This window comes from Aethalodelphis obliquidens, unplaced genomic scaffold (assembly GCF_003676395.1).
Source record: "Aethalodelphis obliquidens isolate GAN/ISIS:26980383/991018 unplaced genomic scaffold, ASM367639v1 scaffold27, whole genome shotgun sequence".
Lineage (NCBI taxonomy): Eukaryota > Metazoa > Chordata > Mammalia > Artiodactyla > Delphinidae > Aethalodelphis > Aethalodelphis obliquidens.
The window spans coordinates 795703-867791 of NW_020837971.1; the positions used below are offsets into that span (position 1 = coordinate 795703).

General features: G+C 35.8%; 1 long non-coding RNA gene across 5 annotated transcripts; it reads left to right on the forward strand.

The window, feature by feature from the left end:
• The first annotated feature begins 28699 nt into the window (after positions 1-28699).
• Positions 28700-41418, forward strand: LOC113629409 (uncharacterized). Of its 5 annotated transcripts, XR_003436528.1 has the most exons (6): positions 28766-28780; positions 29430-29493; positions 32292-32370; positions 32745-32866; positions 33529-33874; positions 40512-41418. It is a non-coding gene; the product is annotated as an uncharacterized LOC113629409 (long non-coding RNA). The 5 variants fall into 5 exon arrangements; XR_003436530.1 differs by lacking the exon at positions 32292-32370 and having other exon boundaries at positions 28728-28780; positions 33467-33874; XR_003436526.1 differs by lacking the exon at positions 32292-32370 and having other exon boundaries at positions 28736-28780.
• Positions 41419-72089: the final 30671 nt, after the last annotated feature.

Below are 72089 nucleotides of genomic sequence, written 5' to 3' on the forward strand. Positions count from 1 at the left end.
CTCAGGTTCAGTAGTTGTGGCTCACAGGCTTAGTTGCTCTGCGGCCCGTGGGATCTTCCAGGCCCAGGGCTTGAACCCATATCCCCTGCATTGGCAGGCAGATTCTTAACCACTGTGCCACCAGGGAAGTCCCTACAAGCCTTTTATTGTGGACATTTTTAGCCCTTATCATTCCAGTTTTTGCAGGTTCACACAAAATAAAGAGAAAAGATGGAGAATAGAAAAACACATTTGACATGAGAGAATTTTTAGGAAGAGTTCATCAAATGCCCCTCTTTAAATTCTAAAAGGCTAACACTTAGACATATATTCATTAAACTTCAGAAATATAAAGAAAGGAGAAGATATTAAAAGCTTCTAACGACTTTTTTTAAAAGCCACTCAAAAAGCAGTGAGAAAGTGCCTGTCATGAGAATCTCTGTGATGTAGTATCTAAACACATGAGGTCTAGATTCAGGAGCTGCAGTTTATTAACCATGTGACTCAGGCAATTTATTTAACTTGTGCTTCAGTTATTTCAACTATAAAACAGATATAATAATAGTTTCTATCTTGTTAAGACCTTGAAGTGCTTACTTCAGTACCTAGACCTAATAAGCTGTTAATGTGTTTACTACAATAATTTTCAGACTTATCAAAGAACAACCCTGAATGTGAGAGTAGGGCAATGCACTCAGAATTTATAATATGCTTTAAATGGTTGCAGTTATGAAATGAACACAATTACAGTGTCCATTTATAATGTCCATATTTCTTCCTAACTGAAATTTGTTTTTAGCTCATGAATCCCAAAGAGTGTTTGGTAGTAGAAATTATTAACTGGCCAATTCAAGGTTAACTCAGATACTTAGGGTTTTAAAGCTTGGGCTCTTGGGACTCTTATCTTGCTTCTCCTGTTGATAGAAGGAATGAGTGGGAACGGGAGGTACCTAGGAGTGTTATGTCTGCTCCAAGTACTGATGTCTATCCTTGATAGCCTCCCATGTCCGGCCTAGGATGCTGGCCACTGTCTCCATTGCAATAATTTGTTCCCAGATGGAATAATTTATGTCTCTGCTTTCATAGGAAATGTAAACTATTTTTTCTGGAGTGAATCTTTTTGATTCTCCTCCTGTCAATCTGGGTTCCATCTTAGTCTTTGTTGCAAAGACTAATTCTCTTAACTCAGCTATCTCCCAATACAGCTTGGACTATCTTTCTATAGCCTCAGCAACAGGGTCCCTTTGCCCCATTCCACTGTGAACCCACAGCAGGCATGCTGGTTCATAATGCCAATCATATTTTGCATCACACTCAGAAATTTCCCAATCTTCTTCATGTTGGTGACAGCCACGAATATCTGAATTGTAGCTAGCTTTTACACTAAGTGGCAACTATGCTTTTGCATCCAGGGCACATACTAAAGGATGTGTAAATAAATCACGTGAGTGATGTGAAGACGTTAACTAGATTTAGAGATGAAAGAAATTACAGTATCACACAGTTACTGGAATCCATGGGAGAAAAATAATGAGTTGTATTTATAAAAATAAATCATAACATGAAATTAGACCAACTTACACTTTAGGCATTTCTGTTGAGAAGAAACTTATTCTAAACTCAACCTTTCCCTAAGACCTCTATCCCAATGCTCAATCCATATGTGGTGGGTACAGTTTTACTCTTCACTGTTTAGGCAACTGTCACAATCAATGAATGGATGAAAATAAGACTCAGTCCTTAATGTGATGTGATACTTAGAGAATGGGATCTAAGGCTCTGTTTTGATCTTTAAAGTTTATAAATGTCTCTGGGATTCACATATAATGCCATTTGGGTGTGGTTTCCTATGGTTAAAACACAAATAGTTTAATATTTTATGATCTTTTTTCATTTTGCTCCACCTGTATTTGACATATAACTTTGAAAACCACAACATTTGCTATTATTTCTTGTAGGACAGATATATGATACCTCTTTAAGTTTTTAGTGATCCAAAGATCACTATATAAAGATCACTATATATATGTAAACTATATAATGTGATGTGTATGTCTAGTATGATAGCTTAATTTACAGAAATATGATCTTTAGCTGTGGTTTTAAATACCAACATCAGTGACAAAAAATTTAAAATTTAAAGAGAAAAAAGATAAGAACGTTATGACTTCTTGTAAGAAACACCAGTAACCAATACTTTAAGTCACATTTTTGCTGTTTTATTTCAAGATTCTTTCAGTATTAGAGTGAAAAATAATTTGTATTTTAATTTGTTATAAAGTATAGTTGTAGGGACCTAGATGAAAAAGTTATGTCTTTAAAAAAAATTAAGACATCATAATTTCTCATCAACTTACTATGCCTTTTTATAGCACCTAAGTTCAAGGACATGTGGAATGAAATGTGATAAAGAGTCTATATACATTACATATTGCATTACCAATGTCTAGCTTCAATAAAAACTTCATCCAGCTTCTGTACCATGTGGTATATGAGTTAGACTCACTTTAATTGACTCCAGCTGTTAGTTTCTATGTGGAATAATGAATCATGATCTTTTCAGCATTGTCTAAAATGAGATATGTGTACAAAGGGATAAAATGTGTAAAAAAAATAAATAATCACTAATCTATATTTATTGAGTGTACTAGGCCCAAATGTGGGGGAAAAAAGGAGAATCTAGAACATGGCAAAGTAAATAATGAACTAAATTAAAGGCATTCAGGCATAATGCAAAGAACAGATGTCTAGAAGTCAGTACACCTGGTGGCCCTGGCTTTACTGCTAAATACCCATGTGAGCAACTAAAGTGTAAATTATGCTTGCTCCCTACAGCCTAGGCTACATAAAGAGAGAGGCAACAGCTTACCAGATTTGAATAGGCTGACAGGTGAGCTAGAGTGACAAAAGAGCATCTACCAGGGAGATAATACAGAGAACAGTGGTCAAAGAAAACTGGTAAAGCCAGGCTAATCTAAGGCCATAGTCCCCTACAGGTATCCATGTACTGGTAGAATGTCATCTAGAAAGACAGAGAAGAGGGGCAGACAGTATTTTAGACTCAAATAAGATCCGTGGTTCTCAAACTACTACACAGTTGTAGATCCCCATCTCATATTAATGAAATCAGATATTTAGGGTCAAAACCCAGACATCTGAGGTTGAAACACAGACAAGTATAAATTTTTTATGCTCCCCAGATAATTTTAATATGTTGTCAAGGTTGGGAACTAGTGGGTTACATGGTCATTTTAAAGTTTTGCCCTTGTAGTGGCAGGTCACATGACATTGGACTGGGGCTCAGTCCCTCAGGGAAGCCAAGCTTCAGTAATAGGAATATGGCACAAAGGGTGGGGAGAGCTATAGCTCCAGGATTAACATGAGTGACCAGTGGAACCAAGTGGACGGTAGACCCCGCATTTAACTGGTGGCACATCTGAGGAGATGACCACACTTAGCCCTTAGTACTAAAGAAAGACCAGAGAATAGTGGGAGGTGATGGCCAGAGTAGATTAAGAACCCCTATCAGTATTAGAAACTGGTTAGGAGAAAGACAGCAAACCAAATGATGCTAGGTAAACAGAGGGAAAAAGTGAAAGACAAATGCTACTTCTGCTTTGATTACTTCATCAGCAAAATGAGGTTGACAGATCATTTTTTGCAATACTCTGTCCACATCAGTCATCTGTTCCACTTCAGAAGCTTCTCACAAGGCATCACTCTCATAGCTACATTCTCATTTATTCTGTTCATCAGTACTTCAAAACATTCTAAAACGTAACTCTTTCACAAAAACTTGCAAAATGACCCAACAAAATTATGACATTTTAGCTCAAGTCATTTTGAATAATACTATATAAATAGTGCAATGAGAATGAAAAAAGTAAATGAGTTAAAAAATTGGGAAGGAGAAGGTAAAATTATCATTATATGTTGATGAAATGGCACTAGTTAAACTCTAGAGAATATCACAAACACTAAGCTGTATAGTAAAGTGGCAGGTGCAAAATTAATGTACAATATTAGGAGTCTTTCTATAAACACAGAATATATTAGAAGATAGGAATAAAAAGATTAAATATCTAGGGGAAAAGGCTAACAGGAAATGTGGAAAAATACATTTAAAAATAAATGCTGCTACACCTACCACCTCCATGTTAGCTGCTTTTTCTTTTCAATGTGACTTGCAGGAATAAACTATGGTCCAACATTCAAAATAAATAAATAAATAAATAAATACTACTAAGGAACTTAAAATAAATGAATAAATGGAAAAGTATGTTTTGAGCATGATGAGAGAATCTGTAATAAAAACATCAGTTATCACTAAATCGATTTTTTAAATTAACAAATGTAGTAAGAATTTATTTTTAAATTAAACACATTAATTTTAAAGTTTATAAGGAAAAGGATACCCATAATATTAAATTTTCATAAGGCAAAAAATGAAAATGACTTTAACAATCACATTTTGGTTGTCTGGAAAAGACCACATCAAGGAAAAGGAAACACTATGAAAAGACATGGGATTTTTGTCCAGGCAGGAATTATTTTCTGGATGAGGGTATTAACTAGTAGAGAATCAACCACAGATGGATCACAGACAGAGTCTGGGCTATGTAGTTGGGTTCTTTACTTCTCCACTTTTTTCTTAGAAATCCACACATAAAAACTAGGCTTTCAAGGTTAATTTGATATAGAGGGCATTTATATAGTTCATCAGCTTCAGTCCCCTTACTAAATCAGATACAACATTGCATTTTCTTAGAATACAACATAACACTGTACTCTTCTTCTGATCTCACCCACAGTTTCCACTTTTGTGACTCTTCTGAGGCTTTCCTTCTACCTCCCAAAGCTTTCCCATACCTTGGCCTCATTTCTTCCACCATCAGGTTTTCAAATAATACAATTCCTTCCTATAGATTCCAAGACAAACAATACTGTTTGGATCCATTCTATTTAACTGCAACTGAAACTACTAAGCATTCTTATATTTGCTGTAATAAAGATATGATCACTGTCCCTTGCCTTTACATACTGATTCAATAAACCTTGATGACATCACTATTTATTGGATCTTAATGTCCTTATCACAATTATAAAATAAATTATTATGACATGTTTTATTGGAAAATAATCTGATTTCAGAATTTTAAAAAATTATTAGCTTGTGAAGTTAATTGTGTGCTATATGCTTTGTGGATTTATTCCATACTTTCAGATTCATTATTAATTTATTCAAACACTGACTAGTTTACAGTTTCATAATTCACTGTATTACTTTAGATGTATGGTATATTCATGAGCTTTGGGGAAAAACATTTAGAACAGCAATATTTTAAGCCAGAAAATGAAAACACATTTTTTTCCTTTTGCTAAAAACATATATCTAGTTGACTTTATTTTTTTCTGATGTTCATCCATATGGTTGAGACATAAGTAAGCTTTTGAAGACTGATGTGACACGGTACTACATTTTAAAGTTTTGTTTTTCTGTGAGTACAAACTGCATTTATCTTAACACAGGGGTGAAGCAAAGCTTATTCTTCACAAAGAGGTTCTTTTATATTTTATAGTTTATCATTACTGATAGTCATAGCAGAGAAAATATATTAAACATTTCTTTCCTCTAAGTAAACTGCCCGTCCATACTGTTCATTTAGAAAAGATAGATTTTTGTTCACCTGAAGCATAGAATTTGGCTCTAGGTCACTGAAACAGTTTGAAAAATGATCTTTAAAATGTATATATTAACAAAGAACCTGTATTGTATGTATTCATTTTTGTTTCAGAAGAAGTCGTTCATTTGACACCCTTTGAGCAACATGGTTAATCTATCACTGAGGTTCATTTTATGATATAATTTAGAAAAGGCATACTGTTTCAACTGAATTACACAAATAGCATTCAGGTCATCTGAAAAGTTTGTTTTATTTTTTACACCTCCAGAATATTTTTGCCACAGTGTACACACAGTTTACCTGAAGATGGAATTATTATTTTTAACTTTTTCACTGCAGATTTATTTCATGTCCAGCATCAGGAATGTACAAGAAAAGGAGGGAATCTCATGCAATGAAAAGGAGGAGGAGAAAGGAAGGGAAGGAGCAAGAGAAGGAAGGAAAGGAAGAGGACAGAAGGGAGGGAGTAAAACAGAAACCTATTAGGTTAATGGTGTTGATGAGATTAAAGAGAGTAGGTAAAAGACAGCAAACCACTGACCTTAATGACTGTGATTACAATGAAGTGTTAAGGACAGAAACCACCCTTGATGAATTAAGCAGGAATTGAGATAACAGCATTAAAAGCATGTTATGTTGCTAGAGAGTCAATGTGTTTTGCAGAGAATAATTGTAGAGAGATATAGGGGAAGGCTGGGTTCAAGTTTCCTTTCTTGAAACAAATAGGCATTTTGACCCTCTCCACATATTTGCATTTGAATTGAAAAAATCTGTAGGATTAAAATAGCCTCCAAAGAAGTCTGAGGAAAATTAAATGAGGCAATTGTCATCATTAATTTGTAGTATGAAATTGACATAAATCCTTTTTTAAATTTTGCAAAAGAAAACCTTTTTATCCAATCTCAATAGTCTCATATTAACAACAATAAGTGTCTGAATTATTTGTTGTAACCACACATTATTCAATCACCCTGCTTCAAACAGATTTTCTTAGTAGAACTACAGATCTATTCTTGATGCTCTTTGTAACCTTTCAAAATAATCCACTAACTCAATAAAAAATGTATTTGATTAAAATGGAAATTAACTAGGAGTGTATCAAACAGGAAATTAATGAATCATCATCAACTCTGTTCAGACATACAATTCTGGCAAGCTTGAGAGATTTACTTTTCCTTCAGTAGCATATGCCATGCAACACAAAGTCTTAATGTGTGGAAAACGGCTTTTTGATTGCAGGTGTTATTACAAAAGAATTGTATAGTATTTAAAACTTCACATTTTCCAATGTACAGGATTAAATGCATGTATTATACCTTAAAAGAATAGTTTGACCTCAAATTAGTACATGGATCTCCACAACCTATAAGTCATTAAAAAGGTAATAATAATTGTATAATTGCAAATGCTTCCATTATAATATTAATAAGAACATAGAAACATTTTAAGGTAAGCTGTGGAATATAAAATGTATAATTACTTCTTCCAGGATGACCTCCAGAGCCTCATAAAAATTATATAACACATCAGAAGCATTCTTAGAAATATGTGTACAGAATATGTTGATAGAAAATTCTATAAAAACTTTAAAGGAGGCATTATATATTCACGACACAAACCAAGGATGCTGCGCAAATAACTTCTTATTTAAATTGAACAAGTATAAGTATAAATTAAAATACTGAACTATGTTATTCACTACTAGCACATAGCAATTTTCACATGGTTAGTTCCACACACCAGGATCATTTTGATTGAGTTAGTGATTGTTCAAAGGGGAGCTACATATCTTTGTTAGCTTGATTTAGTCTCATTTTGCCTTCTTTTGCAAGGCAGAAAATTCTAGATTTTTCTTTTCTTTTCTTGAAGTATAGTTGATTTTCCCCAGTTTTTTCTATAAAGTGCTTACTATTCAATCAGACTAGAATTAGTAAGGTTTACTACCATAGTTGTTTATGGTAATTGTCATTAATTAAGGTTTAATTTTTGTGCAGTGTAACCAGAGAATGCTGTATATAGTAGTACTACTGGTTTGTACTTTTAGAACATTTTCTTTGTGAAATAATATATGGTCAATTTTTGTGACTATTCCATTAACCCTGGAAAATAAGATAATTTCTTCATTTTTAGAGTACAGAGTTTGATGTATATCAATTAGCTCTTCCTTCTTAACTATGTTATTTTGGCCTACATGCTTCTTTAATTATCTTCCTGCTCTCTTAGAGAAAAATATAAATTAAAATTTTGTATCTCTTATAAATCACATTCTTTTATTAGGTGAAGCCTACATTCTACCTCAGCTAACCAGGAAGAAAAGTGAGGAGACAAAACTAACCAATATCAGGAATCAAATGGAGCTAAAACTACTGATTAAAAGGATAATAAAAAATGCTATGCCTCCCCCACAAAAAAATCACCTATACCCATAAATTCAATAACTTAGATGAAATGGAGAAATTCCTTGAAAGACACAAGCTACCAAAACTCACCAAAGAAGAAATAGATAAACCAAATAGTCCTATGTCTGTTAAAGAAATTAAATTGTAGTTAAAACCTATTTAATAAAACCTATTAAAAAATTAAATTGTAGTTTAGGTTATAGGTTTTGAGAGCTTGGCCAAGATGGTGGAGTAGTAAGACCCTGAGCTCACCTCCTATCATGGGCACACCAAAATTACAAATACTTACAGAGCACATATTGATAAGAAAGACTGGAATCTAGCAGCAAATATCTTCTACAAATATATATGTGTGTGTGTGTGTGTGTGTGTGTGTATACAAACACACACACACATACACACACACACACACACATATACCACAATGAGATAAGGAGTGGCAGAGTCACAGTATAGTCAAGATCCTTATCACCTGGGTGGGCAACCCACAAATGAGAGAATAATTACAACTGCAGAGGTTCTCCTCAAAGAACAATGGTTCTGAGGCCCATGTTGGGCTCCCCAGACCAGGGGTCCTGCATCAGAAAGAGGAACCCCCAGAATGTTTGGCTTTGAAGGCCAGCAGGGCTTACTTTTGGAAGGCCCATAATGCTTTGGGAAATAGAGACTCCATTCCTAAAGTGCACACACAAAATCAAATGCTCCAGGTCCCAGGGTAGAAGCAATAATTTGAAAGAAGCCTAGGTCAGACACACCTGCTGATTTTGGAGGGTATACTGGAGAGGCAGGAGGCAACTGGAGCTCACACTGATGACACAGACACTGGAAGGAGTCATTTTTGGAAGCTCATTCTACCTTGTGGACACTGGTGCTATCAAGCATCATTAGGAATCCTTCTAGCTTATTAGCACCAGGAACCAGTCCCATGAACAAGCCTGTTGGCATCAGTATTGAGAAGCCTCAGGCCAAGCAACTAGCTGGACAGGGACACAGCTATACCCACCAGCAGGCAGGCTGCCCTGCCTCAGCCACAAAAGGACACAGGCCTGTCCCACAGAAGGCCCAGGACCCTGTTCCAAATCAGAGGGCCAGCACTAGCCCTGGACCATCCTCACTTACTGGTGGGCAGGTACCAGCCCCAGGACACCTGATCCTGGGTCACATACACCAGCTGGGGGACACCAATCTCAGGACCACTGCAGTCTCACAGCTTGCAGTGGCAAGCCACAGAACAAATCTCAGTAAGTTTTAGAAACCTGAAATCATATAAAGCATCTTCTGCATCCACAACACTATGGTTCTAGAAATCAACTACAAGAAAAAAACTGCAAAAAACACAAACATGGCTGGCTAAACGATATGATACTAAACAACCAATCAATGAACAAATCAAAGAAGAAATAAAATAATATCTAGAGAAAAATGAAAACAAAACCACAAAGATCAAAAATCTATGGGATGCAGCAAAAGCAGTTCTAAGAGGGAAGTTTATACCAATACAAGCTCAATCAGGAAACAAGAAAAATTTCAAACAAACAACTTAAACTTACACCTAAAGGAACTGTAGAAAGAAAGAATGAAATTGAAAGTTAGTAGAAGGAAAGAAATCATAAAGAGCAGAGCAGAAGTAAATGAAATAGATACTAAAAAAAATAAAAGAAAGATCAATGAAAGAGGTGGATCTTTGAAAAGATAAACAAAATTGATAAATGTTTAGCCAGACTCATCCAGAAAAAAAAAGAGGACCCAAATCCAAGAAATCAGCAATGAAAAAGGGGAATTAACAACTGATGCCACAGAAATACAAAGGATCATAAGAGGCTACTATGAGCAACTATACACAAATAAAGTGGACAATTTAGAAGAAATGGACAAATTCCTAGAAATGTACACTCTCCCAAAACTAAACAAATGGAAAATTTCTTCTATCTTCTAGAACAAACCAATTACCAGTAATGAAATTGAAACAGTAATAATAATTTTTAAAAACTCCCAAAAAACAAATGTCCAGAACCAGATTCATCACAGGTGAATTCTACCAAACATTTAGAGAAGAGTTAACACATATCCTTCTCAAACTATTCTAAAAAATTACAGAGGCTGGAATGCTTCTCAATTCATTATCTGAGGCCATTATCACCCTGATACCAAAACCAGATAAAGAAATCACAAAAATGAAAATTCCAGACTAATATCACTAAAGAATATAGATGCAAAAATCCTCAACAAAATACTGGCAAAGCAAATCCAGCAATACATTAAAAGACTCATACACCATGATCAAGTGGGATTTACTCCAGGGATGCAAGGATTGTTCAATATTCACAAGTCAATGTGATACACCACATTAACATGTTGAAAAATAAAAATTTTATGATCATCTCAACTGACATAGAAAAAGATTTTGATAAAATTCAACATCTATTTTAGATAAAAACTCCCCAGAAAGTGGGTATAGATGGAAAATCCCTGAACATAATAAAGGCCATATGTGATAATCCCATAGCTAACATCATACACAATAGAGAAAAGCTGAAAGCATTTCCTTTACAATCAGGAACATGATAAGGTTGGCCACTATCACCACTTTTATTCAAGGTGCTATTGGAAATCCTAGCCACAGCAATCATACAAGAAAAAGAAATAAAAGAAATACAATTTGGAAAGGAAGAAGTAAAACTGTTACTTTATGCAAATGACATAATATTATATGTAGAATATCCTTGGGACAGCTCCCTAAAACTACTAGAGTTCTACAATAAATGTGGCAAAGTTTCAGGATAAAATATTAATATACAAAAATCATATTAATATGATTTGCAAAATGGATCCAACAATACATTAAAAGGATTGTACACCATGATCAAGTTGGATTTATCCGAGGGATGCAAGGATTTTTCAATATCTTCAAATCAACCAGTGTGATACACCACATCAACAAATTGAAGAATAAAAATTATAGAATCAACTCATTAAATGCAGAAAAAGCTTTCAACAAAATTCAACACCAATTTATGATTAAAACTCTCTAGAAAGTGGGCATAGAGGGAACCTACCTCAACATAATAAAGACCATGTATGACAAACCTACAGCTATCATCTTACTCAATGGTGAGAAGCTGAAAGCATTTCCTCTAAGATCAGTAACAAGACAAGGATATCCACTCTTGCCACTCTTTTTCAACATAGTTTTGGAAGTCCTAGCCACAGCAATCAGAGAAGAAAAAGAAATAAAAGGAATCCAAATTGGAAATGAAGAAATAAAACAGTAATTGTTTACAGATGACATGATACTATACATAGAAAATCCTAAAGATGCTACCAGAAAACTAGAGCTCATGAATGAATTTGGTAAAGCTGCAGGATACAAAATTAATACATAGAAATCTGTTGCATTTCTACACACTAACAATGAAAGAATTAGAAAGAGAAATTAAAGAAACAATTTGACTTACCTTCACATCAAAAAGAATAAAATACCTAGGGATAAAGCTACCTAAGGAGGTAAAAGACCTGTACTCTGATTTCTTTCATCAATGTCTTACAGTTTTCAAAGATGACACAGACAGATGGAAAGATATACCATGTTCTTGGACTAGAAGAATGAATATTGTCAAAATAAATATACTACCCAAGGCAATCTACAGATTCAATGCAATCCCTATCAAATTACCAATGGCATTTTTCATAGAGCAAGAACAAACAATTTTACAATTTGCATGGAGACACAAAAGACCCTGGAGAGTCAAAGCAATATTGAGAAAGAAAAACAGAGCTGGAGGAATCAGGCTCCCTGATTTCAGACTGTACTACAAAGCTACAGTAATCAAAACAGTATGGTACTGGCACAAAAACAGAAATATAGATCAATGGAACAGGATAGAAACCCAGAAATAAACCCACACACCTATGGTCAATTAATCTATGACAAAGGAGGCAAGACTATACAATGGAGAAAAGACAGTCTCTTCAATAAGTTGTGCTGGGAAAACTGGGCAGCTACATGTAAAAGAATGAAATTAGAACACTCCCTAACACCATACACAAAAATAAACTCAAAATGGATTAAAGACCTAAATGTAAGACTAGACACTAGGAAACTCTTAGAGGAAAACATAGGCAGAACACTCTTTGACATAAATCACAGCGAGATCTTTTTTGACCCACCTCCTAATGTAAATGAAAACAAAAATAAAAGAATGGGACCTAATTAAACTCTTTGACATAGTTGCAGTAAGATCTTTTTGAATACATCTCCTAGAGTAATGAAAATAAAAACAAAAGAAAACAAATGGAACCTAATTAAACTTAAAAGCTTTTGCACAGTAAAGGAAACCATAAACAAAAAAAACAATACACAGAATGGGAGAAAAGATTTGCAAATGATGCGACCAACAGGGATTAGTCTCCAAAATTTACAAACAGCTCATGCAGGTCTGTAACAAAAAACAAAAAAAAACAATCAAAAAATGGGTGGAAGATCTAAATACAAACTTCTCCAAAGAATACATACAGATGTCCAAGAGGTGCATGAAAAGATGCTTAACATTGCTAATTATTAGAGAAATGCAAATCAAAACTACAGTGAGGTATCACTGCACACTGGCCAGAATGGCCATCATCAAAAAGTCTACAAACAATAAATGCTGGAGAGAGTGTGGAGAAAAACGAACCTTCTTGCACTGTTGGTGGGAATGTAAATTGGTACAGCCACTATGGAGAACAGGATGAAGATTCCTTAAAAACTAAAAATAGAACTATCATATGATCCAGCCATCACTCTCCTGGGCATATATCCAGTGAAAACCATGATTTGAAAGGATACATGTACCCCAGTAGTCACTGCAGCACTATTTACAATAGCCAAGACCTGGAAGCAACCTAAATGTCTATCGACAGAGGAATGGTTAAAGAAGTTGTGATATATATATATGTACATATACACACATACATACATACACACACACACACATATATATATACACACACATACAATGAATATTACTCAGCTATAAAGAAGAATGAAATAATGCCTTTTGCAACAACATGGATGGACCTAGAGATTATCATACTAAGTGAAGTAAGTCAGAGAGAGAAATACAAATATCATACGATATCACTTATATGTTGAATCTAAAAAAATAATACAATTGAGCTTATTTACAAAACAGAAAGAGACTCACAAACATTGAAAACAAACTTACGGTTACCAAAGGGGAAATGTGGGGGAAGGGATAAATTAGAAGTTTAGGATTAACTTATACACATTACTATATACAAAATAGATAATCAACAAAGACCTACTGTATAGCACAGGAAACTCTACTCAATATTCTGTAATAACTTGTATGGTAAAAGAATCTGAAAAAGAATGGATATATGTATATGTATAACAATCACTTTGCTGTACATCTGAAACTAACACAACATTGTAAATCAACTATACTCTAATATAAAATAAAAATTAAATTAAAAAATATCAAATTACAGGCCAATATTCTCAATAATCATAGATGTAAATATCCTTAACAAAATATTAGCAAACCAAATTTAATAATACTTTAAAAGGATCATATACCATGATTAAGAGGAATATATTCCAGGAATGCAAGTATGTTTTATTTTCCATGATCAATCGACATGATATACAAGATTAACAATTTGAAGCCTAAAAATAATATAATCACCTCAATATATGCAGACAAACCATTTGACTCAATTCAGCATCCATTTATGATTAAAAAAACTCGTAATAAAAAGAGTAAACAGGGAACATACCTCAACATAACAGAGAACATTTATGACAAGCCTGTAGATAACATCATATTCAATGGTGAAAAATTGAAAGCTTTTCCTCTAAGATCAGGAACAAGACAGGTATCCCCACTCTTGTCACTTTTATTCAAGATAGCGCTGCAATTCCTAGCCAGAGCAATTAGGCAAGAAAAAGAAATAAAATACTTCCAAATGATAATAGAAGAAGTAAAAGTGTCACTTTTTGCAGATGACATGATATTACATATTGAAAACCCTGAGGACTCTATCAAAAAACTGTTAGAACTAATAAATTCAGTAAAGTTGCAGGAAATACAAAATGAATACACAAAAATAGGTTCCAGTTTTATACACTAATAATGAACTATTAGTAAGAGAAATTAAGAAAATAATCTCATTTATAATTATAACAAAAAAAGAAAAACACAACCATACAAAATCTATCGGATACAGCAGTCATAAGAGTGAAGTTCATAGTGATACAGGTCTTCCTCAGAAGACAAGAAAAATCTCAAATAAACAATCTAAGCTACAAACTAAAAGACTCAGAAAAAGAAGAACAAACAAAACCTAAGGTCAGCAGAAGGAAGGAAATAATAAAAATCAGAGAGGAAATAGACATTCAAAAATCGATGGAAAAAAACAATAAAACCAAGATCTGGTTCTTTGAAAGGGTAAACAAAATTGACAAACCTCTGGCCAGGCTCACCAAGAAGAAAAGAGAGGGGACCCATATAAACAAAATAAGAAATGAAAAAGGAGGAATAATAACTGACACTGCAGAAATACAAAAAACCATGAGAGAATACTTTGAACAATTATATGCCAACAAATTTGACAACCTAGAAGAAATGGACAAATTTCTAGAAACATACTGCCCACGAAAACTGATTCAAGAGGAAACAGATAATTTGAACAAACTGATCACTAGAAGTGAGACAGAATCTGTAATTTAAAAAAAAAAACTCCCTAAAAACAAAAGTCCAGGACCAGATGGCTTCACAGGTGAATTCTAAAAAACATACAAAGAAGAACTTGCACTGATCCTTCTCAAACTCTTCCAAAGGACTGAAGAGAAAAAATCACTCCCAAAGACATTCTATAAAGCTACCATCACCCTGATACCAAAACCAGACAAAGACATTACCAAAAAAGAAAATTATATATCAATATCTTTTATGAATATAGATGCAAAATTTGTCAACAAAATATTAGCAAACAGAATCTGACAACATAAAAAAAGGTCATGCACCACGACCAAGTTGGATTCATCCCAGGATCACAAGGGTGGTTCAACATAGGCAAATCAGTCAATGTGATACACATCAACAAAAGAAAGGATAAAACCCACATGATCATCTCAAGAGATGAAGAAAAAGCATTTGATAAAATTCAACATCCATTCATGATAAAAACCCTTATGAAAGTGTATATAGAGGGAACATATCTCAAAATAATAAAAACTATTTATGACAAACCAACAACCAATCTAATACTCAATGGTGAAAAGCTGAAAGCCTTCCTGCTAAAATCTGGAAGAAGACAAGGATGCCCACTCTCACCACTTCTCTTCTAGGTACTGCAAGTCCTAGACACAGCAATCAGACAAGGAAAAAAATAAAATGTACCCAAATTGGAAGGCAAGAGGTAAAATTGTCATTATATGCAGATGACATGACACTGTCATATATAGAAAACCCTGAAGACTCCACACAAAAACTGCTAGAACTGATAAACAAATTCAGCAAGGTAGCAGGATACAAGATTAAAATACAGAAATAGGGTGCATTTCTTTACACTAACAATGAAATGTCAGAAAGGGAATACTTAAAAAAATCTCTTTTAAAGACACATAAAAAAATACTAAGGAATAAACTTGACCAAGGAGGTGAAAGACTTTTATGCTATGAATTATAAAACATGAATAAAGAAAATTGAAAATGATTCAAAGAAATGGAAAATATCCCGTGCTCTTAGATTGGAAGAATATTATTCAAATGGCTATACTACCCAAAGCAATCTACAGATTTAATGTGATCCCTATCAAATTACCGATAACATTTTTCACAGAACTAGAACAAATAATCCTAAAATTTATATGGAACAATAAAAGACCTAGCATTGCCAAAGCAAAACTGGGAAAAAATAACCAAGCAGGGGGCAAAACCTTCCCAGGCTTCAGATAACACTACAAAGCTACAGTAATCGAACAGTGCAATATTGGCACAAAAATAGACGTATGGATTAATGGAACAGAATAGAGAGCCCAGAAATAAACCCACTCAACTATGGTCAATTAATCTTTGACAAAGGTGTCAAGAATATACAATGGAGAAAAGACAGTCTCTTCAATAAGCAGTACTGGGAAACTTGGACAGCTACATGTAAATCAATGACACCCTCACGCCATACAAAAAACTAAACTCAAAATGGCTTAAAGACTTAAATATAAGACATGACACCACAGAACTCTTAGAAGAGAGTATAGGCAAAACAGTATCTGACATAAATCATACCAATAATTTCTTAGGTTAGTCTCCCAAGGCAATAGAAATAAAAGCAAAAATAAACAAATGGGATCTAATCAAACTTACAAACTTTTGTACAGCAAAGGAAAGCATAAACAAAATGAAAAGCCAACCTATGAACTGGGAGAAACTATTTGTAAATGACACGACAAAGACTTAATTTCCAAAATATACAAACAGCTCCTACAGTTCAGTAACAAAAAAACCCAAATAACCCAATTTAAAAAGGGGCAGAAGACATTTCTCCAAAGAAGACATACAGATGGCCAACAGGCACATGAAAAGATGCTCAACACTGTAGTTATTAGAGAAAGGCAAATCAAAGCTACAATGAGGTACCACCTCACACTGATCAGAATGGCTGTTATTAAAAAGTCTACAAATAACAAATGCTGGAGAGGGTATGGAGAAAAGGGAACCCTCCTACACTGTTGGTGGGGATGTACATTGCTATAGCCACTATGGAGAACAGTATGGAGGTTCCTCAAAAAACTGAAAATAGAGTTGCTGTATGATCCTACACTCCTACTTCTGGGCATATATCTGGATAAAACTGTAATTCAAAAAGATACATGCACCCCAATGTTCATTGCAGCAGTGTTTACAAAAGCCAAGACATGGAAACAACCTAAATGTTCATCAACAGATGAATGGATAAAGAAGATGTGGTACAAATATACAATAGACTATTACTCAGCTATAAAGAAGAATGAAATAATGCCATTTGCAGCAACATGAATGGACTTAGAGATGATCATACTAAGTGAAGTAAGTAATAAAGAGAAAGACGAATACCATATGATATCACTTATATGTGGAATCTAAAATATGACACAAATGAACTTATCTATGAGACAGAGACAGACTCAGAGACATAGAGAACAGACTTGTGGTTGCCAAGGGGGAAAGAAGGTGAGGGACGGATGGATTGGGTGTTTGGGATTAGCATATGCAAACTATTATATATAGACTGGGTAAAAAACAAGGTCTTACTGTATAGCACAAAGAACTATATTCAGTATCCTGTGATAAATTATAATGGAAAAGAATATGAAAAGAATGTATATATATGTATTACTGAATCACTTTGTTGTACAGAAATTGACACATTGTAAATCAACTATACTTCAATAAAATAAATTTTTTAAAAGAAGAATAAAAAAACTTAGGGATAAATGTAACCAAGGATGTAACAAACTTGTAGACTGAAAAGTATGAGTAACTAATGAAGAAATCAAAGACACATAACAATAATCAATGGTCATAGATTGGAAGAATTAATATTAAAATTTCCATACTATTCAAAGCAATCTAAAGATTCAATGTAATCCCTAACAAAATTCCAATGGTCTTTTTCACAGAAATAGAAATAAAATCCTATAATTTGTTTTTGAAACACAAGAGACTAGAATAGCCAAAGCAACCTTGAGAAGGAAGAATAAAACTAGATGCACCACACTTCCTGATTTCAAACTATATTATAAAGCTATAATATAAAGCAATCAAAACAGTATAGTATTGACATAAAAACAGACACATAGATCAATGGAACAGAATAGAGAACACAGAAATAAACCCAAACATGTATGGTCAGTTAATTTATAAGAAAGGAGGCAAGAAAATACAATGAGGAAAGGACAGTCTCTTCAGTAAATGGTGTTGGAAGAAATGGACAGCCATATGCAAAAGAATGAAATTGGATGATTATATTACACCATACACAAAAATCAACTCAAAACAGATTAAAAACTTGAATGTGAGACCTGAAACTATAAAACTCCTAGATGAAAACATAGGAGGTGATCTCCTTGACATTGGTCTAGGCATTGATTTTTTGGATTTAACCCCAAAAGCAAAGCAAGCTGGCAAAAACTAACAACTGGGACTACATCAAACTAAAAAGCTTGAGCAGCAAAAGAAACTGTTAACAAAATGAAGTTATTCTATGGAATGTGAGAAAATATTTTCAAATCGTACAACTGATAAAGGGTTAATATCCAAATTATATAAAGAACTCATACAATTTTATAGCAAAAAACAAACAATCTGAATAAAAAACGGGCAGAGGAACTGAAGAGACATTTTTCCAGAGAAGACACCCAAATGGCTAACCAATAAATGAAAGGTGCTCAAGATCACTACTCATCGGGGAAACACAAAGCAAAACCACAATGAGATATCACCTCATACCTGTTTGAATTGTGATTATCAAAAAGACAAGAAATATCTGTTGTTGGGGATGTAGAGAAAAGGGAGCTCTTGTACGCTCTTGGCGGGAATGTAAATTAGTATAGTGACTGTGGAAAACAGTCTGGAGGATCCTCAAAAATTTAAAAACTATCATATTATTCATCAATTCCACTTCTGGGTATTTATCTGAAGAACTGAAAATCACTCTCTCAAAAAGATAATTGCACCTGCATGTTCACTGCAGCATTATTTACAATAGCCAAGACATGGGAACAAGCCAAATGTCCATCATAGATAGAGAAAATATGATACACACACACACACACAGCAATGCTCAGAGAACTAGCAATAGAAGGAAATTTGCACAATATAATAAGAGGCATCTCTGAAAAACCTAAAGTAAATATCATACATTATCAGTGAAATTCTAAGTACTTTTCCTCTAAGATAAGTAACAACACAAGGATGTCCCCTCTCAGCACTTTAACTCAACACTGTGCTGCAGTTTCTAGCCAGTGCAGTAAAGCAATTCAGGGTAATAAAAGGTATTCATATTGTAAAGGGATATGTAAAACTTTTATTATACATTGGTGAGATTTAAAAAATAATTTTAACAAAACTAAAATATTGATAGCAGAGCAAAATTTTATATTTTAGGCAGTAAATAGAATAGACAGCGTAGAAATCAATTAAGTGGAGAACAAATCTAAGAAATTATTTCAGTGTAGTATTATAATGAAGTGTAAATGGACAAGTAGGTCATAAAAATAAAATATACACATTGAGAACAGAGAGAAAAGGAATCAATGTGTGAAAGCTTTTGACAAAGTATCAAAATAATACATATGACATAAAGAATGCATTAACCAAACATGTAATAAAACTCCAGACTTAAAAAAAATGATACTCAGCTATGCAGAAAACTAACGGGTTTTCCTTATGTCATGAAAAATTAGTGAAAACTTAGCAAATATATTTTAAACTAAAGCAATATAATAAAATTTTTTTGATACTATTCTACAATGTAAATTTTAGAGGGTGAAAATTGTTTAACACTGAACAAAAATCAGATCAGAAATAAAGTTGATGATCTAGAACATGAAATCATATAATCACTATAGTTTTAAAGTGAAATGTTATAAAATAAGAATTTCACCTGCAGTTGGAATTTTTTTATGTTTGAAACTATAGTAAGTTTCTCTCAGATATGAAAATGGCTCAAACATATTTAATACACATTCTCAATATATAAAAATAAATATTTAAACACAGAAAAATAAAAAGAACTAGCAGTTAGATACTGAAGCATTTAAACACATAGTGTTCTGAATAATTTCAGTAAATATGATGGCAAAGTGGGGGGCTAACTACAAAATCACTCCTTCAAAGTTCATATGGCTATTAAAAAATATAGTACTTAATTAACAGGATCTGAAAGTGAAAAATACATTCAATAGAGGAGAAATATATTGGGCTCCAATCTTAAGTGTTTATAAAATAACGTTAAACTCTTTCTTTTACATAATATGGAAGTCTAAAGACTTGTCACTGCTCAACAAAAAAACTAAAAAGAAAATTTTAAATACATGCAGATAGAATATATAGATTCCCAATTATTTAAAAATATAACAACAAAGGAAGTAAACCATATAAAAGTGACTCAATCTTTTAGAGCCAAGTACCTTTTTAAGACTGAAGAAATGTATAAAACTCTTCCTCTCTTGCCTACTCCAATATGTATCAACACTTGTAGTCAAAAGTTTACTTAAAATTCATTGCATTGCATTAGAAATTAATTTCTTTTTCACAACTAAAATTCAAAAAATTATGTTTCGAGGATTCGCTGAAGATGGTGGAGTAGAAGGACATGCTCTCACCCCCTCTTTTGAGAACACCAGAATCACAACTAACTGCTGAACAAGCATAGACAGGAAGACACTGGAACTCACCAAAAAAGATACTCCACATGCAAAGACAAAGGCGAAGCCACAATGAGATGGTAGGAGGGGTGCTATCACAATAAAATCAAATCCCATAACTGCTGAGTGGGTGACTCACAGACTGGAGAACACTTAGGTCACAGAAGTCCACCCACTGGAGTGAAGCTTCTGAGCCACACATCAGGCTTCCCAACCTGGGGGTCTGGCAACTGGAGGAGGAAATCCTAGAGAATCAGACTAAGAAGCCTAGCTGGATCTAAATGCAGGACTTCTGCAGGACTGCGGGAAACAGAGACTCCACTCTTGGAGGGCACACACAAAGTAGTGCGCATATCAGGACCCAGGGGAAGGAGCAGTAACCCCATAGGAGACTTAACCAGACCTACCTGCTAGTGTTGGAGGGTCTCTTGCAGAGGCAGGGGGCAGCTGTGGCTCACCAAGGGACAAAGACACTGGCAGCAGAAGTTCTGGGAAGTACTCCTTGGCATGAGCCCTCCCAGAGTCCACCATTAGCCCCACCAAAGAACCCGGGTAGGCTCAAGTTTTGGGTCACCTCAGGCCAAACAACCAACAGGGAGGGAACCCAGCCCCACCCATCACCATCAGCAGACAAGCAGATTAAAGTTTTACTGAGCTGTGTCCACCAGAGCAACAGCCAGCTCTACCCACCACCAGTTCCTCCCATCAGTAAAGTTCCACAACCCTCTTAGACAGCCTCATCCACCAGAGGGCAGACAGCAGGAGCAAGAAGAACTACAATCCTGCACCCTGTGGAACAAAGCACACATTCACAGAAAGACAGACAAGACGAAAGGGCAGAGGGCTATGTACCAGATGAAAGAAGAAGATAAAACCCCAGAAAAACAGCTAAATGAAATGGAGATAGGCAATCTTCCAGAAAAAGAACTCAATAATGATAGTGAAGATGATCCAGGACCTCAGAAAAAGAATGGAGGCAAAGATCGAGAAGATGCAAGAAATGTTTAACAAAGATCTAGAAGAATTAAAGAACAAACAAACAGAGATGAACAGTACAGTAACTGAAATGAAAAATGGACTAGAAGGAATCAATAGCAGAATAACTGAGGCAGAAGAACAGATAAGGACCTGGAAAACAGAATGGTGGAATTCACTGCAGTGGAACTAAATAAAGATAAAAGAATGAAAAGAAATGAAGACAGCCTAAGAGACCTCTGGGACAACATTAAATGCACCATTATTTGCATTATAGCAGTCCCAGAAGGAGAAGAGAGAGAGAAAGGACCAGAGAAAATATTTGAAGAGATTATAGTCAAAAACTTCCCTAACATGGGAAAGGAAATAGCCACCCAAGTCCAGGAAATACAGAGAGTCCCATACAAGATAAACCCAAGGAGAAACACACCGAGACAAGAGTTATCAAGTTGGCAAAAATTAAAGACAAAGAAAACTTACTGAAAGCAGCAAGGGAAAAATGACAACATACAAGGGAACTCCCATAAGGTTTATAGCTGATTTCTCAGCAGAAACGCTACAAGCCAGAAGGGAGTGGCATGATATACTTAAAGTGATGAAAGGGAAGAACCTACAAACAAGATTAGTCTACCTGGCAAGGATCTCATTCAGATTCCATGGAGAAATCGAAAGCTTTAAAGACAAGCAAAAGCTAAGAGAACTCAGCACCACCAAACCAGCTCTACAACAAATGCTAAAGGAACTTCTCTAAGTGGGAAACACAAGAGAAGAAAAGGACCTACAAAACCAAACCTAAAACAATTAAGAAAACGGTCATAGGAACATACATATCGATAATTACCTTAAATGTGAATGGATTAAATGCTTCAACCAAAAGACACAGGCTCACTGAATGGATACAAAAACAAGACCCATATATATGCTGTTTACAAGGGACACACTTCAGACCTAGGGACACATAGAGACTGGAAGTGAGGGGATGGAAAAAGATATTCCATGCAAATGGAAATCAAAAAAAAGCAGGAGTAGCAATACTCATATCAGATAAAATAGACTTTAAAATAAAGACTGTTACAAGAGACAAGGAAGGACATTATGTAATGATCAAGGGATCAATCCAAGAAGAAGATATGACAATTATAAATAGATATGCACCCAACATAGGAGCACCTCAATACATAAGGCAACTGTTAACAGGTATGAAATAGGAAATCAACAGTAGAACAGTAATAGTGGGGGACTTTAACACCTCACTTACACCAAGGGACAGATCATCCAAAATGAAAATAAATAAGGAAACAGAAGCTTTAAATGAACCAATAGACAAGATAGATTTAATTGATATTTATAGGGCATTCCTACCAAAAACAGCAGATTACACTTTCTTCTCAAGTGCACACGGAACATTCCCCAGGATAGATCACGTCTTGGGTCACAAATCAGGCCTCAGTAAATTTAAGAAAATTGAAATCATATCAAGCATCTTTTCTGACCACAATGCTATGAGATTAGAAATCAAATACAGGGAAAAAACGTAAAAAACACAAATATATGTAGGCAAAACAATACGTTACTAAATAACCAATAAATAAACAATACGTTACTAAATCACTGAAGAAATCAAAAAATACCGAGAGACAAATGACAATGTAAACACGATGATACAAACCCTATGGGATGCAGCAAAAGCAGTTCTAAGAGGGAATTTATAGCTATACAAGCCTAACTCAAGAAACAAGAAAAATCTCAAATAAACAATCTAACGTTACACATAAAGGAACTAGAGAAAGAACAAATAAAACCAAAAGTTAGAAGGAAAGAAATCATAATGATCAGAGCAGAAATAAATGAAACAGAAACAAAGAAAACAATAGCAAAGATCAATAAAACTAAAAGCTGGTTCTTTGAGAAGATAAAGAAAATTGATAAACCATTAGCCAGACTCATCAAGAAAAAGAGGGAGAGGACTCAAATAAAATTAGAAATGAAAAAGGAGAAGTTACAACAGACACTGCAGAAATACAAGGCATCCTAAGAGAGTACTACAAGCAACTCTATGCCAATAAAATGGACAACCTGGAAGAAATGGACAAATTCTTAGAAAGGTATAACCTTCCAAGACTGAACCAGGAAAAAATAGAAAATATGAACAGACCAATCACGAGGAATGAAACTGAAACTGTGCTTAAAAATCTTCCAACAAACAAAAGTCTAGGACCAGATGGCTTCACAGGTGACTTCTGTCAAACATTTAGAGAAGAGCTAACACCCATCCTTCTCAGACTCTTCCAAAAAACTGCAGAGGAAGAAAAACTCCCAAACTAGTTCTATGAGGCCACCATCACCCTGATACCAAAACCAGACAAAGATACTACAAAAATAGAAAATTACAGACCAACAACTGATGAATATAGATGCAAAAATCCTCAACAAAATACTAGCAAACAGAATCCAACAACACATTAAAAGGATCATACACCATGATCAAGTGGGATTTATCCCAGAGATGCAAGGATTCTTCAATATACGCAAATCAATCAATGTGATACACCATATTAACTAATTGAAGAAAACCATATGATCATCTCAATAGACAAAGAAAAAGCTTTTGACAGAATTCAACACCCATTTATGATTAAAAACTCTCCAGAAAGTGGGCATAGAGGGAACCTACTTCAACATAATAAAGACCATATACGACAAACCCACAGCAAACATCATTCTCAATGGTGAAAAATTGAAAGCATTTCCTCTAAGATCAGGAACAAGACAAGGATGTCCACTCTCACCACTATTATTCAACATAGTTTTGGAAGTCCTAGCCAAAGAAATCAGAGAAGAAAAAGAAATAAAAGGAATACAAATTGGAAAAGAAGAAGTAAAACTGTCACTGTTTGCAGATGACATGATACTATACATAGAGAATCCTAAAGATGCCACTAGAAAACTACCAGAGTTAATCAATAAATTTGGTAAAGTTGCAGGATCCAAAATTAATGCACAGAAATCTCTTGTATTCCTATATACTAATGATGAACAATCTGAAAGAGAAATTAAGGAAACACTCCCATTTACCATTGCAACAAAAAGAATAAAATACCTAGGAGTAAACCTACCTAGGAAGACAAAAGACCTGTATGCAGAAAACTATAAGACACTGATGAAAGAAATTAAAGATGGTACCAACAGATGGAGAGATATAACATGGTCTTGGATTAGAAGAGTCAACATTGTGAAAATGACTATAGTACTCAAAACAATCTACAGATTCAATGCAATCCCTATCAAATTACCAATGGCATTTTTTTACAGAATGAGAACAAAAAATCTTAAAATTTCTATGGAGACACAAAAGACCCCAAATAGCCAACGCGGTCTTGAGGGAATAAAACGGAGCTGGAGGAATCAGACTCCCTGACTTCAGACTATATCATAAAGCTACAGTAATCAAGATAATATGGTACTGGCACAAAAACAGAAATATAGATCAATGGAACAGGATAGAAAGCCCAGAGATAAACCCACGCACCTATGGTCAACTAATCTATGACTAAGGAGACAAGGATATACAATGGAGAAAAGGCAGTGTCTTCGATAAGTGGTGCTGGGAAAACTGGCCAGCTACATGTGAAATTAGAACATTCCCTTACACCATACACAAAAATAAACTCAAAATGAATTAGAGACCTAAATGTAAGACTGAGCACTATAAAACTCTTAGAGGAAAACATAGGAAGAACACTCTTTGACATAAATCACAGCAAGGTCCTTTTTGACCCACCTCTTAGAGAAAGGGAAATAAAAACAAAAATAAACAAATGGGACCTAATGAAACTTAAAAGTTTTTGCACAGCAAAGGAATGCATAAACAAGACGAAAAGACAACCCTCAGAATTGGAGAAAATATTTGCAAACTAATCATTGGACAAAGGATTAATCTCCAAAATATAAAAACAGCTTATGCAGCTCAATATTAAAAAAACAAACAACCTAATCCAAAAATGGACAGAAGACCTAAATAGACATTTCTCCAAAGAATACATACAGATGGCCAAGAAGCACATGAAAAGCTGCTCAACATTACTAATTATTAGAGAAATGCAAGTCAAAACTACAATGAGGTATCACCTCACACCAGTTAGAATGGGATCATCAGAAAATCTACCAACAACAAATGCTGGAGAGGGTGTGGAGAAAAGGGAACCCTCTTGCACTGTTGGTGGGAATGTAAATTGATACAGCCACTATGGGGAACAGTATGGAGTTTCCTTAAAAAACTAAAAACAGAATCACCATATGACCCCACAATCCCACTACTGGGCACATACCCAGAGGAAACCATAATTCAAAAAGACACATGAACCCCAATATTCATTGCAGCACTATTTACAATAGCCAGGTCATGGAAGCAACCTAAATGCCCATCGACAGACGAATGGATAAAGAAGATGTGTTACATATATACAATGGAATATTACTCAGCCATAAAAAGGAACGAAATTGGGTCATTTGTAGAGACATGGATGGAACTAGAGACTGTCATACAGAGTGAAGTAAGTCAGAAAGAGAAAAATATCGTATATTAACACATATATGTGGAACCTAGAAAATGGTATAGATGAACCGGTTTGCAGAGCAGAAATTGAGACACAGAAGTAGAGGAAAAACGTATGGACACCAAGGGGGGAAAGCAGTGGGGGGTGGTGGTGGTGGGATGAATTGGGAGATTGGGATTGACATGTATAGACTGATGTGTATAAAATGGATGACTAATAAGGAAAAAAAATTTTCAATTATGTTTCAAAAATTAAGTGTCTTTCATTAATAATTTTGCTACAAATCCTATGACCATTTCCTCTAAAAATGGAACTAAGTTCACCTTGTGCAAATCAGTTTAATTCTGCTCCAAGTAACTTTCAGTATGAGGACTGATGTTGTGGGTATGAATAATTTCAATTGGTGAGTGGTCTTTCACATGGTGATGCGCATGCTATTGTTGACAAGCAGTTAATTTTGACCATTTTCTATTTAACAGCAGGCTGCAGAAAAGCCATACTCATACAAGTGTGTGTCAGCAAACAGAAACAGAGCGAATTCTCATAGCCACTTCTCCAGGTAAGGGTAGCTTATGTTAAGAAAACCCAGAATTCTCTGACATTTCTTTGAAATCATGTCAAATCTTTTCTTTCATCTTCAAGGCTGACATAATCCTTGGCAAGGTATACCTTATTGATGTTGTCTTTGTCAGGCAAGAAATGAGTAAGAAATCCACATTTCAATTCTGAGGTTGACTGAGCAGAAGTTATCTTCAAAAGAAGGGTGCAGGGTTCCCAGGTGTCTTTAGATTCTTGCTGTTAGTGAAGCTGATATATAGACTCTTGACTTCATTCTGCAGAAATAGTTCCAGCATAGGAAAGTTCACAGGCTGTTGATCTCCCATCTCCTCTAGGGTAGCAACTTATATAAATAGACTAAATAATTCAGGAGAGACCATAATATTGCCTACAAGGCCAAGGCAAAAATATCCACCAAAAAAGCTGTGTTAAGTGAACTCTGATGTATATCAGTTCAGAAAATGGAATTTCCTTTGAATTTTGTGAGAAGTAAAAGTCCTTAATGGGAAAAGAAACTGACCTCAAGTAATTTAATGGGGGAAAAAAGCACCACCCCGTTTTTCTGGCATGTATATTGGGATAGATTATAGAATAGATAGAAAATTAAAAGAACCACGGATTCTGAGTCTTACTGCTTCTAGGATATTCTATAAGGAATCATGTACCTATGTTTACCAGTCTTGATGTTTTCTGGCAATACTCACACTCACTTATTTAGCAAGCATTAGTGGTAACTTCTCTGATAAAATACCTTGCTCCCAAACTGAAGCTACAGTCTCAGCTTTTACCTCCCCTGCACAAATGTGAGACAGATCTAATATGCCCACTGCTCCATGTTGCATTCATGAAATCCTATTTTATGTTGCAGGGAAGGGAGGCGAAAATGTTACTATTCTGGGCAAACAGTACACAGCAGAGTTAATGCAGAGGTGCCTAAAGGTTTCCCATCTCTACCCATCACAACCCAATTCAATCTTCAATTTTGTGCCTTTGCCCATGTGAACTTAAGCATGTGGCAGAGAAGTAACCTGTTAGAGTTCTGTAGGACTCTTTTTGGAATTAGTCATTTTACAAACTTGTCCATGAGAAGGATTTTTTTAAAAAATAAAATTCCCTTTATGCCTCTTTGATGTCTCTTCCTTTCTTAAGAACTTACTAAAGATCACAAGAAATAGATTAAAATATTCCATTGTTTTAAACAAAGGCCCCCAACCTCCTGCCATGGTAGACTTTGTTGTGGATTTCAAATTACAACATGAAGCATTTTCCCCAGTTGTTTCAATAACATAAAACAAGGATTTTAACTTGCCACACTTGCTTCGAGAATAAATCACCACTGAGAAAATGTTCTGCTTTATTTTTTCTCACAAGAGAAATCAGACTATTTTAAATTGATTTCTAAAACTTAGGAACATTCATTTAGTCAACTAAAAATCAACATGGAGATTTACTCACAGGAGGTTCCATTTTCGGTGAACTCGGAGTGAGAGTTGGTAGAAGCCGAGAGATGAGTTTAGGATTCGGGTGGTCGGGGACTGAAATTTTAGTTGAATCTTTGTCCTCAAATCTTCTTTTGAAAATTTTACTTAGAACCACTATGTTCCTAAAAAATACCTTCCTAAAATCTTTTGGGAGGGCTAACAATTATAAGCTAACTATTTCTGTGTCTTCATAATTATCCTGTGGTTGGAGAAGGTTAAACAGCAGGAGAATCTCACTGGTCAGGGAGATTGGAGATGGCTCAAGTTGTTCAGGCTGACTGGAGACGAATCAGAGTCGAGATTTTATTTTTATCTCATCCAAATTGTCCTATAAAGTGTGTTGTCTTCCTCGCTCTTTCTCACTTTTCCCCCTTCTTTTCCTCAAATTAAGATTTTTATGTGTAAATGGTGTCAAAAGAAAATTCAGGGTTTTACTTGATATGGACATTTTACTGGGTGAGAAACAAATTGTTCTTGAACAAGGAGGCTTCAGCACCAAAAGTGGTAAGAAGTTTGTTTCAGGGTTACAGTAAGGCTTATGGAGCATAAAAGAGGAAGTTCATAGAGCTTAATTCTCATTGGTTTGGACAAGCAGTTTACTTAGGTCATTGCTGATTGGCTACAATGTGCTGTGTCATCCTGACAAGGAAACTTCACTTACAGCTTAAGTATTTCAGTAAATGGACTTTTATGAGTTTTGCTAAGATCTGTGTGGGTCATTGGCTTGGAAGAAAAGGTAGGTCCTTGGCCTCCATTTTGGTTTTTATATAATAAGGGATTATATTATTGTCCTACAGCTCCCCTTTTTATTTCTAGATTGGAATAATGAAGCATGGTGTAGTTTAAAATTTGTTTCAATCTTGAGATATTTCCATGTAGGAACTGGTAAATACTTGACATAAGGAAAAAGCCTTGCTCTTGTTCTCCTGAGCTATCTTTGGTCTGAATTACAGTTCCCGTGGTAATGATATGACTCCCAAAGTGTAATATATTTCCTAAAACTATGCAATAAATTTAGAGCTGGCAGAGAATTCCCTGGGTCTGGAGAGACATCTCCATTGAGAGAGACAGATTCCTGAAAAACTGTTGACGTATGGCTGCCTATTTCTACATGTATAGGCATGACTTTTGCCCAGAGAACTCATGACTGCCAACTGTTTTTGACACATCGTGGCTGGTACCCTCCAACTCCCCTTTTTCCATGGACTAACCTCGTTATTGGAACAGTTGACTGCTCAAAAAATTATTTAGGTTCTGGGGGGTGGGGATGGCATGGGGCTAGGTGGTTTTACAAAGTGGTGGCAATCTGCCACCTTTTCTAATTCTACCTACCTCATCAACCATTGGTCTTGGTTTTTGCCTTATTGCCTGACTACTTGATCCAGGTTTAATCAGTTAGTGCTTCACCTGTGTACAAAGGAAAGTTGATGGACCATAAACCATTCACAGGTAGGCTGCCAAATTTTAATCTATGTGTAAAATTTATTTTTGTTTTCACTGAAGACGCATGCTGTTATGTTGCTGTTTGTCATACTGACTTTGTAACCAAACAGGTTGTAAAACATGATATAGGGCAGTTTATAATTTAAGGGGTAAGGAACATAGTGTCATAACTCGGAGCCAGACCTACATAGTATTTACTTGGGTTATCAGATAGTTTTGTCGGGTGCACAGGAGAAGAGAATAGTTACATCAGGGAAAACAGCTCTGCTAAGCCACCACATAGTTCTACAGGATGACTGACTAAAGAGCACAATAATTGTGGATCGTTTTTTATAACATATATTCTGCCATTTGCTATCTGTCAGTCAGTATTTGCCTCTTAACCCTTCCAAGTTGGAGAAAAAACAAGTCTAGTCTATTTATTCTAATACCCTTCTTTTGGAAATGAGTATACTCACAGCCAGAGGGAATGGTAAAGCAATTGCCCAAACTCATTGTTTTCTTGGTCAACCTAGGCAGACTGCCAATTGTGAAACCATGGAAATGTTAAAAAAAAAAAAAAAAAAAGAAGTCTAGATATTCATTCCCAGAGCTGAAATTGTTAGCATATCTGAAGCATCTGTATTGGTGGTAACTGTCAAACTTTGCATTGCAAAATTCAAAGCCAGAACTTGAGTGGGATATTAAATATGAGGATTCTGTTCTCAAGCACTGTAAAAAGTAAAAAAGAAACTAAATGCCCGAAGGCAAATATATTGCACTGACATTTGAAACTCTTCCAATAGATTTTATTTATTATGCTTTTTAAAAACAGAACTAGAAGTACACATTTCATTTTGCAAGGTGAGATATAGTTTCTCTCTCTGACAATAAGAATGTAAAAATAACGTATTTTATGTATTGAAATCCCAATGAATTTGAAATTTGCAAATGATCTCTTTCAGAGGACCTCAGGACAATAGTTTAAAGACCTCTGGTGACTATATAATGATTCATATCCAGAAAGTGATTGAAAATTGTTAAACACTGATGGTTTGTAATACAAGTTGAAATAGTCCAAATTGAAATGACCTCTGGTGAATTGGACTGGGGCTGAAAAAACTGTTTTGCCAGGGATCACGTTAAGTGAGTGCTAGCAAGCAGAGAGACAGGTGTTTCCTGTTCCCAACCACATGGCATAACCATATAGATTAGCTGCAGGGAATCTAGCCAGAATATTTTTTTAAACCTAATTCAATTTACCACCCCTCATATGGAAATTGATTTAGGTTTAAATGATATTCTAAATAATTTGGAACTCATAATTAAGATTTATATGCTTTTCTTTATTCCTAATATAGCAATACAGTACAATATCCCAGAATCATAAATGATAATAACAGGATGGGCTCTTGAACTATCTCATTCAAACTCTGTTAATATAGGCATTCTCTCTACTCTTGCCCTGGAAGATAGGCCACCATCCTCTGCGTGATCACTTCCAGTGCAGGGAAGGGGGGAAGAGAAACTCAAAGATGATTGAGATAGACAAATTCAGTCTTATAGACACCTCTGAGGCTACTGTTTCTTGCTGACTGTTCAGATATTTAAACTAGAGTTAAAACATTAAGTGCTGCATATGCAAAATGAGAAAACCTCTTATTTATACATCCTGCCTCTTTAAGTTGAGCATATATTAAATATATTAATGCCAACTTGGATTACCACACAATATTGCTTTTACATTCCTCAAAGAATTTTGTTATGTCTAACGGAAAACTAAATTGGAAGGGATGTTTTCTAGGGATAGCACTAACAATGACATGCAGTGATTAAGTGTTATCTGTATATGTGTAGCTCTCATTCCCATGGAACACAGCCATCAATACACTCTGGGATGTTGAGCATTGCAGGGCCCTTAAGGAAGAGAATTTCCAGATTCTGTATCACTGCCCTGCCACATACTATAGTAAATCATCTGATTAGGTGTGTAAAAGAGTGACAGAATGAAAGAGGCTGACTGAGTTTTGTGGCACCCCATTGGGTTATAGAGGGGGTAGTCTTGGGGTGTCACAGAGGAGAGAATGACATAGGGAATTTCTAAAATAGCATTTGCTACGGGTTGAAGACTGTGTGGAAATGATGGTCCCCCAAAGGAACAGATTTCCCCCCCCCACATATTCTCTTCCTCTTAAGAACTAAAAAAGTAATTACAACACTATATTATCTGGGGTGCTAGCTATGAAGGTTCTAAGAAAGACGCATAGGTCTTATGCATAAATCTAGCGATGGGACAGCACAGGTCAGTGTTCCAGTTTGTGGGAGTTGGAGACTCATGGGTCAAATCCCAGCACCACTACTTAAGTCCCAGACCTTTGGACAATTTATTCAGCTTCTCTGTGCCTGAATTTCTTCATCTATAAAACAGAGATAATAATCTGTAGTAAATAGAGTTGAGGTGATGAGTAAATGAGTATACTCTGGCACAGAGTTTTCACTTGGTGAATGTATTATTTTTATTATTATAAAAATATTCTTAAACATCATTAAGGGTGTTCTATATGTTTTGTTTAGTTTCCACTTACAAGGGAACACACATTTCTGGCTCTCTACTCTGCTTTGTGTGTAACTCTGGCTATGAAACCCTAAAAGATGTTGAGTATTTTGGTGGAAGAGGCAGAGATTTCCTTCTTTCCTCTTCTCTCTCTCTCTCTCTCTCTCCCCCCTCTACCTTGCCCCCATCCTCTGCTCCCCCCTCTTTATTCTTGCTGAGTCCTCAGTTTAGTGGGACCTCACAGTTAAGCACTGAGGATCTGCCCACACAGGTAGTAATTTCCTGGGCTGCAGGCTGAAAGCACAAAGACTGGCACATGGTGGCTGGGACTTCCTCCACTCTGGACAGATGTGAGCGTAATTTTGGCCAAAAGGCAAGGGGGTGGGAAAGGGAGAGACTTCTTACGGCAGTGCTTTGCTGGTGTCTTTCAAGAGGGAAAAAAGATTATACCTCTAGCTTAAAAAGCAAGACTAAACCACAATTATGTAATTTTGAAAGATTCCTAAATCTGTATTGGCATTATTTTTAAAACATTAAACTTCAAAGAAATAACCAAAGAATTTCTCCTGACCTCATACTACATATAGTCCATTAAAAATTCAATTTGTAAAACATATTTCAAATGGTTATTCTCAGGAGAATATGCCTCAGTAAAGACCAGACACATGGAATGTTTCAACTGTGTGGGGCTCCTCATTTTTTTTTTCTTTTTCTTCACATACAGGGTAGGACTTCTAGATGAATAAAGATATGGTGTATTTTCCAGGACTAAATTATCTTTGAGCTGTGATCAAGCATGAGAAATTTCCACCCTGAGGAAAAATATTTGAAGGTTGCAAAATGAATGTAAGTTCATGGGTAATACTACTTTTCTACTGTAAACGTACTGAACTCCAAATATATTTTCAATGGAAAATACCCAGGAATTCCTAAGTTATGTATTTCCTGGGAATATATAGATTGGTGATCTTCATATAAATGTCAGTGTGGCAAAACCTTCAGAGATTTTCTAGTCCAAAGTTCCCATTCTGCAGATAAGTAAACAAAGACCTAAATGTATTCTAACTTTGCGACAGAAAATAGCTTTGTGTTTGAGTGCTAACTAAAGCCAACTGCTAGTGCCTGTGTGCAAATTTCTTTTGGGAAAGATGAAGAGGTTAAGTTCAGATTCAGCTGGAAAAGGTGCTGTGATCCAGTAGCAACTGCCCCAGACTCAGGATCAGGTGTAAGAAAGCAAGAATGTCATGTGGTTGATGATGATTATCAACAGCAGAGCCTTTAAAATCAGTTAAGTTCTGGCAATGGCTCATGGTGCTGCTTCTGCTTTTCGAGTAAGTGTAGACTCATTTCTTAACATTTCGGCATGTCAATTTCCTCATCAATCAAGTAGGAATAAATTATTTATTGGGAAGAGATTTATTGATATAACCAGAGCTTTCTCTACAGTCCTAGATTTACGTTTCAGAATCAATGATCCTTTGTTTCATATTGGCTGACCTATTCACCAGGCTGGATTTGGTAGCCTATGACTATGATAGTAAAAAAGACACTTGAGGGAAGCTGTGAAAAATTTGGTATGATCAAATATACCAAGAAAATGAAGAGCATTGAGCAAAAGTCACATGGAAGGAAAACATGAGGAATATCACTGTATATGAAGGTAAATACTGCTTATAAAAAATCTGAAGAGCCATATAAAAGCCACCTCTGTGGAGCTTCCTGCAAGAGCAGGTTGGAGAAATAATGGTCACATCAAGCCTATCAGAGGGTGGCTGTATTTTGTGCTGGAAAAACAACACTTCCATAAGAACAGCAAATTGGTATCACTGAGTGAGAAAAGTTGGAAGACTGCAGGTAAGCCAGGACCAGAATAACAAGCATGACAGTGGAAGCTGTCCTGTCAACAGTTTTGATAATGTGAAACAAAATAGAGGCATCAAAATAGAGGCATCAAAATAGAAACTTCTCTCCCTTTAAAGCTATAGATAAAATTTGAAAATACATATCTTACCTATAGGTTTATAGATAAAATATGGACTTTTCTGCTTCTGTGGACCATGCATATGAGAAAATGTGCAACACCAAAGAAAGGCCTTTCAACCTGCTGTGGCTAGTATGAGTATCATCTTTGTGGCTATCTTCGGTAACACAGATGATTTCCAATAAATGTTGGGTTTTTAATAATGAAAATTGTTTCAGTGGTCAGTTTATACTTGATCCTGCTTTCCTGTTTCTAAGCTGTGGTATAAGAACTATATTGTAAAAAGTAGTTGTTGTGAGAGTTGTGAAGATGGAGAATTTATAAAATGACCAAGTGCAAAGGAAATCTATGCTTGAGAGAGAGGTGTAATCACATCCTCTCAACCTGGGGAGAAAGTGAAATGCGGACAGGCCATAATAATGTTACTAGAACTGCTCAAGCCCAGAAAATTCCACAAGAAAGACAATTTTTAGAGTTGAAGAGAACATTAAAATGTTACTGACTATTTTAAACACACTTGTGTAAAACACGTTCGTCATGTTTGACTTGGCAGATGAAATTGATATTTTTGTGTCACATGAGACTTTCTATTCTAACCTACCTAAGTATTTATTATTATTAGTTTTAAATATTTATTAAGTACCTACTCTATGCCAGGCACTGATAATTTCTTTCAACTATTTTTGATGATTAGGAAAAATAAATTTATGGCACCTGAGAGGGTAACTCCTCACTGAAGTGTAGCTATTATTTTTCCCACATCCAAACTGTTAGGAAGGGATAGAACATGAACTGGAATCAAGCCTGCTCTCTTTTTTCTACTATGCTATGTTTGAATTTCTGGAAGCTACTCATATTATCTTAATAGTCTCCTGATGGATGACTCATTTTTACCTTTCATTTTTTTTTCCCATCCCCGATTCTTATTTTCCCACTTTTCTATATTATTGCAGTCCCCCCCAAATAACCCATTACTTATTTTCATAATAAAAGCTACATTTATAGGTGTTATTGTCTTTATTACCTCATAGCAGGTTAAAGGAAATTAGATACTAATGGCAGAAATTCATGTTTATTATGAGAGTAGGAAACACACACACACACACACACACACACACACACACACACACACCTGGTAATACCCTATTGTCTTATTTTTTAATGTAGACCATTAACTGGTAAAATTCTATAATATCTATCACTTATGTTGTATCATATATTATGGCATATATTAAACTATCGAAAGATGGCATTAGTCTTGAAGTTCCCTTTAAAAATGAGTTAGGGGACTTGAGTGTATGGTGATGTATGGTAAGTAGACTTTTGGTGATGATCACTTTGTAATAAACACAGATGTCGAATCATAACGTCAGCACCGGAAACTTACATAATGTCTTATACCAAGTTTACCTCAATTAAAAAAATAAATAAGGTTTAAATATGCCATCAGTACAATGTGTTTATATATGAATAAATATAAATCGGTCATTATACGGTGAATGAAGATCTGGTTAGTGTGTAAACAACTGGACAGAATAGACTCTCAGAGTAAGGGAAGATATTTTAAACAGAAAAGACTTAAATTTTACTGTGCAAATGCTTTTGACTTTAATTAGGTCTCATTTGTTTGTTTTTACTTTCATTACTCTAGGAGACTGATCAAAAAAGATACTGCTTCAATTTATGTCAAAGAGTGTTCTTCCTATGTTTTCCTCTAAGAGTTTTATAGAATCAGGTCTTATATTTAGTTCTTTCATCCATTTTGAGTTTATTTTTGTGTATGGTGTTAAAGAATGTTCTAATTTCATTCTTATACATGTAGCTGTCCAATTTTCCTAGCACCACTTATTGAAGAGACAGCTTTTCTTCATTGTAGAGTCTTGCCTCCTTTGTCATAGATTAATTGACCATAGGTGCATGGGTTTACAAAATGAAAAGACAGCCCACAAAAATGGGAGAAAATATTTTCAAACGATGCCAATGATAAGAGATTAATGTACAAAACATATCAATATCAAAAAACCCCCAACCCAATCAAAATATAGGCAGAAGACCTAAATACACATTTCTCCAAAGAAGACTTACAGATGTTCCAAAATCATATGAAAAGAAGCTCAACATTGCTAATTACTAGAGAAATGCAAGTCAAACTAACAATGAGATGTCACCTCACACTGGTCAGAATGGCCATCATCAAAATGTCTACAAACAATAAATGCTGGAGAGGATGTGGTTAAAACGGAACCCTCCTACACTGTCGGTGGAAATGTAAATTGGTACAGCCACTATGGAGAGCAGGATGAAGGTTCCTTAAAAAACTAAAAATTAGAGCTACCATATGATCCAGCAATCCCACTCCTGGGCCGATATCTGGAGAAAACCATACTTCGAAATTATACATGCACCACAATGTTCATTGCAGCGCTGTTTACAACAGCCAAAACACGGAAGCAACCTAAATGTCCATGGACAGAGGAATGGATAAAGAAGATGTGGTACATATACACAAGGGAATATTACTCAACCATTAAAAAGAATGAAATCATGCCATTTGCAGCAGCATGGATGGACCTATCTTATCTTACGTTGCTTATCATACAAAGTCAGTCAGACAGAGAAAGACTATGATATTGCTTATAGGCAGAATCTAAAAAAAAAAATGATACAAATGAACTTATCTAAAAAACAGATACAGACTCACAGACTTAGAAAACAAACTTACGGTTACCAAAGGGGAAAGGGTTGGGGGAGGGATCAATTGGGAGTTTGGGATTGACATATATACACTACTATATTTAAAATAGATAACCAACAAGGACCTACTGTATAGCATAAGGAACTCTGCTAAATATTCTATAATAACCTAAGTGGGAAAAGAATTTTTAAAAGAATAGATTACATGTATATGTATAACTAAAATCACTTTGCTGTACACCTGAAACTAACACATTGTAAATCAACTATATTCCAATATAAAATAAAAATTTAGAAAAGATTTAGATTTTATACTATATTCCCATAGTTTTGTATTGTCAACAAGATAGCTTGCTTCAAACTGGAGGACCAAACATTATTTTACCCAGGAAGGCAAGTGGATGTTTATGAGGAAGCCAGCATGCAAAATCTTGTGTTATTTCCATTAAAGGGAATATTGTCCTGCCTAAGGTTCTTTTTTATTTTAATATTCAAAAACTATCCCTTAAACACTATCATTGTCAATCTCTTTATTTTCAGAAAATAATCATATGTGAGAATCGAAAGAAAAATATGTGCTGTATATTAGAGTTTCCTCAGTGAAACCTGTCATGTGCAAACCTCATTAATCTCATTATTCATTTAATGGTCACTTATAGGAAGTTACCGTAGTTGTTTTTGTTTGGATTTGTTTTACTATGAATAAACTATTTTTGGATGGATTAGATTAAAAACACTAATATGAACTGGACGAAAAAGAAAGGTAGAGCATCTTCCTCCCATACATGGAAGGAAGCTAGACATACAGTCATATTTCTATATTATATATGGCATATATTTACATTATTCAGTTTTATGATGGTTATTTTAATTTAAATATGAAATTACTATATGACTTTAAAAAATTAAAAATATAAAAAGGGAAGAGAATAATCATCCTAAGTCCACCACTCCAAAGTAATTATTAATATTTTATTTTCTTTTGTTGTTTTTCATCAATGGACTGCACAGTGTATCAAATTTTCACTTAACATTATACCATTATTAGCATTATCTCATCTCCTAAAAGTTCTTTGAAAATGTATTACCCACTTTTTGTCTATAACAAATGAAATTTAGTCATTCTATTATTAGACCTAGAGTTCTAGGTTTTGTTTATTGCAAATAGATTTACATTAGCTAAAAATAAAAAAAACTGTATATAAAATTTTATATACACTTATCGTTGATAACTCACTTAGAATAAATTCCTTGAAACCGAATTGCAGGGTACTAAATGATCATTTCTAAGGCTTTTGATACATTCAGTTTTTGTGTGGTCAACTGCTAGAATGCAGATTTGCTTTAATTCTATTTCCTTTTAGTTTGTTTTCATAATTTATACCTAAATCCTGAACAAGCCTAGATTTTGTTGCTGTTATTATTTTTATAGAAGATGAGACTATTAATCTTGTATTTTCCTAAGTTATCACATGGTACGATTCATTTTTGAAATATGCTTTTTAGGTAAGATACTAATGTATCATTGCCATAAAATATTGGGATTCTGAATACTCTATGCATATTTTTGCTGATATCCATCATCCAGAAAACTCTTGTGGAAATAGTTCTCTCAGTTTATTAGAGGAAGCAAAAGGGCAAGTTCATTTCTGGAAGAGCTGTTCAGGGATGCAGAGGCCTAGTGCAGAATGAACAAATATTTGTTGAAGTGTGTAAATAAATAGCTGTTGAACTGAATGCTATGTAAAACTTATGAATCAAAAGCTCTCCCAGGATGGTTTATGGATCGCCATTAATTTTCTCATTATGAGATAAAAAATAGAGGACACTTACTGAAATATTTGAATTTAAAGGATCAGAAGTTGATGACTAATCAGAAGTTGGTCCTGATCCCATGGAGGCACAGAACCACTCTTTGCCACTTTTTATTTTCCCATTATTGGCCTGTTATCTGTTCTGTCATCTAGTATCAACTGTCACTCATAAAATTGACACTACACCCTTATCTGGACCTTTAAGGAAATCATACTTGGTGGCTTTGTTGTCTGTGCAAATGCAGCTGTTGAAAAATCATATAACCCATGTAATCAGGATGACATTGTAGCAAACACACAAGAGAGACCTGGGTTACAATTTTCCAGTTCTCCAAAAAACAATTTCTTTTGTTGTCTTGCTGTTTTCAAGTCACCTTATTCTTAAAAGCTATATTCTCAAAATACTTAAACCGTGTAAATTCTCAGTGGTTAACTATAGCTGTAGGGGAAATTATGCGTTGGAATAAAATTTCAAAAAAATCTCATAGGCAAAATTTGGGCAGTTCATTTTAGATCAATTCCAGAAAGGATGAATATTTTTGTGTGTGCAGTTCCAGATAATTTCACCATAGACATCATCTCTGAGAGTTTAGGATTTATGCTGATTTTTATTATAGTCATAATGAATCTGTCATATTGCTACTAGAACTGACACAGGGCACATTAATAGTCTGAGCAAACTGTATTCTTAAAATAACAACAATAATAATAGTAATTCTATTTGGTGAAGGTTAAATTAATTGCTCATAGAAAAATATTACAAGAGACTTTGCCTCAGTTCTGTCTCTACTCATTATGAGCCTTTTATTCAACAATGTTATTTTGGTGTGACTGAGCTGGATGTTGAATAGAGTAATGGTAACAATGCCTATAAGTTACTGAGGTACTACTATGTGTCAAACCCTTCACAATTAAAATTAACAAAAACTCTGTATGTTCGACATTAGCAACCTATTTCTCATATTAGGAAAACATGCTAAAACAATTAATCAATGTGCTTAAATCCCAAGGCTTATAAGTAATAGAATCAGGATTTCAAACCCAGATTTGAACGACTCAAAAGTCCTGCTCTTTTCCACTATGATACATTATTTTTACTTGATGAAAAGGATCCCAGCAATGTTGAATCAGAACTTAGTTTAAGTAACACACATGTGACATCAGTGCTTGATGTGCGGAGAAGTATCATGTATTTTCTATGTGAAGTTAATGCATTGCAACAGCTGGAAAGTCACATCATATTTCTGTGAGACTCTAGACCCAGAGTGCCGAGGAATTCTTGCGTCTGTGTCAGTTGTTATGAAACCACAGAGCATGTGAGCCACAGGGCTAACAGCCTCACTCTTTGCCTATAATAATGCAGTTAAAGAATATTGGTCCAAAATTTGTCTCCACACAAAATAATCTGTGTAAACCTAGTTCTGTGTTTCCTCTCTCAACTATTTATGGAAAGATTTTTTTCTTTTGGCTATATATCTTTTATTTGTTAAATGCTTACAGTACAGTAATACATAAAACAACTTGAATAAAGTTTGTGACATGATCTTAGAAACACGATTTATGTTTATGGAGTTGCCTTATCATGGCTGGTGGCTGCAGCAATCAAAAAATTGTCAAAATCATGTTGCCATTATACTCCCAGTTTAAAGACAAAAATTTAGCCTAAAAAAATATACATAACATGGCTTAGTAGTATAGACACAGCCATAGTATTCTCAGTCTAGGCTGAATTGCCTTAAATTGGTAAACAGTTTCTTCATTGCTTTTATTTTTTACTTTTTAAATAATTCTACATTTCTTATTGTATTAAAAAATATAAGCATAATGAATATTTATTGTAATGAACAAAAAATTCAATATGTAATTATAAAGTTCCCCTCCCCCCCAATACTCTCAACCCCCAGCCCAAATGGTATCTTGTGATATATGCTATTTTTAATTTGTTCATATAAGGCACTGAGGCAAATTCCAAGTACTAATTTATCTCCATTTTCTTTAACAGCATCATAAAATGTCAAAGGGTTCAAGCAAACGAATTTTCAAAAAATAAGTCTTCTGTTATGCATAATGTTGGTCAGAACTCTTAGTTACAAAGACAGAAATCAATTTGTAACAACTTAACCAATAATAAGTAATGGATTGGACATATATTGTGGTAGCACAGAGAACTGAAAGAAAAGCTAAACCACCAAACCTCAGACAAGACAGCTCCAGCGTCAGACCAGTTCAAACCAGGCAACAAATGCCTGTAAGATTCTATCACTGGCTTCTATTTCTTCCTGTAAGTCATCTTTATTATCTTAACCATAGATGGACTTCTTCACGAGATGGGGGTGGAAACAGCCATCTGCATCTCTGTCCTCAAACACTCTCACCTCTGAAGCTAGAGAAAGGGGACTACCTCTGCTGTTTAAAAAAATCCTTTCAAAAGATTCTGCCTTTCAAAAAAGGGCCAATTTGGGGTACTTGCCAACATGAACCACTATGGCTGGGGGAATAAAATATCATTTTTGACCCTGCTCGGGTCTCTGCTCTGTCTCCAATGCCTTATAATGGACAATTCTCAACAAGTATTTATGGAATTAATATCCCAAAGACAACTTTATTAAAATAGGAACACTGAAAAAAAGCCCAAGTACTTAAAAAAATCCTGTGTCTGTTATCTGCAATTATGACTGTAATTTTACAACATGATGTATGTGTTCTCTGCAGTTACAATATTTTAAAATGTAATTCTGACAAGATTATTTCTACATAATCATCAAATCCACCATTTAATCAACCTGTTGTTTGTTATTTAAGATTAATTAAAAGGCAGATGACTGCATGCCCAGTTTATTGAGTGTGTGATAAAGTCAGCTCCTCAACTGGTTTAAAGCACTGAATAAACTTTTTTTTTTGAAAAGTAAGTTTAAAATCTTTAATCTATCCTTCCTTCCTTCCAGAAACACTCACTGAACATATACTAAGTGTGAGGCCCTGGTCCAGGTGCTAGAAATAGAGCTGTTTATAAGACAAATCCTTGTTATCCTTGAGCTTATATTATAATTAGAGGAATCAATAAATACAAAAATATGCAAATCAATATCAGATATTGAAAAGAGTTATTAAGGAAGTACAGATACTAGAATAAAGCAAGAGAGTAACGGCGTACAAGGAGCTGATATCTTAGGCGTGGTGCCCAGGTCAGCTAGTTCTCTTTGAGTGCTGTTTGAGCAAGACCTAAATGAGGGAGAGAGACATGCAAGTAACTCAGGGCAGAGAGATTATGTGTATAAGGACCCTAAGGAAAGGATCCAGGGCTCGGAAAACTGCCAGATATCTACTGAGGATTGAGGAGGCCTGAGAGTGGTAGGAGATGGGGTTGGATCATGTAAGGCTTTATAGACTATGTAGGAAGTAAAACAATCTGATTTTTGTTTTAAATCTTCTCTATGACTGTTAGCTATCTATTGTGTTGAGACTATTTTGTTAGGAGAGCGGGTCTGCAGAGGGAAGTGGAGGGACTCCAACAATTGTAATTATTAATTTTTGCCTAGCCTCTATTTTGCTAGCAGCTTTTATTTGGTGACTTCAAATAAAATAAATTCTCTGCAAGAAATTTAAACTTCATTGCATCAAGCTAATTCTATGATTTAGTTGGGGGAACCACTAAGCATTGGGAATAAAAGTACAGAACACACTTAAGCAACTTCCAGTTAGATAGGGAAGACTGACAAATAAAATGATTAATAGATTGAGACGCTATGGTAAGACAGAAGGACCCCCTAAACCAGGCCTTAAAAAGGTGGGAGGGTCTAACAAGGCTTACTGAAAGATAACTTTTAAGTCAAAAATTGGTGGAGAGAAAAACATTTACAAAGACTGGAGGCAAAGTTGTAGGGGAAGTGTCTTAAATTCAGGAAAGGAAGTCAGCATGGCTGAGACAAAGGGCAGAGACGTTTTGGTTTGTGTGTTTGCTCATTGGGATTTGGAGTCGAGAGGTAGAGTTAGGGAGGTTGGGGAAGGTAAGGAGCAAAGATAAGCATAAGTCAGTGAGAGAGACATGAAGAAAGAATTACTGATACCTGTTCAACTTCAACATTTGGGCAATGCCATCAGGCAGGTTACTATGAAAAATGACTGAACAGAGTAAGATGAAAAAATACTGAGTCCTCAAAAACCCACCATCACTCTCTGTGCCTACCAGTGAAGTATGTTCAGTCCATCCTGAAGGAGGAGGGTGAACATAAAAGAGAAATCATGGGGGAAATCAATGACATCCAAAATCATATGAACTTTCCAAGAACAGATTCACAGCCGAAGTTAACACAAGTGAAGGCTTAAAGTTATATTGTATAAATAAAACAAACAGGTAGCATTATTTAATTTATAAAGAAGCATTTTGAATGAACTTTAGTGTGGTTCATCATTTTTTACACTTATTTTATAATGATTGAATAAATGCTTTTATTTTAAAGAAAAGTACCTTGTAGTCTTACTAATGACTTTGGATATCATCTTTGGAGCAATGGAAAGCCCTGAGGGGCTTTAAACAAATGGATCATATTCGTATTTCAGAGACATTTCTTCTATCTTTGTCACTGCGGTATTGAGAATCACTCAGAGCAATTCAAGATTGCGTGTAAAGACTAGATATAGGCTCAGTAGTAAAATATACACTGAAGAGATATTTAAAAGCCATTATTGAATGGAACTGGATGGTTAGGGGTAGAGTCAAGAGGAACTGAGGACAACACTCAGTTTCTGGCATTAATTTAGGTTCTACCAATTTAGACTCTGAAAATTTCATCAGGAGCCAGACTTAAACTGACTTCTCATAAGCTTTTAAAAATATTTCTCAATGCAAATTAATCGTGCCAACAAAATGGGGCAGAGAAATTTTAAAAAGAAGTGCTACTTACATGCAAAAAACTGTTATAGGTATATACTTTAATAATAAACCTAATGAAAGAACCCATTAATGTAGCTTTTAAATGCTTACTGAGATTAACACAATTACACTGAAATGGCAATTTAAATTGTTTATACATTTACATCTGCCTTCTATGTTTTTCTGGGTTAGTAAGGCCTCATTGTATGTTTCATTCTATTATCATTCATAAAAGTATATGTGCAGATACTATTCTAAGGGGTATTGATGACTGCAAATTGGGTAGATTTAGTATGTTATTCTTAAATAGGTATTGATTAATGAGCAACAAGAAATTACCACTAGATATTCAGTTCTTAGGTGAGTTAGCATTGTTTAGTGGACCCATTCAAAACTGGCCTATTGACTTTATATCTAGAGAGATATGAACGTATAGTATTAAAGACTGATTTCTTTTAAATACATGAATTTTCATAATCTAAGTCATGGTGTAACATACGTACAAATTAGTTAGATTGGCCCCCATGGGGTCATGATAAGAATTACATGAATTAATATAATTTCAATTATTAAAGGATTGAAATTCTAAAGCCCTAATAAAATACTACACTGTTGTAAACATTGGAATGGTGATTTTCACTCTTATTATTACTTCAGACATTCAGATATGATTGTTTTTTTTTCTATGTCCTTTGCCCTTGTCAGGCTTACATTTGAAATTTTAAAGAGTAAGAAAAGTTAATCTTTCAGTTGCCTATCATTAAATAGTTCTCTAAAGAAATAATATCCCGAGGAAAATACATGCATCAAATCTTGCACTGAAAGGAATCTAAGGCAACATTCCCTTACTTCATGACTTTTCCTTGATGAACCCATGTTTGGATAATGAGTGTTTAATGGTGTTTAACTTACTTAAATTATCTCCGCATAAAAATTTAATAAACTTCTCTTTCTAAGTTTCAATAAACCTTTTTAAAGAAAATATAGAGCCCAGAATATCTTAACAATTCATTGATATTGTTCATTTTTATCTTACGCAAACTGTAGGACCAGTTACAGCAATAATTCCAGATTCTTTTAGATAAACATCAGATTCTAATTACTGTAAACTGAAACACATCTAAGAAAACAATGTGTTTAATTTATGAAATTAAAAAAAACCCCTACATCTTGTTCTTGTGAGACACATCATCGCTTTGACGTCAGTGACCTAACCACATGCACGATTTTTTCTTGAATTAAAAAAAAATAAAGCACCCTGACGGTAGGTTTTAGCATCTTCAAAGTACTAGCCATTCCCAGGAAACAGTTCTATCATTTTTTAAGTACTACAAGTGTGTTATTCACAAGGAAAAAAGATGAATGATTATCAAGTGAGTAGCCATTATCAAACAGTTTTTTTTAGGTTTATACAGCCTCTTACACTGTGTTATAACAATAAAGCATGAAAACCCTGTGTGCTTTTAAAATGAATAAATTAAGTTGTGAAAATTTCAACTGGTTTGCTATTTAGAGAATCATCACACAACAATGTTACAATAAAACAATATGTAATATATCAAAAAAACCAAAACCCACTAATTTGGAAAGATACATGCACCCCAATGTTCACAGCAGCATTATTTACAATAGCCAAGACATGAAAGCAACCTAAGTGCCCATCAACAGATGAATGAATAAAGAATATGTGATATACACACACACATACACATACACACACACACACACACACTGAAATGCTACACAGCCATTAAAAAAATGAAATTTTGCTATTTGCAGCAATATGGATGGACCTGGAGGGCATTATGCTAAGTGAAATAAGTTAGACAGAGAAAGACAAATAGTATATGATATCAATTATATGTGAAAAATAAAAAATTCAACAAACTAGTGAATAAAACAAAAAAGAAATAGACACACAGATACAGAAAACAAACTAGTGGTTACCAGTGGAGAGGGAAGTGGGGGAGGGGCAATAGAGGGGTAAGGGAAGAAAAGGGTTATTATGGGGTTATATGAAATCATTTGCGTGAAACTTCTGAAAATTGTTAAGCACTATAGAATTTAAAGAATCTGTCATTCAATAAGAAAATATGTAACATATTTTTATATCTTGTAGGATAAAGCAGATAGACAAAATACTGAGTTTCTTCAGAAGGATTAATAGGTGAATTGATTATAAAAACGAGTATTCTGTTTTCCTTTGAAACAATTCAAAGATCATCTCAATTCATGGTGAGTCTGATCTTCCCATTGGTTAGACAAAGCAGCTACAGACACTCCTGACTCTCTTATTTATCTCACATTCTTTATCCAATCCATAAGTAGATACTGCTGGTTTTACTTTCCAAATATATTGAGACTATGACTACATCTCATTACCTCCACAGCTATCACTTTGATCCAAGCCACCATCATCTCTAGCCTAAGTTACTTCATGATTATTGCAACTATCTCTACCACACTGGCCACTACAGTCTGTTCACAGCACAGCAGAGTGATCCTGTTAAATAATTTATCTTTTGCATTTGAACCTCCCAATAGCGTCCCGTTTTACAGAGTAAAACCCAAAGTCGCTACAACAAACTTTAAGTTCAACCAACCTGTTCTCTTTTCCACTTCATTTCCCACAGCTCTTCCCCTTGCATATTCCACTTTAACAAAATTTGCCTCTTTGCTATTTCTCAAGCAAGGATGATGGTCACACTCTTGCCTCAAGGCCTTGGTGTTTCTCTTACCTCAGTACAGAGCACTCTTTCCCAAAATATTCACATTGCTTGCTGCCTCTTAAGATATTTTTGCAAACCTTACCTTCTCACAGCTCTGTCAGACCTTCCATGTCGGCCGGCGTCCTGGCAGAAATGAGTTGGTACCTCAATTTCAAGAGATCATTAGGGATTATTTGCAAAGACTGTGAAGTCTCATGGAAACTACGAAAGGATGGTGACGCTTCCAAAAATTAGCAACAGCTGGAAGCCATTACCATCCCTAGCATGAAAGCACCAGGGAGAGAAACTCTTACGTGAAAGTAGAAAGAGCTGTAATATTGAGGAAAGTTACCTGACAGAAGCTTGTAGCTGTAAATAGTGAAACAAGGGTGCTAACAAACTGCACTTCATCAAGGGAATAAATACCCTGATCCTTCTCTCTCTTTTCATCCTATGATTAAATGGTGGGACCTTACATTTGCTGTGTTTGAATAAAGGCCAAAGAGTGAGGAATTCTGGGATATATACTCTGTAGAAGAAAGCCTCTGAGAGCACAGAGTGGGGGTAAAGAAAGCAGAGAATAGATCTCGTGGGTAAAATGGCAAATAATCACAGGTGTGCATCCCTTCCCCACTCCCAGAATCCACTTTTTAAAAAAAATAATAGCTGTACAGACATAATGTTTTACGTGCCACAAAACTGACATTTTAAAGGTCAATTCCCATCAACAAAGATAAGTAGAAGTAATTGGCTTGCACCTGGAAAAATCAGCCATCTGTGCTCACTGCCATATCTCAGGTCTATGTCATCTCTTCTCTCTGTTGTATTATAGTCCAGAGGAACCACAATCATCTTGCTGATCCATTATAAGGACATCATACCAGACTATTACAGTGTATCTAATGTGCTTGCTCATTTCTGTACATCACATCCAGCAAACAAAACTCTTCCACCTTTCCAGGTGCAGGTTAACTGCTTCTACTTCTCTTTGTTGATGGGAATTGAAAAGAAAGTGATGTCTTATCAATGGCTGTATATCAGGTATCCAGAACTGATTTGCCATGATCATATCAAGAAGAGCAGCTGGGATTATCATCCTTAAGAAAATCAGCTGATCATCCTTAAGAAAATCCAGTCATTATCCAAGACACATTTGGTTTCCCAATGGCTAAAGAGACAAGTTAAACAGGGTTGTGAGAGGAATTACAAACCCTGCATTTTTCAAGACCTTAATGATAGTGTTAATCTCTGTAATTCTCCTATAGATGCAATGTTGCCTTGAATGTACTATTTTGGGTGGAGAGTAACATTTATAGAGGCTTCCACTAGAATTTTTCTATCATAATAGCACTTACTCCATGGTCAGGTAATTAATGTGGGGAGTTTGGCCAGTTGCTGAGTAGTATATACATTCTTACTGAGTGTGCTTGGACTGGGTAAATAACCACAGGATGGCTCACTGGTCTCACTGTGAGACAGATTCAGACCAAGACTCCATCTATCATTGTACTTCGATTAACCTCCACTCTAAGCTGTGGATATCAGTGGTATTTTGGGTTTCTAGGGATTAGCCTCAGTGAAGAGCCTCTGGGTAGGTCTAATAACCTTCTGAAAACTCTGTGTATTTTTATCTCTGGTATAGAGTTCTACCACCTTCTCCCTCCATTTGGAGAAGACTGAGAGAAAGATTCATGGTACAACTTGTGGCCACATTGCAGCGGCCTTTTTCGAATACTTACAGTGAGTTGTCTTTAATGGTTTCGGCCTGCTTCTGGCACGTTTGACCAGGAGTTTCTTATTAAAATTAAACTCAAAGATCTCAGCTCCAATCTGTCGTCTCCCATCATTATCTACAGAAGATCGTCATCCCAGAGCTTTCACTAATGCTTTGGAAAAGAGCATATCTTCTGGCCTTTCTGGGAACATAGGATGTGGCTGAGCAATTTGCACAAGTGGATCCACTCTGACATTCCTCAGGCCTTCACACGCCTTCCTTTGGCATGCTAGAAAGTACTGTCATTTCAACTTCATTGATAGTATTTCAGCACTGAGTTCAGTTTTCACTTGGTTAATGAACCAAGCCACTGTGAACTCTGCTCCCAAGTGCTTGAGCTAACATGTTAAATTCATTCCAGCTTCCCTAAGTTCAGCTAAAATCAATCTTATATTTTATTCTCTTTTTTCTCCTACTCTTGTAAATAATTCCCACTTATGTTGCCTAAACTCTTGACTATGCAACTAAGTAAGATCCTTTGTTTGAGCTGCCTTATCCTTGGAGAAGATTTTTCACTTTTATATCTTGCCTATGCTGAGATATAAATCTCCTTCCTGTGGGCCTGGAAGTGAGGGGAACTGGTGTGAGTGACAACAAAGAGAATCTGTAACTGTTTGTAATTAGTAAAGTTATTGAAAGGTTTTTATAGAAGGGGAAGCTTGTTTCTCAGGGGATAGAGCGGAGGAAGAAGGAGTTTTCTCTTCCAGGGAAGGTTGAGAAAAATTGGAAAGTTCAAGGCTTTCTATCTTGTCTGCATCTGCCCGAATGTCTCTATACCACATCTCAGGGACTATTCCTACTAAGCCTATATCTTTCTCTCAGGAGAAGAGACTGAAAGTGTTGCATATTTAATTGGAATTGAAATTTTATAATGCTAGCAATCGGGCCTTGGGCTGAATCCTTAGCCATGTCTTTCCTGTGACTAAATAAGATAATTCTTTTATATTTCCTGAAAGCCAATTGATTTTCCACCCATGATTTGGGTTCTGAATTCAGGGCTTTCAGTGTATCTCTCTTTTTCACGCTTTTCAGTTATTGAGAAACGAGTAGCTCATCCCACAGTTTTTATAATCATCATCATCACCATCACCATAGTGACCAAAGGCTTCGCTACTGCAAGATTTGCAAATGCCTTATCCTCCACCAGCTTTCCATCCCATGCCACTACCAGTGATAATTTGAGTAATCCTAATACCAATGCAAGCCACAAATTGTGTCCCATTTTACTCCAACAAAGGGTTTCTTAGTTTGCGTTCTTTCAAATACATAAGCAATAGTTCTAAATCTAATGTAGAAGATCTATTTTGGGGTGCTGAAATTTGCTAAAAATTAAAGTATCAGAAATTGGCCAGGCAGGAAACAGTACACTCAAAACAGTATTTCAACAGTTCAGTGGAGGAACAATTTAAGTAGGTGTAAACAGAGTAAAGAGAAGCAATAGGGGATGGCATGGCACCCAGAAAGATTCATTGATGAGAAACCCTTAAAACACTTACGATTGGACTTCCCTGCTGGCGCAGTGGTTGAGAGTTCGCCTGCCGATGCAGAGGACACCGGTTCGTGCCCCGGTCCGGGAAGATCCCACATGCTGCGGAGCGGCTGGGCCCGTGAGCCACGGCCGCTGAGCCTGTGTGTCCGGAGCCTGTGCTCCGCAACGGGAGAGGCCACAACAGTGAGAGGCCCGCGTACTGGGAAAAAAAAAAAAAAAAAAAAAAAAACCACTTAGGATTGACAGGCAAAGGTAGGAAATTAAGAGAAACTTGAGAGCTGTTTCCATAGTATACAAGTTTCCCAACAGTATCCGTGGCTAGGCTAGTGCACCAAAGCCATGTCCCACAGCGGGTAGTTGGGAGAAATAAATAATCAGACTTCTCTCACTTCAAGTGAGAAGTTACTCTCTGATTGGTAACCTCCTTTGCCAAAATTCAACTAGAATCCAGAGGACAATAGAGCCCAGATGATGCAGTCATAGAGATAGTTTTCCTGGGGCACAGTACAGGAAAGTACTGTGAAGTGTGAAGAATAGATCTGAGTAAGAAAATGGGATATAACTAGCATGCTTCTCTGGCCTCTGACCTCCCTATTAAAATCTGCAACACTCCCTCCCCTGGCATTGCCTCTGTAGGCTTCCCTGCTTAATTTTTCTCCATAGCACATATCATCTTTAATAAAGTATATAGTTTGCTTACTTATTTTGCTTATTATCTGTCTCTTCTATTAGAATGAGAAGTTCATGAAGTAGGAATTTCCCTGTTTTGCTCTATTCCCAGTGCCTAGAGTAGTGCTTGGTCCGTAATAGGCATTCCATAAATATTTGTTGAATGAAACTCTATTTCAGGCACAACCTCAATTGTTCAAGTTTAAGTACTCAAAAATTGTCCAAAGGCCAAAGGAAGAACCTGCACATATACTCTGCTGTAAATACAATGACCTCTTTAAAACTTAATATTAGATGAAAAATGTTCTCACAATATATTAAAACAATTTACAACAATAATATGTCCATTTTTTTGACTCTGATGTTTTAAGACTTATTAAAAGGCTAGTGCTTTAAGATTTTTAAAACGCTGATGACCATACAGGACAACCCAAATTAGCAGGTCAGATGGTAAAGAATTGAACATCCTGCCTCCCCCTTTTATTTTGCTATTATCCATCATCACATGGCTATTGTGTAGTCTTAGACACAGTAAGGAAGCAAAAAGCAAAAAATACTCTTACATTTGATTGTTTACACAACTTGGTGTGTATTGTGTCACACACTCTACATAAAAAGACCATAGGAGGATGGCGGAGGAGTAAGACGCGGAGATCACCTTCCTCCCCACAGATACATCAGAAATACATCTACACGTGGAACAACTCCTACAGAACACCTACTGAATGCTGGCAGAAGACCTCAGACCTCCCAAAATGCAAGAAACTCCCCACGTACCTGGGTAGGGCAAAAGAAAAAAAAAAACAGAGACGAAAGAATAGGGACGGGACTTGCACCAGTGGGAGGAAGCCGTGAAGGAGGAAAGGTCTCCACACACTAGAAAGCCCCTTCACGGGTGGAGACTGCGGGTGGCGGAGGAGGAAAGCTTCGGAGCCGCGGAGGAGAGCACAGCAACAGGGGTGCGGAGGGCAAAGTGGAGAGATTCCCACACAGAGGATCGGTGCCGACCAGCACTCACCAGCCCGAGAGGCTTGTCTGCTCACCCGCCGGGATGGGCGGGGGCTGGGAGCTGAGGCTGTGGCTTCGGTGGATCCCAAGGAGAGGACTGGGGTTGGCTGCGGGAACACAGCCTGAAGGGGGCTAGTGCGCCACGGCTAGCCGGCAGGGAGTCCAGGGAAAAGTCTGGACCTGCCTAAGAAGCAAGAGACCATTGTTTCAGGGTGCAGGAGGAGAGGGAATTCAGAGCACCGCCTAAATGAGCTCCAGAGATGGGTGCGAGCCGCAGCTATCAGCGCAGATACCAGAGACAGGCATGAAACGCTAAGGCTACTGCTGCAGCCACCAAGAAGCCTGTGTGCGAGCACAGGTCACCATCCACACCGCCCCTCCCAGGAGCCTGTGCAGCCCACCACTGCCAGTGTCCCGTGATCCAGGGACAGCTGCTCCGGGAGAACACACGGCGCGCCTCAGGCTGTGGCAACGTCATGCCGGCCTCTGCCGCTGCAGGATTGCCCTGCTTTCCGTACCCCTCCTTCCCCCCGCCTGAGTGAGCCAGAGCCCCCTAATTAGCCGCTCCTTTAACCCCATCCTGTCTGGGTGAAGAACAGATGCCAGAGGGCAACCTACATGCAGAGGTGGGGCCAAACCCAAAGCTGAACCCCAGGAGCTATGCGAACAAAGAAGAGAAAGGGTAATTTCTCCCAGCAGCCTCAGGAGCAGAGGATTAAAGCTCCACAATCAACCTGATGTACTCTGCATTTGTGGAAAACCTGAACAGACAATGACTCATCCCAAAATTGAGGCAGTGGACTTTGGGAGCAACTATAGACTTGGGGTTTGCTGTATGCAACTGATAGTTTCTGATTTATATGTTTGTCTTAACTTAGTTTTTAGCGTTTGTTATCATTGGTGGATTTGTTTTTTGGTTTGATTGCTCTCTTTTTTAAAAAATTACTTTAAAATTTTTTTTATTTTAATAATAATTTTAAAAATTTTCTATTTTAATAACTTTATTTTATTATTCTTTTCTTTCTTTTTTCCCTCCCTTTTCTTCTGAGCCGTGTGGCTGACAGGGTCTTGGTGCTCTGGCCGGGTCCCAGGCCTGAGCCTCTGAGGTGGGAGAGCCAAGTTCAGGACACTGGACCAGCAGAGACCTCCTGGCCCTACATAGTATCAACTGGGGAGAGCTCTCCCAGAGATCTCTGTCTCAACGCTAAGACCCAGTTCTACTCAATGACGAGCAAGCTCCAGTTCTGGACACCCCATGCCAAACAACTAGCAAGACAGGAACAAAACCCCACCCATTAGCAGAGAGGCTGCCTAAAATCATAAGAAGTTCACAGACACCCCAAAACACAATACCAGACATGGTCCTGCCCACCAGAAAGACAAGATCCAGCCTCATCCACCAGAACACAGGCACCAGTCCCCTCCACCAGTAAGCTTACACAACTCAGTGACCCAACCGTACCAACTAGGGGCAGACACCAAAAGCAACAGGAACTATGAACCTGCAGCCTGCAAAAAGGACACCCCAAACACAGTAAGTTAAACCAAATGAGAAGACAGAGAAATACACAGCAGATGAAGGAGCAAGGTAAAAACCCACCAGACCAAACAAATGAAGAGGAAATAGGCAGTCTACCTGAAAAACAATTCAGAGTAATGACAGTAAAGATGATCCAAAAGCTTGGAAAAAGAATGGAGAAAATACATGAAATGTTTAACAAGGCCAAGAAGAACTAAAGAGCAAACAAACAATGATGAACAACACAATAAATTTAATTAAAAGTTCTCTAGAAGGAATCAATTGCAGAATAACTGAGGCAGAAGAACGGATAAGTGACCTGGAAAATAAAATAGTGGAAATAACTGCCACAGAGCACAATAAAGAAAAAAGAATGAAAAGAATTGAGGACACAGAGAAATCTATGCAATATATAATATGTCCAGATTAGTTTTCATCTGGGGGAAGAAGTTCTGAAATAACCCCAAAGCAGTTTACTCATAAATTGAAAGTCCTCCAAAAATAGAACTATTGGGAAACCACGACAAATGGGGTGGAAAAGAAAAGCGCCCTCAGTTTTTTGGAGGGAATAACTTTAAAAATACTTAAGTAGCTGAGTTTACGTGGTGCAGTTAAGATTTAAACTTGTTGATTTTAACAGTGCTATTACAACTGAGATAAACTTATGTAATGTTCTGGTAGGAAAAAAAAAAAAAAAAAGAATTGAGGACAGTCTCAGAGATCTCTGGGGCAACATTAAACACACCAACATTCGAATGATAGGAGTCCCAGAAAATGAAGAGGAAAAGAAAGGGTCTGAGAAAATATTTGAAGAGATTATAGTTGAAAACTTCCCTAATATGGGAAAGGAAATAGTTAATCAAGTCCAGGAAGGGCAGAGAGTCTTATACAGGACAAATCCAAGGAGCAAAACACCAAAATACATATTAATCAGACTATAAACAATTAAATACAAAGAAAAAAATATTGAAAGCAGCAAGGGAAAAGTAACAAATAATATTTAAGGGAATCCCCATAAGGTTAACAGCTAATCTTTCAGCAGAAACTCTGCAAGCCAGAAGAGAGTGGCAGGACAAATTTAAAGTGATGAAAGGGAAAAACTTACAACCAAGATTACTCTACCCAGCAAGGATCTCATTCAGAATTGAGAGAGAAATTAAAATCCTTACAGACAAGCAAAAGCTAAGAGAATTCAGCACCACCAAACCAGCTTTACAACAAATGCTAAAGGAACATCTCTAGGCAAGAAACACAAGAGAAGGAAAAGACCTACAATAACAAATCCAAAACAATGAAGAAAATGGTAATAGGAACATACATATTGATAATTACCTTAAATGTAAGTGGATTAAATGCTCCAACCAAAAGACATAGACTGGCTGAATGGATACAAAAACAAGACCCGTATATATGCTGTCTACACAAGACCCAATTCAGATCTAGGGACATATACAGACTGAAAGTGAGGGAATGGAAAAAGATATTCCATGCAAATGGAAATCAAAAGAAATCTGGAGTAGCAATTCTCATATCAGACAAAACAGACTTTAAAATAAAGACTACTATAAGAGACAAAGAAGGACACTACATAATGATCAAGGGATCAATCCAAGAAGATATAACACTTGTTAATATTTATGCACCCAACATAGGAGCACCTCAATACATAAGGCAAATGCTGACAGCCATAAAAGGGGAAATCGACGGTAACACAATCATAGTAGGGGACTTTAACACCCCTCTTTCACCAATGGACAGATCATCCAAATTGAAAATAAATAAGGGAACACAAGCTTTAAATGACACATTAAACAAGATGTACTTAATTGATAATTATAGGACATTACATCCCAAAACAGAAGAATACACTTTCTTCTCAAGTGCTCATGGAACATTCTCCAAGATAGCTCATATCTTTGGTCACAAATCAAGCCTTGGTAAATTTAAGAAAATTGAAATCATATCAAGAATCTTTTCCATCCACAACGATATGAGACTAGATATCAATTACAGGAAAAAACCTGTAAAATATACAAACACATGGAGGCTAAACAATACACAATGAAATAACCAAGAGATCACTGAGGAAATCAAAATATACCTAGAAACAAATGACAATGAAAACTCGATGGCCCAAAACCTATGGGATGTAGCCAAAGCAGTTCTAAGAGGGAAGTTTATAGCAATACAATCTTACCTCAAGAAACAAGAAAAATCTCAAATAAACAACCTAACCTTACACCTGAAGCAATTAGAGAAAGAAGAACAAAAAACTCTAAAGTTTGCAGAAGGAAAGAAATCATAAAGATCAAATCAGAAATAAATGAATAAGAAATGAAGGAAATGAGAGCAAAGATCAATAAAACTGAGAGCTGGTTCTTTGAGAAGATAAACAAAATTGATAAACCATTAGCCAGACTCATCAAGAAAAAAAGGGAGAAGACTCAAATAAACAGAATTAGAAATGAAAAAGGAGAAGGATCAACTGACACTGCAGAAATACAAAGGATCGTGAGGGACTACTACAAGCAACTATACGCCAATACAATGGACAACCTGGAAGAAATGGACAAATCCTTAGAAAAGCACAACCTTCAAAGACTGAACCAAGAAGAAACAGAAAATATAAACAGACCAATCACAAGCACTGAAACTGAGACTGTGATTACAAATCTTCCAACAAACAATAGCCCAGGACCAGATGGCTTCACAGGCAAATTCAATCAAACATTTAGAGAAGAGCTAACACCTATCCTTCTCAAACGCTTCCAAAATATAGCAGAGGGAGGAACCCTCCCAAACTCATTCTATGAGGCCACCATCACGCTGATACCAAAACCAGACTAAGATGTCACAAAAAAAGAAAACTACAGGCCAATATCACTGATGAACATAGATGCAAAAATCCTCAACAGAATGCTAGCAAACAGAATCCAGCAGCACATTAGAAGGACCATATCCCATGATCAAGTGAGGTTTATCCTGGGAATGCAAGGATTCTTCAATATACGCATATTAATCAGTGTGATACACCATATTAAAAAACTGAAGGATAAAGATAAATATCATGTGATAATCTCAATAGATGCAGAAAAAAGTTTTGACAAAATTCAACTCCGATTTATGATATAAACTCTCCAGAAAGTAGGCATAGACAGAACTTACCTCAACATAATAAAGGCCATATATGACAAACCCACAGCCAACATCATCCTCAGTTGTGAAAAACTGAAACCATTTTCACTAAGATCAGGACAAGACCAGGTTGCCCACTCTCACCATTATTAATCAACATAGTTTTGGAAGTTTTAGCCACAGCAATCAGAGAAGAAAAAGAAATAAAAGGAATCCAAATCAGGAAAGAAGAAGTAAACCTGTCACTGTTTGCAGATGACATGACACTATACCTAGAGAATCCTAAAGATGCTACCAGAAAACTACTAGAGCTAATCAATGAATTTGGTAAAGTAGCAGGATACAAAATTAATGCACAGAAATCTCTTGCATTCCTATATACTAATGACGAAAAATCTAAAAGAGAAATTAAGGAAACACTTGCATTTACTATTGCAGCAAAAAATGAATAAAATATGTGGGAATAAAAGACAAAAGACCTGTATGCAGAATACTATAAGACACTGATGAAATAAATTAAAGATGATACAAACACATGGAGAGATATACCATGTTCTTGGATTGGAAGAATCAACATTGTGAAAATGACTATACTACCCAAAGCAATCTACAGATTCAACGCAATCCCTATCAAACTACCAATGGCATTTTTCACAGAACTAGAACAACAAATTTCACAATTTGTATGGAAACACAAAAGACCCCAAATAGCCAAAGCAATCTTGAGAAAGAATAATGGAGCTGGAGGAATCAGGCTTCCTGGCTTCAGACTATACTACAAAGCTACAGTAATCAAGACAACATGTTACTGGCAGAAAAACAGAAATATGGATCAATGGAACAGCATGGAGAGCCCAGAGATAAACCGATGCACATATGGCCACCTTATCTTTGATAAAGGAGGCAAGAATATACAATGGAGAAAAAGCAGTCTCTTCAATAAGTGGTGCTGGGAAAACTGGACAGCTACATGTAAAAGAATGAAATTAGAACACTCCCTAGTACCATACACAAAAATGAATTCAAAATGGATTAAAGACCTAAATGTAAGGCCAGATACTATAAAACTCTTAGAGGAAAACATAGGCAGAACACTCTATGACATAAATCACAGCAAGATCCTTTTTGACCCACCTCGTAGAGAAAGGGAAATAAAAACAAAAATAAACAAATCGGACCTAGTGAAACCTAAAAGCTTTTGCACACCAAAGGAAACCATAAACAAGATGAAAAGACAACCCTCAGAATGGGAGAATATATTTGCAAATGAAGCAACTGACAAAGGATTAATCTCCAAAATATACAAGCAGCTCATGCAGCTCAATATCAAAAAAAAACAAACAACCCAATCCACAAATGGGCAGAAGAGCTAAACAGACATTTCTCCAAAGAAGATATACAGATTGCCAAGAAACACATGAAAGGATGCTCAACATCACTAATCATTAGAGAAATGCAAATCAAAACCACAATGAGGTATCACCTCACACTGGTCACAATGGCCAGCATCAAAAAAATCTGCAAACAATAAATGCTGGAGAGGGTGTGGAGAAAAGGGAACCCTCTTGCACTGTTGGTGGGAATATAAATTGATACAGCCATTATGGAGAATAGTATGGAGCTTCCTAAAAAAACTAAAAATAGAACTATTGTATGACCTAGCACTCCCACTACTGGGCATATACCATAATGCAGACCATAATTCAAAGAGTCATGTACCACAATGTTCATTGCAGCACTATTTACAATAGCCAGAACATAGAAGCAACCTAAGTGTCCATCGACAGATGAATGGATAAAGAAGATGTGGCACATATATACAATGGAATATTACTCAGCCATAAAAAGAAACTAAATTAAGTTATTTGTAGTGAGGTGGATGGACTTAGAGTCTGTCATACAGTGTGAAGTAAGTCAGAAAGACAAAAACAAATACCATATGCTAACACACATATATATATGGAATCTAAGGAAATAAAAAATTGGTTCTCAAGAACCTATGGGTAGGACAGGAATAAAGATGCAGATGTAGAGAATGGACTTGAGGATACCGGGAGGGGGAAGGGTAAGCTGGGACAAAGTGAGAGAGTGTCATTGACATATATATACACTACCAAATGTGAAATAGATAGCTAGTGGGAAGCAGCCGCATAGCACAGGGAGATTAGTTTGGTGCTTTGTGAACCCCTAGAGGGGTGGGTTAGGGAGGGTGGGAGGGAGATGCAAGAGGGACGTGATATGGGGGGATATATGTATATGTATAGCTGATTCACTTTGTTATACAGCAGAAACTAACACAACAGTGTAAAGCAATTATACTCCCATAAAGATGTTAAAGGAAAAAAAGGCCATACCATGCAAATTCTTGATAATCTTTACCAATTAAAATCTAGTTTTTAATTTCACTTTGGTAAATAATGTAGCAGAGATACTCTCCCATATCAATAAATCGGTATCTACATAATTTTTCTATTAATTCCTATAAAGAGTTCTACTTGTAGATATTTAGTTTTAAATTATTATTATTATATATAATGTTTTACATTTAATAAGCACTTATTTTTGACACTGGGCTTTTCTCCTTATTTAGAAATTTAAAAAATATGAATGAACATATTTATTCATATATTCCTATATGATATCCTTATATTACCTTGGGGTGAATTCCCAGAAGCAAAATTCCTTAATCAAGGTTGGCCTGGTCAACAGAGATAGCAGTTTCCCTCCAGAAATTGGATACCAACTTACATACTTTACAACAGCACATGAGAATGCATATTTCTCCCTATACTGGCCAACATTCAGCACAGTCATTTTTGTTAAAGTTCTACAATGTGATAGAATGAAAATAGCATGACGTTGTTTTAAATAATTTTCTTATTAATAATTGCTTGTGTTTAAAAAAAGGTAATGTTAGAATAAGTGCGTAACAGATTAAGAAGCAGTGGCACCTCAGTGCAATCACATGTCTCTGCAACATCCACGTACAACTTCAGTTCACTAAAATATTACATATACACATCTGAGAACTTTTGTCATCCATGAGGATTTTAGAGGAAGACTGAAAGTCAAATGGAATCCAAGATGTTTCAGTAATTGACTACTGCTAATATGTCAAGTTCATCCACAACCAAGTCTCATCTCCTTGGAGGCCATCAAGCCACATATTTACAACAGAGATATTGTTGGGCCATAGCTTATTCTTCCCTTCAAGCTTTCCCCACCTCCTGAGTTTTTCTTGGGCCCTTCTTGACCTCAATTTTCAGTTTAAAATTTATGCTCTCAGGTCTAACTTCTCTTTTTCAATTCATCACTTTGTGTTATTTTAATATTCTGATAACTTATTTTCAAAGTTAACCTAACATTTTTCCCACAGTGTTCTAAATGTCAGGCTGTTGTTCCTGATGAAATTGCAATTCCTACATTGAAGACCAATATAGTGGACGGACTGATTAGGTCTCCGTAGAGCTCCACACACGTTGCGCAGTAAAGTATTAATTAATTAATTAATTCTAGAGTCTGCTTGGTAGGATATACCTTTTATTGAAGCAAGGATAACACAACAAGCTTGGAAATCCTCTGTTATATTGAAATAATCGGAACATTCCAGGTGTATCCTAGCCACTCAATTCTTCAGTTTCTAATTTGTGGATTATTATGAGTTTCCTTGATCCTTTTCTTTTTATGGTTCTCTTTTATTGATGGTTCTCTGCCACACCTGTGAAATAGCATAACTTCTCAGCATGTTTTCAGAGTGTTGTATAACTTGCTAAATGTGTGGCTGAGAGATTTTTTGGTAGTATTCTTATTATTTTAGGTAGCTGTTTTTCAAAATCATTTTCTATTTACCTCAGCAGGTCTGTGATCACACACAGTACATTATTATTTCAGTAGGATATGAAAAACAATAACAGCGTTGATCGAAAGAGCTTGAGGAAAGACATGATTACAATTCAGGAAAACAAAAGACAAAAAAGCGGATGAACAGATACAATCTATTATAACTGGAGACTGAGAGGTCACTACAGCTGGAATGACCACAGAATAGGTGGGTTTTTAGATAACATTGTTCTATTTTTTTTCCTGACTTATAAAAGTAACATATGTGTATGACCATTAGAGAAAATTTGAAAAAGAATATAAATATATAAAAAGGAAAATAAAAAACTATGGCACCTAGAAAAATATCTTTTGACAAATGAATACCTCAAAAAACTGTGGTACAAAATTTTTTTTTCTTTAATTTATTTCATTAGTATTTTACTATATGTTAAAAATGACTTAATATATAATTTAAAGTCCTTATTACTATGTAAATAATATGTATTAAAAACTTTTTTTATAAATGAAGCTTTTATAGCTTTGTACTTAAGTTTTTACATATTTCCAACTATTTCTAGAGAATACATTTCTCAAAGTGAAATCATTGTGCCAAAGAATATGAACATTTCACATCTCAATAATTATTGTTAAATTTCCTCCAGAAAAGTTGCCAAATCTTTGACAGCACATTATGAGAATGTCTGTTTCTTCGAATCACCACAAGCATTTACATATCCGTCATGGGTTGAATTGTGTCTCCCAAAAAGACATATCGAAGCTTTAATCCCGGGTACCTGTGAATGTGACCTTATTTGGAAGTAAGGCTTTGCAGGTATAATCAATTTAAGATGAGCTCATATTGGATTAAAGCGGGCCCTAAATCCAATGACTGGTGTCTTAATAAGAAGAGGGAGCTTTGGAGATATACAGAGATACAGAGGAGACAGGGAATAAGGCCCTCTGAGACAGAGGCAGAAATTGCAGTTATGCTGCCACAAATGAAGGAAGGCTAGGGATTGCTACGAGCCACCAGAAGCTAAAAGAAGCAAGAAAGGATTTTCCCCTACAGTCATTCAAGGGAGTATGGCCCTGCCAACAACTTGATTTTGGACTTCTAAACTAAGCCTCCAGAACTGCGAGAGAATAAATTTGTTTTGTTTTTAATAAACTTATTTATTTATTTATTTTTGGCTGTGTTGGGTCTTCGTTTCTGTGAGCAGGCTTTCTCTAGTTGCGGCGAGCGGGGGCTACTCTTCATCGCGGTGCTCGGGATTCTCATTGTTGTGGCTTCTCGTGTTGTGGCTTGCGGGCTCTAGACACGCAGGCTCAGCAGTTGTGGCTCACAGGCTTAGTTGCTCCGCGGCATGTGGGATCTTCCCAGACCAGGGCTTGAACCCCTGTCTCCTGCAATGGCCGGCAGATTCTTAACCACTGCACCACCAGGGAAGCCCATTTCTGCTGTTTTAAGCCAGCCAGTTTGTGGTAATTTGTTACAGCAGCCTTAGGAAACTAATACAATATCCTAAAAAGAAAGTTTATAATTATATAGGCTTTTAAAGATGTATGTCTCTCAATACTAGTGAGGAGAAGCCTTTTTTATTATGCTTGTGGCAGAGTAACTGTTGTCTGGCATGTCTGCTTTGGCACTGAGGGTTTAACAAGGCTATTTTGACAGACCCCTTATTTACTGGTTCTTCCTTATGGCAGACGTTTTCTAATTGTGGCTTTCTAATTTTTATTTGTGAGATTCCCCCTTCGCAACAGCAACCCTCCACTAAAGGGGGTCATATGCACAGAGCTGTGTAAAGCTTGGAATTTTTACTTCTTATCAGAGACTGTTTTTCAACACCAAAGTCCTGACGAAGGCAAAATTTCCCTGTTGTTACAATGGGACAAGGAAAACTATAGTTTTAGACCCTCTTCTTTGTTTGTCTTAAGTGGACAAACGTTGAGAGTCCCACCTGTATTTAGAAGTCTTATTTCCAACTCTACACTAAATTCAGATTCAATACCATGTTTTCTCTTGTTGTTGGTTATTAAAACTACAGTTCTCTAAGATGCAGATTCTGTATTGGGGCCTAATTTCTCCTCTTGAAGCCTGAACTAGTGAATTTTCCAGTTGCCTTTACATTGTCTCTTCATTACTGGAATGAAAGGAAGCTTCAAATTTCCTTCTGGAAGCTTCAAGTTTCCTTTTCTTTAGTTCTATAGTTCAGCTATGATAAAAAAAATACATACTAGTTACTACTTGTTAATGCTTTTAGCTAGTTTGGCTAGTGTTTATATCTCAAGCAACAAAGAGAGAGAGAGAGAGAGAGAGAGAGAGAGAGAGAGAGAGTAAAGTTATTGAGGTAAAAGTTATGAGACATGTAAATATGGTGTTACTATAGTGAAATGGAAGATGTTTAACTCAGGCTAGAAGTATTAGTCAAGTAAACTAATGCACGTGTTTGTAACGTATAACCACCCAAATTCAATGGCTTAACATGATAAGGGTTTATTTCTTGCTCATATAATAAAAAGATAATAGGTTGAGCAAGCAGGAACTCAGGGGCCCAGGCTCTTTCACCTTGTGACCCTGCTGTCTTGATCATATGAACTCCAAGATCCCTACTGAAATAGACCAGAGTGAGAATGAACACACAGGCCAAAAAGAGGCCACATCTGAAGCACAAGTCAGTCACATGGTCCAAGCTTAATTTGAAGGGATCCTGGAAATGTCTTCTTCCTGGATTCCTAGGAAGAGAAGTAGATATGAGTAATCAGGCTGTGTCCCACTAAGTGAAGTGACGAAGATCCCCAGGAGTTGCTAATAAAACGTCTATGTCATTATGTTCACAGTTTCCCTAAGACAGGGATAGTCAAATATAGTAAAGTTCCTTAAAACCGTGCACTGAGAGGAATGCAAGAAATTGAGTTCACAAATGGTGTATGTTCAGAAATAAACCACCACCAAATATATCTCATTTTGGATCCTGCCTTGTTGAAAGGAAAACTAAGATGGTGGAAAAAACATAATTCTCTTTCAGTAATATATCAATAGGCTTATAGAACAATGGACAACTAGTGTAAATCTATATAGCCATCTCTTAAGGGAGCTACATGTTACATTGCTGCAAGTTATTGATGTTGTTTCCTCTTCTAAAGCTTTTAGTGTTGTATTCAGCTCTCATCTTTTAAAGTACCTTTCAAATTTATATACACCTGCTTTTAACCTGAAAGCAAAGCCTCCTGGCCAAGGCTAGCTTTATAAAATGCTTACTATTACTTAATATTGAAACTTTCATATACAGAAGTTTCTGACACTGAACTCTGGATACTAGAAAACTCACTAAGCCAGAGTTTTCTCTTATCCTCTTAGTCATTCCCTCCAACTAAGCTTATTCCAATTCCTAATTAGACTGCAATTTCCTTGTTAGGTTGAAATCTTACTCAGAGCTCACACCTTCATTGAAAATTAGACTAAGTTCTTGTCTCGTAGGGATGAATCCTATACTCTCTTTGTGCTTTCATTTGCTGATTGGGATACTATTTTAAAATGAACTGATATCCTGATCAGTAATATTGCCCCCTACCCAATGTAATATGATTCCCTGACGATTTTTAGCTGCTGGTTTTGCCTCCACCAAATCAGGCAACCTTCAATATAGAAGCCAGTCAAAATCAAACCTATGTTGATCATATCCCTTTGGATCACAGAATTGGGTCTGCTGGCCATCTTCCTTGATCAAAGAGGTTCTCTAGGTCAGTCCTCCAAACTGGTTTGATACAAAGTTCCAACAAAACTGGCATCATCTTTTCTTAATCATTCTAGCTAAGATTTTCTTCTTCTTTCAAGTTCACTTATAAAGTTTCATATATGACAATACATCTTCATTTCTCAAACTCTTTGAGTACCTATAGAGACAGCAATAGCGCTGAGTACTATAGAGAGAAACAAGAGTAAGAATGAAGTCTTATTTTGAGATATTCATAGTCTAATCAGAGTAATAGATATGTAAACATATATATATATATATAATACAACATTATAATTGCTACAATGACTATTTGAACAAAGTACTGATAATCTGTCAAGGAATAAAAGCAATCAAATATTAAGGAATATGTCAAATTAATGAATATTTCAATATCTTCTTCCCCCTCTACTAGGACTTTTGAAAGTGCTTCTTCATTTGTGGCCATTATATTTTCCCCACATCTCAACATGGCTTTCATTTTCCAACCATACTCAGAGTCTAAATGTTCTAGCTGAAGTTTCCTATGATCTACTGAGGGACAGGACCTGTTGGGTGAATGAGGCACTGGAGGATGGTGACAGTACAGTAAACTTGTTTGGAGGAGGGGAAGGCTGAGATGGGGCAACAGCTGGTGCAGACACCAGTGTGTGGATGGGCAGTGGGAAGGAGCCAGGGACTTGCAAGAAGCTGCCCCCTGTTTAGGAAAGATAGTAAGCTGAAAGACTAGGCTCCTGTGTGAATCAATAAATTTCCTTTCACAGGGTGTGTGCTTTCATAATGCTTTCTATTCTCCCTGGTAAACTTATGTTGTAAACTGCTGTTTATCATTTGCTCCTCTGGCTGGGTGGTAATTCAGCTGCACAAGGAATAGTATGACATCTGAGTTTGTTCTGGTAATTGAATTTCATTTTCTAATCTAGCTCTACTGGAAGTAAAGAGAAAATTTGGAGTTCCAGCTGATCTTGTATCTATTTCTCGATTGGTTCAGCATACAATGGGTATGCTGGGCCAGAAACCTTGAGAAACAGACTTAAGAACTAGTATCTTGGGTCTAATTGTATAGGGAGACAGCAGCTTTTTATTAATATGATGCCATGCTTAGTAAGCACAGCTCCATGTGTCTTAAATCTTTTCATGAGGCAGAGAACTCAAATTCTGAGAAAATACATAGGTGTTGTTTTAAGCCATTAAATTGGTTAATTGTTTTCTGCAGCAAAAAATAGCTAAAACAGGTGGGGTGGGTGGAAGAGGAAGGGTCACGAAACCAAGGAAGAAGCACGAAGGTAAAAACTATCTTATTCCTAATGTTCTAATTCTTAAGTGAAGGGGGGAAGGGGGTTGATGGTTGCTCTTTTGCTGTGCTTCATAACATATATGAAATATTTAATACCTGTTTATCTTGTATGTATCTCATATTACATGGAAACAGTTTAAACCTCTTGTGCTGTTTCATTCATGGTTTTGTGGCAAAAGAAACTTATAGTAAATTACCAACATTTTCAAGTGAAACTTTCCCTTCAGAAAAAACACATATTGCACAATGTATTTTCACAAAGGACAGGAGTGAGGTTCTCATTCAGGTTTTTTGATTCCTGTTGATTCCACACTAACATCAGAAACACTGAAAATTTGCTTCCCCATCACATAATTAAATTTAAAAAACCCATATGAAACCTTTGCTTTACTTTTTGGCTTTTACATTTCTTACATTACATGAATTGTGGTATTAAAAGAAAAGAGTGATGCCATTTAGCATACATATTTATTGAGCACCTACTAGGTGCCTGGCTCTCTGCATTTGGTGGTGCCTGTGCCTATTTAATGGTCTGTAATTAAAACTGAAGGGTGTGTTTTAATTTATACTCTTGGATACCATATTAGTTTCCTAGGGCTGCCAAAATAAATTACTATAAAGTGGGTGGTTTATAACAACAGAATTTATATTCTCACAGTTTTGGAGGCCAGAAGTCTGAAATTAAGGTGGCAGCAGAACCAAGCTCCCTCCAAAGGCTCTAGGAGACAACCTTTCCGTGCCTCTTCCAGCTTCTGAATGCTGCAGTCATTCCTGGGTTTGTGGCTGCAGAGCTCCAATTTCTGACTCTGGCTTCACTTGACTTTTCTACTTCTCTCCGTATGTCTTTCCTCTGTGTGTCTCTTCTAAAAACACTTGTCACTGGATTTAGGACCCATCCTGATAATGCATGATCATCTCATTTTGAGATCTGTAATTTAGTAGCATCTGCAAAGACATTTTATTTCAAATAAGATCATACTCTCTGATTCTGGGATTAGAATACAGACATACCTTTTGACTGCCACCATGTAACCCACTTTAACTGTAATCTAGAATTCACAACATAGAAATGATAATAATATATTTTCATTAGAATTACATGACTCCTTATATCACTTTGTTGTTAAAATACCTAAGTAACAAATGGAAATTTCCCCCCAAACAATTTTAAGTGTTTAAAGAAAGAAAGTGGTTCCCTGCTTTATTTTAAATTTGATTCATTTCAAATTTCATTCATGATCTTTTGACCCCTAATAAGAAATTCATCATTCTAGAAAGTCATTCTCCACCAGGGTTAGACTAAAAAACATATCCTCTGAGGAAAGGGCTTACCGAATATCCATGTTGTAGATAGGAAAAGTATTCTGGAGTTTATGAAAAAAACTGTTTGATAATACCTACTGCCTTTATCACCCACACTAGATATCAAAACTGAAAAAATATTCATACCTTGGAGGGATAGTGAGAAAGAATTATAGGGTTAAAGTGTAAAAAACAAAAAACAACCTCTAATCAGTAATCATACCATTAGTAGCCTCATGTTGTTAATGTCTATTAAATATATTCCTCTGTCACACTGCTTTAGCAGCCAAAACTAAATATGCTAATTGTTTTGCAAAACTGTGCAATAACCCTTTGGGCTAGAGTGATGACAGTTGGTTAACTAAACATACACCTTAAAACTTCTGTCTTGTGTAATCTAGTAATCATAGGCGTCCTTATGTACTTCTGTTCAATTTCTTTGTATAATTTCCTTAAAATACTATTCCTAAATCTGAGTTTTAAAACATGAAGAATATATTACATATTTTCTTCCTGTATTGAGAGCTGCATAAAATTTAGAAAACATACTTCACCTATTATAAGAGAAAAAACAAAGAGTAATAACATTTTATCTCACATCAGTGATAACATATTTTCTTCAAGACTCACATGGACCTAAATGTTATGTCAATTCTTGTGTCTTTTTTATTGCATTACATTTCCTCTCCCTTTCCATATCCTTTAAAATATGCATATGAAAAACACAGGATACATTTTTTTGTTTTGGCCAATTCCTCCTTCTATTATAAGAGCATACTTTAATTTCAGGGGCTACTCCAAAGAGCAATTCATATCAGGAGATTTGTACACAAAGAAAAAAAAAATGAAAAAAAAAACATGCAACTTAATGAAATACAAAATAAAATAAAATCCAAAATATAAAATACAAAAAGTCTGGAGTGTACATGGAGACATCTGATGGATTTATAGTATGCTGAGGTTTGATTAGCAGGTCAGACAAACTGAAGGGCTGTTCTGTTATTCAGAGTACAGATCGAGACGCACCCAATGCGAAGGAGAATGACTCTGAGTTCAGAAGTTTGGGTCAGGTGTCTGTTCCTATACCACATCATCGTATTCATGTCATCATGATGAATGCAATGTAACTTAACACTAATACTGTCTAAATCCAGCCGAAAAGAGTATGCGATTGTATCACAATCTAAGGCTGCTTGTTTTTTCATCCTACCACTTGACAGCACAACAAAAGTCAAGGGTTATCACCAGTGGTGAGTAACATTCTATAATAATTCCATGTGAGCTAAGGAGAGACTTTTGTACGTTCCCCCCAAAAAGCAAATGTATCCCAAATTGTAAAACTCGAAGCATCTTCTGGAGACTTAATCTGGACATATTTTATCTTTGCCTTAAACTAAGAATGTAAGGTTAAAAAAAGTGATAACCCATGCAGTTTCTAAATGTATTCTTTGCATATAAATCAAACTGTATGCAAATAATCATTTAAGTAGAAAAATGCCAAGAATTCTGTCCATGCGTATCAATAAATTCAGCTGAAAGCGCATGCTCTGTAATATTACTTATAAAAATAACATTGTCCAATTTAACCTTTTCCTTTTTTACAGAAGGTGACTCCTTTTCAATAGTCTGATTATCAGGATTAGATGATAAGTCAGAATAAGTTCTTCTGAGGTTAAACAGAGATTTTTTTCCCCAGTTTTCATGAATTAGAAGTTTGTCGCCATTGCTTGTCTTAATCACTAAAAAACAACCACAATAACAATAAAACTCAAGTGCAATACAGGGGGCTTTCTTTGCTTTGTTTTGAGCAAGCTTAAGGTGCTCCAGGTTTTCTGAAATGCCTACATGAACTAAGCTAGTTGTGAAAAGATACTATGATTTATGGCTTCTTATGTTTATACCGGATCTATATTTAATTACCAGTACACGTCTGTCAGAAAGTCATATATTTGTAAAGGATAAAACCAAAAAATTTAGGCTCCTTTTGGATGATTGTAAGAGTAGGTCTAATTAAAACATATCAGTTACCAAAGTCACTTTAAGAAATGACTTTGAAGTACAATACCTCCTTATCATAAAAATTCATTGGGAGTTAAACATTCACCTTCACCACAACAATGACCTAACAATGAATTACATGAAAAATTTACTAAGATTAAGAACAATCTTATTCTGATAGTTATAATGAAAACCTAACCAATAAGGAAGATTGCCAAAATTAGATTTAAGTGGAAGAAATACATGTATTTTTTTTTATCTTGAGATAAATTTATTTATTTTGAGATGATTTGAAAACTGCCTTCCATCAATTATGTGGGATTTGGTTAGGTTAAATGAAGTTCAAGGTTAACCATGCATTTTCCCTTTGATTCTCATAGAGCATATCTTGTTACTTGGAAAGGTTTTCCATAAGGGTGAATTTGAAAAAGTTTGGAAAAGTAGTCTCATTTTTACAGTCGTGGAAAATTTGTCATATGGCCAACACTTAGCATAGTTTCGTTACTCCGATATATCTTTATATTGAAATTGCCTTATTCCTTGCTGTCTTATCATATATAGATATGCCTCATCCAACTATACAGAGTTTTCTAAATCCACTAGGATACTAGGCTTTTGAGCCACAAAAAATGTATTGTTCTTACTCATATTTACCGAAATATTACCTCATTAATATATAACATACTCTATTTGCATAAAAGTCTCCTTTATTTGTATGTATGGGCAGGGAGGAAGAATGAACCTATTTGCTATTAGGAAAGATCTCCAGAAGCAAGCATTTTCCTCCTCTTTCAGCGAACTTTGTATATTTTGGCAGTCACTGACGCCATGGGCATACAGGCAAGGCAGCTTCCTACTTGACAGTCAAGCTTTCCAGAGACTAGCAGCAACAAGAATTAAAGCACAAGAGAGTGTAGTTCAAATAGTTAATCTTATTAGCTATTTTTTATTATGGATTTTTTCAAATTCATGCAAAAGTGAATGGAATAGTAAAATGAAACCCGTGTATACATATTCTAATTTCAACAATATGTCTAATTGTTTTATCTACTGCTTCCCTCCAGATTATTTTCATGCAAATCTGAGACATTATTTCATCTATACGTACATCAATAAATCTCTAAAAGACAAATACTCTTTAAACAAAAACATAACCACAATATGACTATGACAAGTAAAAGTGAATAATAATTCCTTCATGTGATTAAACTTTCAAATAATTAAATTCTTACCCCACAGAATATTCTTATCTAGGTTTTAGCTGCTTGGGCTGCTACTGATTCAGGTGCTATGCTAACTTCTCTATTCGAAACAGAATTTAGTCTTCTGAACAACACTTTGTAGTAGGTATTATTATTATCTCATTTTTTTCAGATTGAAACCTACATGAAATGAATTTCCGAAGGTCATAGTGGCAGAACAGGTTCAATTCCTGGCATCTTGTTCCACTGCCTATACTCTTTCTTACCTAGATCCATATAATTTAGTTTATTTCAGAGTAGAAGAATATGAGCCGAATTACACCCAAATATATACATCACTTTTTTCTAAAATTCCACATGTATTTGAATATATACAAAAACATACTTTTCTTTCTTATAGCCTACAAATACATTTTTCTTTCTTTTCTTTCCTTTTTCCTTTCCAGTTGATAGTAAACGTACTTGGATTTTGCTCATAACTCAGAAATGCCTATTTTATATTCTATAATAATATTCTATATTCTTAATAATGAATTTACTAGAAGCTTCTGTTTTATTTGCTATAAAATAGTTTATGCATGCCTTGGCATATAAGTGTAAAGATAAATGTTTTTTTCCATCTAGCTAAAATATTTCAGACAGCAAGACTATTAGAGAATTAATATTTAAAATATATTTTGACATGTAATTCTACATTTTCAATTCAAAAATAGGTTCCATAATTGATATTGACTTCTACATTAATGTACAATGAAAGGCTTAACAGTTTTAGGACCCCCAAACTATAGGAACTATAAAATCAGGGAAAACGCTAAAATCAGGGACTTGGCATACACAAAATGAGTGCTGGCTGCAGCAAAGGAAACTCACTTAAAAATGTATTGGCTTGAACTAAACTGTGACTGAACCTTGTTTGAAGGTTTACATGTGGTTGTGAGCACTCCTGGAAATTTGACTCCAACTGTTCCTTATATTTTCACCTCATGCTTCCCATTGTCCTGAGATGTCAAAGTATATAAATATTGATGAAATTAATCACCTTTGTGAAATGATTCCTACATCTGGATTCCTTATTTCAGTTATTAGGGTAATCTACTATGTGGAAGACATTCTGCCAAGCTTTGCAATGGTTGTAAGGATGAATACAGCTCTGCACCCTCCAGTGCAGAGATTGTAAATATAATACTATTCAGGAGATTATGTGTTATATGAGATATATTTATAAAGTTCTGAGTGTGTTTAAAAGGAGAAAGACCATAGAGACAAACTGGGGAGAAACCAGGATAGGTTTGCAGACAGGATTTTTTTAAAATTCATTTCTGTGTGAAACACTTGTTCCTCCAGCTAACCAAGCTGAAAACCTTGAAGGCATTTTAAATTTCTCTGGATGTTAGCCTTCACTTCCAAAAAGATGTTGTTGCTACAGATTCTACCTTGGGACTGTTCCTTTCTCCATTCACAATCAGCACAATACATCAAGACCTTAACTTATTTCTAAAGTTTCAATTTCTCTTTGTTGAATCTAACAAAGCTTCCAGATTGATCTTCCTAAAGAGCAGCTTTACATTGTTATTAGAATTAGGGCTATAGGAAACATGGATGAGAGGATAATAATTCTCTGGAAAGCATCTCTTACCTAAACATCAAGGGATTATTATTGTCTAGATCTGTGGTTCTCAAAATTTAAGATGCATCAGAGTCACCTGGAAGGCTTATTAAAACTCCCATTGCTGTGTCCTAGATTTTCTGGTTCAGTAGGTCTGGGAAGAGACCTGTGAGTTTGCATTTCTAAGAATTTCACAGATACTACTTAGGTTGCTGGTTCTGGGATCATATTTGGAGAACTACTAGTCTATATCACTATTATTAGCATGGTGAGTAGAAAAACCACTAGACTTGTGAAATGTTCTGAGTTCTCTTTCAGATGTTCCATATGCTAGAACTATGAGATTATGGAATTGGGGTAGTCTCTTGAGATTTTGTGTTTTCATCTTGAGCTGGCTTGAACTGGCTTGTAAGGATCAATTTTGTGAATCTCTTCTAAACGCTGAGTTCAGTGACCTCCTTGAAGCTGGAAATCAGCCAGAGTGGGAGTATTTACACTATGAAAATGGACAATTGTTCCAAATCAGCTTCTTTTTTCCATTTTGAAGAACCAATTGTGAAATAATTACCAGCACACCATTGATTAGATCTATATTAATTTCCATAAGATTTTGGACGCTCTAATAATTTTGAAACTTCTCACTCTCTTTTGAATCATCTGTTTTTCTCTGAGCATCAGGTTGCTCTTTCTCAGTCTATCTAAGGCAAGACAGGAATAAAGATGCAGACCTACTAGAGAATGGACTTGAGGATACAGGGAGGGGGAAGGGTAAGCTGGGACAAAGTGAGAGAGTGGCATGGACATATATACACTACCAAACGTAAAATAGATAGTGGGAAGCAGCCGCATAGCACAGAGAGAGATCAGCTCAGTGCTTTGTGAGGTGGGGTGGGATAGGGAGGGTGGGAGGGAGGGAGATGCAAGAGGGAAGAGATATGGGGACATATGTATATGTATAACTGATTCACTTTGTTATAAAGCAGAAACTGACACACCATTGTAAAGCAATTATACTCTAATAAAGATGTTTAAAAGAAAAAGGTCTATCTTTATTATAAAAAATATTATGAATCTAGGACTTAGAGAAGTCAGTTGGTTGGGAGCAAAGACAGTAATGACCATATTTCATTTAAACTGATTCGAACTTCATGGAAACTTCTATATCATGATGCATAGATGCAGGAAAATAAAAGAAAGAAAATTTGAAATAAATGTAGACCATATTTTCTTGGTTTTCTTCTGAAGAGAATGTTCTTAAAGATCAGGCCCTAGACTCTCTTCTCTTCAAACTTCTCTTTATACTTTCTCCAAAGGAAATTTCATCCAATAGTATTCATTAACTCACTTTGGAAATGACTCCTAAATTTGTATCACCTATGAAAAAACTCTTTACTGATCTCTATATGGGAACCTTACTGTTTTCCTTTCAATAAACAGTCCC